Here is a 72,089-nt window from a genome sequence, read left to right on the forward strand (position 1 = left end):
AACACCCACCTATGAGTGAGAACATGTGGTGTTTGATTTTCTGTTCTTGTGTCAGTTTGCTGAGAATGATGGTTTCCAGGTTCATCCATGTCCCTACAAAGGACGCGAACTCATCGTTTTTGATGGCTGCATAATATTCCATGGTGTATATGTGCCACATTTTTCCTGTCCAGTCTATCATCGATGGGCATTTGGGTTGGTTCCAGGTCTTTGCTATTGTAAACTGTGCTGCAATGAACATTCGTGTGCATGTGTCCTTATAGTAGAACGATTTATAATCCTTTGGATATATACCCAGTAATGGGATTGCTGGGTCAAATGGAATTTCTATTTCTAGGTCCTTGAGGAATCGCCACACTGTTTTCCACAATGGTTGAACTAATTTACACTCCCACCAACAGTGTAAAAGTGTTCCTATTTCTCCACATCCTCTCCAGCATCTGTTGTCTCCAGATTTTTTAATGATCGCCATTCTAACTGGCGTGAGATGGTATCTCAACGTAGTTTTGATTTGCATTTCACTAATGACCAGTGATGATGAGCATTTTTTCATATGTTTGTGTTTCTTACCTTGTAGACTGGGTTCTTCCTCTGTCTTTGCCTTGTGTTTCCTCTGTGAACATTTCTTTCTGAGTCTAAATTGCTCCTTTTAATAAGGACACAGTCACATTATGGTGAGCCCTAATCCGACATTTGTTTTCTAAGATTTCTACCTTAAATCTAATAAAAGTTCTATTAGTGTAAGTGATAAACTCCTGTTATTACTTAGTTATTGACATTTTCCTGATGCTTTTTCACCTTATAGTTATTACAGAAAATAACATCAATTATTAAATAAAATAGCAGAAAGAAATGGTATTTTAACATTTTACCTTGATTATCTGCAAAGACCGTATGTCCAAATAAGATCACATGCACAAGTACTGGACTTTCTCATTCACAGGTCAGGACTTCAACACCCTTTGGGGGGTTATGTAACAGTGCATAATCTCTCATGACTGGAAAAGCAGGCCATTAACACTAAAGAGCATGCCAGAATTTAATCACTATAGCCTAAGGATGTTCCATTTTTTGTACTGTAGGAGCTATATTATCATTCAAAATTCTCCAACATAAATAATCTTTATTGTGCACCGCTTACATAGTCTGCTTGTCTGCAGCAAACATCTTGAATGATGAAAGACTTTTTAAAGATTTTGCAGAGGCTCAACTTTGATACTTAAAACTACTATGTGGTGTCATTATCTACCATGATTTTTCATCCTTTGTTATCAATCACCATAGAGCTTGTGACCACAGCATCGTCTCTTAAGACAGTCTTCTCACTTCCCACTTACAAACTTCTGACTGTTTCTATCTCCTTCTCCTCTCATTTTAGTTGATCATAATCCACTGTATCTTTCCATCTTGGTCACATGTTTTAGGGTCATTGAGTCCACAAATATGCGAGGCAATGGAATGGAGAAAGAAGAAAAACAACAGGTGATATATAAAGACTCCACATATTTTCCCATCAGCTCTCACAGATTTTGTTTACAGAATGAATCAGATACACATCCATACACAGCCATTTACAGAATGAATCAGATACACACACCAATCAGATACACAGAATGGTGGAAATAGGTTGACGTTCTCGTTCACCCTGGAAATGATATGTTCCATGCGAATATGGCAAATCTTAAATTGAGATTCAATTGTATTTCAGAAAAATTAGTTCCTTGCTTATGGTTGAATTCACAGAATATATTTTACCAAAAGTAAAACTCTGGTTGGTTTTAATGAAAATATCAGAGTGACTGCAAATGAAATTCCAGCAAAGCATACGCTCCTTTTTTAGAGCACTATTCCCAGGGATCAATGTTTCCCAGAGAGAGCGGGCCCAGTTTTGCAGTATCACAAAAATTTTCTTCAGAGCCTTGTGGATTTTAAAACTTCAGAGCTATAAACTGCTGCCATTAACAACAGCAGAGAAACTAACTAGGAGCACTGAATTTGATAAGTAACAATTATTTTTTCTTCCAATTTTTTATTAATCAAAGACATATTAGAACCAATCAGAAATTTGTGCAACATAAGATAAAGTGTTCATGTAATAAACTGATTTCATTCCAGTCAAAAGCAAAGAAACATTTTTAAATGTCTTTTCAGTATATCTTAGGAAACTCTTAGGAATAATGTATGATTTCCCAAAGGTCTTTTTATAACTCTTAAAAATCAGTCATAAACCCCATTTCTAACTTAGTGGAGCCTTATAGACTGGAAACTATTGAGTCAGTCCTCTAAATTTAAAGATTTGTTTTAAAAAAAATCAACAGATAATAATAATTTTACTATTTTAAACGTATGCTATGTTATTCAAAAAGTTGTCTGAATCCAAATCTGAACACACGTATGTAAATTTTATTTCAGGTTTAACCACAGTCAGTTTTTATCCACACAGTCATCCTTTTTGTACATGTTTATTTCATGCAAAGAGTAATCTTTTGTTCATATAATTTTACATCACTGAACTATTAAGACTTGCTTGTTCAGCTCTGTTCTTCCATAGACACATCTTGATTAGTTCTTCAAATTCCTCCACCATATTGAATTCTACCTCAAGCTAGCCAAGCACCATCCTTTTATGGCCTGTAGAGTCTTCCTGTTTGTTTCTGTCCTGTATATTCACATTCTTTGTGAAATACAATGAATTGCATTCCCTCTCTTTACAAAGTAACAGGTTCCAAACTGACATGAAATATGTGATATGCAACATTTGCTTGTTTTTTTAAATCAATTGTATAATTTCATATATACATATATATGCATGTATACACATATATATGTATATCTATGATATATCCATATCATCTGCTCTCTAGCCTATTTGCTGTTGCTTAAAATTGTATATTCATCACACATAAATTTCGGGGATTGTTTAGATCTTATTTCATTTTTTTCAGCTTTATGAAGAATGATTGACAAAAATTTGTATATATTTTAGGTGTACAACATGGTATTTTGATGTAAATATAATTTGTGCAATGGTTCTCATAATCAAGATAATTAACATATCTGTCACCTCACATAGTTATAATTGTGTGTGTGTGTAGAGGGGAATGAGAACAGTTAAGATCTACTCTATTAAGAAATTTCAAATACACAATACAGCATTAACTATAGTTACTGTGCTGTCCTTTAGATCTTTAAAATGTATTCATCCAATAACAATGTTTGTACCAATAGATTATCTCCATATTCTCACCATACACCCCAATAACCACCATTCTACTCTGTCTCTTTACATTCAACTTTTTTAGATTTCAATATGTGTTAAACCTCTTTCAACTCTCATACTTAAATGTTTTCTACTCTTTAACATGAAATACAGTATAAAATCTTACACCATGAAGAAATTTTAAATTTAGTGCTCATGTTGATGCTGTTGCAGTTTTAAAAAATTTATTTATTATACTTTAAGTTCTGGGGTACATGTGCAGATGGTGCAGTTTTGTTACATAGGTATACACGTGCCATGGTGGTGGTTTGCTGCATCCATCATGCCATCATCTACATTAGGTGTTTCTCCTATTGCTATCCCTCCCCAATCCCCCCATCCCCTGCTATTCCTCCCCTAGCCCCCAACCCCCTAGGCCCCAGTGTGTGATGTTCCCCTCCCTGTGTCCGTGTGTTCTCATTGTTCAACACTCACTTATGAGTGAGAACATGCAGTGTTTGGTTTTCTGTTCTTGTGTCAGTTTGCTGAGAATGATGGTTTCCAGTTTCATTCATGTCCTTGTCTTAGTCCATGTGCTGATATGTACAGCAAGTCTTTCCTCAGATACAGATTTTACCATCATTCCAGCTGCTAGAAAGGATGACTGTTTCTCTTTTGTTTTGTCTAATATAATATAGCTACTTCTGCTTGCTTTTGGTGTCCATTTTTATAGAATGTCTTTTTCCAGCCCTTTACCTTAAGTTTATGTGAGTCCTTATGTATTAAGTAAGTCTCTTTAAGGCAGCAGAGAGTTGGTTGGTGAATTCTTATCCATTCTGCCATTCTGTATCTTTTAAGTAGAGCATTTAAGCCATTTACTTTCAGACAAGAGAAAGAAATAAAAGGATATCTGAATTGGTAAAGAGAAACTCAAGCTGTTGCTGTTTGCTGATGATCTGATCATACCCCTAGAAAATCCTTGAGTCTCCTCCATAAATCTCCTAGAACTGATAGACGAATTCAGCAAAGTTTCAGTATACAAAGTTAATGTACATAAATCAATAGCTCTGCTGTACACCAACAGTGACCAAGATGAGAGTCAAATCAAGAACTCCACCCTGTTTTAAATAGCTGCAAAAATAAATAAATAAATAATTACTTAGGAATATACATAACCAAAGAAGTGAAGACCTCCACAAAGAAAACTATAAAATTATGCTAAAAGAAATCATAGAAGGCACAAACAAATGAAAACACAGTCCATGCTCATGGATAGGTAGAATCAGTATTATGAAAATGACCATACTGCCAAAAGCAAACCATAAATTCAATGTGATTTCCATCAAAATGCCACCATCATTCTTCACAGAACCAGAAAAAAGCATTCCTAAAATTCATATGGAACCAAAAAAGGGCTTGCATAGCCAAAGCAAGACTAAGCAAAAAGAACAAATCTGGAGCATCACATTACCTGACTTCAAACTATACTATAAGGATATAGTCACCAAAACAGCATGGTACTGGTATAAAAATAGGTACATAGACCAATGGAACAGAATAGAGAACCCAGAAATAAAGCCAAATACAACCAGCCAACTGATCTTCAACAAAGCAAACAAAAGCATAAAGTTGGAAAAAGACACCCTATTCAACAAATGGTGCTGGAATAATTGGCAAGCCACATGTAGGAGAATGAAACTGGATTTTCATCTCTCACTTTATTCAGAAATCAAATAAAGATGGATAAAGGATGTAAACCTAAGACCTGAAACCATAAAATTTCTAGAAGATAACATCAGAAAAACCTTTCTAGAGATGGTTTAGGCAAAGACTTCATGACCAACAACTCAAAAGAAAATGCAACAAAAAGAGTGATAAGTGGATGAGACTTAATTAAACTAAATAGTTTTTGCACAGCAAAAGAAACAATCATCAGAGTAAGCAGACAACCCACAACCTATACATACGACAAAGGACTCATATCCAGAATATGTAAGGAATTCAAACAAATTAGCAAGAAGAAAACAAATAATCTCATTAAAAATTGGGCTAAGGACATGAATAGTTGATTATCAAAAGAAGATATACAAATGACCAAAAAATGTGAAAAAAAATGCTCAACATCACTAATGTATTTTTATCCTGGAACACTAGTCATTATATCATGAAATACCAGTCAACCATAAAAAGGAACAAATTAAAGGCATTCACAGCAACCTGGATGGAACTGGAGACCATTATTCTAAGTGAGGTAACTCAAGAATGAGAAGCCAAACATCCTATATTCTCCCTCATACGTGGGAGCTAATCTATTAGGATGCAAAGGCATGAGAATGATACAATGGACTTGGGGACTTGAGGGAAAGGATTGGAGGGTGAGGAATAAAAGACTACAAACTGGGTACAGTGTATACTGCTCAGGTGATAAGTGCACCAAAATCTCACGAATTATCAGTAAAGAACCTACTCATGTAACCAAACACTACCTGTTCCTCAAAAATCTGTGGAAATAAAAATAAAAATCAACAATTGCGCATGCACATTTTTGGACACTCAATCACTATACACACACACATGCACATTGTTTTATGGATGCCTGTACTTTTGATTTAACATTATAATTTACTATTAAAGAAACATGCGAAAACAATGTGTCATGTATCTTATCATTTTTAAAAGACATGTGGAATGTATTCATGGTCCACTTACAGAACATCTAGCTTTGAAACAATATAGACTGCTTTACATGACAATTTAATGTTTTCTATACATTTTGAACTTATAAAAATGCTATCTCATGCTGTATTGTGAAGCTCTGAACTAAGAGTAGCATATCTGCAGAAGAGCTGGAGGTTCTGTTTGACCACCAGCTTTATGTAAGTCAACAGTATGTCATAGTGCACAATCTAAATCTGAGTCACTAAAAGTGAGCTGTACAGATCTAGACATATCACTGGATTTTATATTGCTTTTTTTTCTCTTTAGTTCTAAGCTTTGCACTTTAAAATTAATATTACACAATTATAAAATAAGAGAAAAAAAAATCACAGTTTGGAAAGTTCCAGAAACCATAAAAAAGAGAAGTAGTTTAGGTAAATTTGGGTACATAGTGTGAACAATGGCTAGGCACAATGGTTTGACAACTATAGCTATTACGGAAAAGATAGAACTTTTGTCATATTAGTTCAAGGGTAATCAATATGGAAGATATGAGTACATCAATGTAAAATAGACTTCTAAAATTAAAATTACAGTAATATGAACTGCTTTAGAAAAATGGTTCATTCTTTATTCTTGTAAAAGATTTAAGCTGAGGCTGGCAAAATAACTAGAAGTTTTAAAGGTGTTCATCATTGATTGAAAAGAATATAAACCATTTTTAGATTTTCTTTCAGTTCTGAGACATTGATTCCATATTACATGTGACAGATTCTATTTCTACTTAATTATGCATTTCACCAAAATAGAGATCGAATGAAAACATTTGAGCATAACTATTTGACATTATTATAATTCTAATAAATGTAATAAATTAATGAAATTTAGAGAAATGCAATTACAAATATATCATATATTTAATATCTTCCATTTTTGTTAATTTCTACTTAATCTTACTCTGGTGTTTCTCACACCTTAGAAATATTGAGCATAAACCTATTTGACCTATTAAGGGCTATCACCTTGATTGCCTGCTATGATTTGATTATATCCCCAAAGTTTATTTATTGGAAACTCAATCCTTAATGCAACAATGTTGAGAGGTGGAATCTTTAAGAGGTGATTATGTCATGAGGGTTCTGCCCTCATGAATGGATTAATGCTATTATTATGAGAGTGGGTTCATCATTGCATCTTTATAAAAGATGAGTTCATCCCCCTTCTTTCTCTTACATGCTCCCTCATAGTGTGATGCTTTTTGCCATGTTATGATGCAAGAAGGCCCTCACCAGATGCCAATCCCTTGACCTTGGACTTTCTAGTCACTCTAACTGTAAGAAATAAATCTCTGTTTTTTATAAATTACCCTTACTCAGGTATTCAGCAGCACAAAATGGACCAAGAAATTACCAGAGCAAGCTGTTTCCTTATCTTTCAGCGGTATTCCAACAGATTGTTTTCTCTAGGTTTTAGAAAATTGAAAGACAATGCTTCCAATAAGATAAGAGCTATTGTTTCCTCCTTCTTTTGCCCCATGCCAAAAAACTAATAAAAATCAGAGTCATAAAGTGTCTTTATATACCTTTTTCAAATTAATCAATTATTTTTTCCTTAATTTATGTTGCCAGTGACCTAGTACAAACAAAGATAAGTAACTTTTTTTCTGAAAGAATGTGGAAGGCAAAGCAAGCTGTTCCAGGATGTAAGTAAACAAAAAAAGCCACATAAAGTTTGTTTTCAGAAACTCTTTCATTTGCTCAAGTACAAGTTCAGAGACCCGAGATGTAACAGGTAGATTATGCTCATAAAGTGACTTTGTTAATTTTATACATTAGTGTGTGTAAAGAAAATGACTTCAAAAGCAAAACCCTTACACAGATTCAAACATATATGAATGAATAATAGGGCAAAAATCTAATCTACATTAGTATACAACATGATGAATGTAACACTCCTAAACAGCAATCAAATAATGAAAAGAATACTCTTAGATAAGTTGGTGTATACATTGTAAACATGAAGTAATTGCTTTGAGGTTGTAAAGAGAGTCACATTGGGTCATATGACTGTAGTGAACTTGAGCACAAGGTTTGGATGTTAAAAATAGTTGGATAAAAAAGGAAACATATTTGGCTAAATTCATGGTTCATGGTATAAGGTAGGAGTCCATTTATAGTAATCTGGTGTTTTCTTGAAGAGACATTGGGAGTATCTGGAATGTTAGGGAAAGTTCTGAAAACTTTGGATATATGTAACTCTCAGTATTATCTTGTTATGTTATCCACAATCTCCTCACAAAATTCTCTTCCAGAAAAGTTTTTGTCTCCTTAGTGCAATTGAATCATTGTACTAAACAAAATAGTAGAAATAATAGAAATATAGCAGTATTCTTATACTACTATACAAAACAGTAGAAATATAATATATATCCTAATGAGACTTTAAATGTATAGGAATCTTTAGATTTTTTTGTTGGAAAAAAATGATGTATGGTTCAAAGCTAATTAGAACTGCATTAAAAATATACTTGGCAAAATGTGTTGGAATTAATCTAGAGATTATGGTAACATGAAACATGCAATACATTTTATGTTTACAAATAAAAAGCAGTGATAATAAAATTCAATGAAAATAAACCCACATGAAAATATGTATCATAAAAGTGAAGAATGAAATTAGAAAACTTATTTTCCACCATCTGTAAAATTTCCAAGGACTGAAATATGCAGTCATAGAAAAGAGGGATGAAATATTGTATTGCAATTTGGTTATGCACTATAAAAATATTGAGAGAAAAGCTACAGAATCATTATAGTCCATCATAAGCTTCATCATCCAGTAAAACTTCTCCCCAGCAGAGACTAGAGGAGCTACTGCCCCTCTGTAGAAAGCAGTTATTTTTAAATGTCAAGATTCACGTCATCAAGAGATGATTGCATTCATACATTTAGTTGCCGTAACAAACTACCACAAGCCAGTTGACTTAAGACAATAGAAATGTATTTTCTCATAGTTCAGGAAAGTAAAAGTCCTAAATAAAGATGTCAAAGGGTTCATTGCTTCTTGGCAGCTCAGAGGATGAAGATGCTTCAGGCCTCCATCCTGGCTTCTGGAGACTGCACAGCAACCTTGGTGTTCCTTGGCTTGCAGATGCATCTTTTCACCTTCACATGGCATTCTCCCAATGTATCTTCTTCTGTGCATGTCTCTGTCCAGATTTCTCTCTCCTTTTATATAAGGACACTCGTCCTTATGTAACATTTGGGCCCACCTAATTAGGTGGGTCCCAGTCCAGCATGACCTCATCATAATAACTACATTACATCCTCAAATACCTCATTTACAATAAGATCACATTTAGAGGTTCTGAATGGACATGAATTGGGGGATACTATTTAATCCAGTGGAGCTACCAAATATGATGATGTCAAAAACGTGATGAAGCAGACATTGAAAAGCTCTCTGAAGATCATCCTAGGCTACATCAAAGGCCAGGTTTCCACTCTGAGGTTAAAAGTGATAACCACTTCATTTTTGATGCTAGGGCTGCCGGTGCCCTCAGTGAATGCTTTGTGAAGCTCCTTTCCTAGAATGAGAATTAATATGACCATAGCAACTTTGCCTTAACCCTCACATACCACATGGCAACCAAACAGTAAAAACATCAAACAATATCGTAAAACATATCAAACGGTATCATCAACCCAAAGGGAGTGTAAGAGAAAGAAAATACCCAGTTGCAGGGAATTACTTGCCTCAGCTCTAACCCAAAGCATTGAGAATCCTCAGCCTCCTAAAGAAAGGTAGGAGCTTAGTGATTCCTGCCTTGTCAGGTGCCACCAGTATCACCATCCAATCCACAACTGTACTACTCAGGAGAGGATGGGTATAGGAAGGCTAAATTGAGAAACATCCATTCAATTCTATAATATTAGAATTTACTAAGAACTTCCTAAAAAACAGAACGTGACAGTAGGCACTGCTGAAAATAAAATTAAAATTAAAAACATGAATAAGACCAAGAACAGGCCTTCAGTGAACTCCCAGCTTAGTAAAAAAGACAAACATTTACACAACCAAGTCTCAGATTTATGTGGTTCATGAAAATATAAAGACACCAGATAGAAAAAGGAAAGAGAAATTCTATAAAATAGATCTCAAAACACTCCAGACACAGGTCCACTTAGGGCCTTTGTCCTTACTGGGCTTCAACCTGCAGTTTTTACTATTTAGCACCCATATCTATGACTTATTCCCTCACTGCCATCGGAGTGTGTTCAAATGTCACTCAAGGAGGCCCTCCCTGAACAATATAATTTGTAGCTATCACCTTAGCACAGATATATCTTTATTCTCTACTTAGCACTTATCAAGGCATTTATCACCATATGATAGACTTGCATTTTACTGATTTTGTTGACTGTCTGTTTTTCTCACTAGAACATAGGCTCTGTGAGGGCAGGAATTCCCTTTTTTCTTTAGGGGATAAAATAGATAAAAGAGTATAATAAACTTGGGCCAAAAAATAAAGAGCTTTGAATATTAAGGTAAAAAGTATGGAATTCATTCTAAAGGTAATGGAGGAACAGAGAAGGTTTTGAGCAAATTAATGGCATAATCAGATCAGTATTTTGAGATACAGAAATTACAACCATTTATCCAGTGTACTTAGTCATGTCCTAGTTCCTTGAAACCATTATTTACTAAATTATTCTCTTGAGCAAAGATTGTTCCTTGAATACTAACCATGGTTGCATTGAATCTGTGGCATTTTAATTTCCAATTATGTTTCCAGGAACACTAGGACAGGGAGCTATTCAAATGTATTCCAAGAAATACAGTTTCCAAGATTTTAAAATGTGTTATCATCGCCTTCAGAGAATTCACAACTTACACATGTACTCTAAGTTTTACTTGCACCTAAATTGCTAGGTACTATAGTGGGAATACAAACTGGGACAGCACGGTAGCATTTTAATTATACTTAGGAGGATCATTATATAAAGAAAACCAACCTGATATTTTTCAATAAACTAACATATTTGTGTAGCAAAATAACATTCTTTTGAAAGTTATTATCTTAGAGTGTATGCACAAATATGAAAATCTTTTGAGTGTTCAAGTTTCTCAATCACTAAGGAACTGTTGGCATGTTTATACAGCACAAGAGAATAGGCCACATTAATTCAAACAGGTCATCTTTTGAAATAACCATTGGGTGAGCAGTTTTACCTGGCTTAAACTGAATATTTGGAAACTAAACCTTTGATGGGACTCAACTACAAAATCGGTCTTAACTCAACCTAAATATGGTAACTTCTTACCCATGAGAGTTGAAAATCTATATTTAAGATGCCCAGTGAATATTGAGTCTTAGACAATCTAAAAAGAGCTTCTAAAATATGGTGCTTAGAAACACCTGTAAACTCACCACTTTGGGAGGCAAAGAAAGGAGGATTACTTAGGGGCATTAGCTCCAGACCAGCCTGGGCAACATAGTAAGGTCCTCTCTCTACAAAATAAATAAATAAACAGGAGATGGTGGCACATGCCTGCAGTCCCAACTACTCAGGAGGCTAAGGTGGGAGGATCCCCTGAGCCCAGGAATGGAATTTGAGCTGCAGTGAGCTATAATCAGACCATTGCACTCCAACCTGGGTGACAGAGTGAGACACTCATTCCAAAAAATTTTTTTAATTGATACTTTATTTGCACCATCTTCTGTTGCAAATAATCTGTATTATGACATATCATGTGTCTCTTTGCATACAGGTCTCATGTTATCTATTTTAATCTATGTAATCTCTTTCAAAGTGAGAACGTTATTATTTTGATTTTTTGTTTTATATTTTGCTCTGTGCATTCCATATCCCTGCAAGCATCTTACCTTGTGCAGGGAAATTAGAACTGCAATAAGTATTTTATTGTAGATTCTTTTTCTATCATTTCATATGCTTAAGTATCTGTTCCTTTTCAGACTTTTGACTTCCATGGAACTATAAGGAATTGTGGTTGTCATTTTTCTCTCACCTCATAAATGCTGAGTTGCTCTGATAGATATTTCCTAACCATATACAAATTCATTTTAGTCTTCTGGAAATTTCTTTTTGCTTAATTTCCCAATTATTGATGATACATTATGTAATTATTTTCAGCTTTTCATTAGTAAAAATGAAATTTTTTCACCACAGTAAGTCAAATGCAAAATTTATTGCAAATTTATTCATCTTTCCCATATCTTCCCTTTCATTTTCTCACATAAGGTCTCATGTTAATATCAGTGATGACCCTGTGTCACTTCAAGTAAAATTCAGAATTTGTACACCCCTAACCTTCATTTGTAAAATATACAGCTATGTCTTTGACCTCTATAGCCTTCTCTGCAAAACCATCAATAAATTTCCAAAATATATGATGGTAAAATTAAGTTTTATATTCTTCCCCCGGCTATTTCCTACTTCTTACCAAATATACTCCTGACCTTTTAAGTCCATATTTCTTTCTGGAATCAATGTTGATTTTTCTCTACTTGTAACATCCTCAAATCTGAAAATTTCCATTTCAAATTCTGAAAGTGGCTTAACGCTTATGTTCTTCATCCTCCACGAAGATTTCTCTATGTCAGGGAAAAAAATATGAATTTTTTTAAAATAGAAACTTTTTTTTAAAAGTAGAAATAATTTTTTAAATAAAAATTTTTAAAAAATAGAAATAAGAAAATAAGCAATTTATTATCCTACTAGATATGTTATAATTCATATTTTTTAGATTTAATTTACCTCATTCTGCAAAGCATTCATGTAAAAACTGAACTATCAAAATATTAGTGGAAATACCTTTAGTTCAAGGTCAGTGTCCATTTAATGTTTACATTTAAATGCACATATAATTTATAAGCATAGATTACATTACATGCAAGAAATGTTTAATAGTTATAGATTTATGTAAAAATATATGTTTAATTTTGAAAAAAAAAAGATGCTTGTATTGAAAATAAGTCACATTTCCATTGTGCTTTCCCCTCAGTCTCAGAAGATGAGGTATTTTTTTCTTCCCTAAAATTAGTAGATCTCCACCAGTATGGTATCCTAACTTGTTTCTACTATCATTGCTCTATGGCTCTTTCTTTATCAGTATCTTCAAATCTACTCTCTTCTTCTGCCTACTCTTCCTGAAGAGATTTCACCTTTCTCCATGATTATCCTTGACCTCTGCTGCCACAAGGTATCACTTCCTTTACTTCTAACCCTTTCCAACACCATCCTCATTCTCTTTTTACAACTGTACCTCTCATGTGTTTTCTTCATTTATTCCTCTGACTTTATCCAAACTCTAAGGAGTTCTTCCTAGATTCAATTTCTTGACTTTCTTTCTCTAAATTCTCTTATTAAATTACCGTTTGTACTCCCACTACAATGTCTGACCTATAGAAAGCGATCCAATGAAACTTAAGCAATAAATGCGTGTGAGTAAATATTTTCTCTCATGTTTACAACTTCAAATAACAAATTAATATCAACTACCCTCAAATTGATATAAGTCATGTATTCTCCTTAAATCTACAAATCTTAGCTAGACAATTCCTTTTTTGAATGTACTATAACCTCAAATCTACAAATCCAAAACTAGATACATCTCTCTGGCAAAATTAAATTATAAAAATATTTCTCCCTGTTAATAGCGTTTCCTTTCCTGATGAATACCCACGTTTAAAAGTAGTACCTTTATGCATTTATGTCACTGAAACAAATCATTTTCTATAGAAAATGTTGACTATCTGTTTTCTTACTCTCACTGCAACAAGCTTAATTCTGGCCGTAATCTTCTCATTCTTGGATCCCCCAATAAGCCTTTAGCTCCAGAAACTCGATGCACCTTTTATTTTCACACAGTCCTATCTATTCTGCACATTTTTTCTGAATTTATATTTCCCATATATTACTTTTATCAAGCATTTCTTCTGCTTAACATTCTGAATTTCCTACTGTGCTAATTCTATATCCTCTCCCTAGGCTCACAGATCTCTCAAAATATACCTCTTCCCCTAACCATTCCAAATCTGTTTACCACTCTAAGTCATGGTAATCATCACATTATCTATTAAATTCATTCATATGCAAGATACCAACCATTTCCCCTAACAGCGATTTAATGCTCATTCTGCCTCTGTCCCCATGTGACTCTCTCACCTTGAATTTCTTATATTCTAATCTATTAATCCAGTTCTTCCGGGCCCCGTTCATTTCCCCTTCAACAGAAGCTTCTTGTAGTTTACAGAATCCTCATTACCTCCGTTTCCTATGAACACCTGCCAGTCTTTTCATCTGTAACATAAGCTGTTATGTCTCAAGGCTTGTTCTTTACTACAAACAGGTACGTTAGTCTTGATCCGCCAAATGGATGGTTAATTCTTTCATCACAGCAACTGTTCTCATCTGCCCACACAACGCTATCACAGTGCTGACCAAGCACATATTAAGTACTCGATGAATCCCTGTTGATCATCTACTGAACCCAAGTGGAAAAAAATATTTCCCATTAATTCATTTGCTTGGCAGCATTTTTTAAGAGCTAGAGTTCCTAAAAGTGTAGTGTGTGGACAAGCAGTTATCAGCATCACCTGAAAATTTGTTAAAATTGCAGATTTTCAGGTTCTACCCAAAACCTACTAAATCAGAAGGTCTAGGATTAGGACCCAAACACTATACGTTTTTCAAGCACTCTGCATAAATTTGGTACGTATTATTGTTTCAGAACCGCTGCCACAGACCAATCATCTTGTCCTCATACAAGGTCTCTAGATAAAATAGCAGTGGCCAGCACAAAAGGTTAATGGCTTCCTGTGCTTTTATTTTTGAGAACATTCTGACCTATTTAAAACAAGACAAGCGGTGATTAGCGGTGTACTTTCTGTGATTCACATAGCTTAGACAATAATGGAAATAGGCTATTTGAGCAATCAGTTATCTAAATGAATCTGAAAGGTTTTGCTGTGAAGGTTAATATCCCATGTTTCTTCTAACTTTTGCCTTGTACCCACTCCCAAAATCGGTTTAATGTACATTTCTGAAACTGGAATCTAAAGTGCAGAGGTTATTGTTGAAAGCTCGATCATCTAGCTGCTACATACATCTGAATATTTGGAAAGGTTTTAGAACCCAAATATTACATTTTAAGTTTATTATCCATTATCCTTTATGCACATCTTACCAGGTCTGAATGGGGTGATATCAGGAACAGAGATCACAGACTCTGGAGCTGATGGCCCTAGAGAGGCTATTTCAGGCTCAGAAGGTTTAAGAGACATTCAGGTGACCTAATGTTGATCTGTATTCTGTTCAGGGGACAAAGTTGCCCAAAGGGAAGCCATAAACCCCAAGGACTTATCAGTTAATCTCACTTTCACCTAGTTCAATGATGTGTTAGGGTTCTCCCAAGAAAAAATAACAGTAGGATGTGTGTATGTACATGCATGTGTGTGTACACACACACCTACAGTATGCATGAAGGAAATACATACATACAGAAAGAGGGAGGGAGAGAAGGAGAAGGAAGAGGGAGGGAGAGAGAGGCAAAGAGGAATGAGGGAGAGAGAGGAGGGAAACGGGAAGGAAGGGAAGAGAGAGAAAAGAGAGAGAGGGAGAGAGAGAGAGGAGAGGAGAGGGGGAGAGATAAGAGAGAAAAGTGGGGAGGGAGAGGAGGAGCAGGAGAGAGGCCAGAAAGGGGATAAGCGGGAAGAGAGAGAAGAGACACAGGCAAGGAGAGGAAGAGGAAGTGTGGGACAAGAAACAGAGAGAGAGAAAGGGAGGGAAGAAGGGACACAAAGAGAGAGAGAGGAGACAGATTTTTAAGGAATTGGCTCACATGACTGTAGGGGCCAGCAAAATCAAAATCTGCTGAGCGGGCTGGAGACCCAGGGATGAGTTGATCTTGCAGCTTGAGTGTGAACTCATATTAAAGGCAGATTTCCCTCTTCCTCTGGTAGACGTCACCCTTTTCTCTTAAGACCTTCAACTGACTAGAGGAAGCTCACCCACATTATGGAAGGCACATGGCTTTTCTCAAGTCTGCAATCTCATCTGAAAAATACCATCACAGCAACCTTTAGACCGGTGTTTGACCAAACATCTGGTCTTCATAGCCTGTCCAAATTGACACATAAAATCAGTCATCAACCATAAGTCAGATGGTGAGCTGCCTGAGTCCTCGGTCGTTGTTATAATGTAATTTGCATTCTCCACACAAATTTAACTACGGAGATACTTTTGAACTTTAATCTCAATCAAATGGAAAGTACACATTTCCAGATGGAAGTAAAGAAAGATGTATTGGCCATTTTGGGAAAATTCTCACTTCTCTGGTCTGGGGAACAATTTTTCTTAACCAACTTTGAGGTACTAGGGAATCTGTTCTCAGTCATGGAGCTGCATTATATTTCATGGGAAAAGTTTAGTAAAATGCCAATAGTCCCACCTCAGGCCAACAAAATCAAAATCTCAAAGATGAGATTCAAGTATTGCCATTTAATTGAATCTGATATGCATTCAGATTTGAATCACTGCTCTAAATAAAGGAAAGCTTCCTCTGCATGTCTCAATCTCAGTCATCAAATGAATCTGAACATGCAATATCTGAGAAAAGCTATGAGTACAAGGGGATTGAAAGTCATGGGGAGTGGATCCCTGCAATGCTGAGAAACTTACAGATAAAAACTTTCTCCAGCAACAGCGTGGCTGTTTTGGAGGCTTTCCTTTCAGCTTCTCTGGACTGTTTTCTCTACTCCTTTTCTTTTCTTTCCCCTCTTTTCTTCCTTTTAAGTTTCAGGAATGGCAATGACATTGAATTAGGGTTGATGGTGGAGTTATCACCTTTGGTCTCTAACTACTTCTAGAGTTGGGAAATAGATGAATGTTTTCTTCCAGAACTTAGAGGTGAGTTTGAAAAACAGATGAATGCTGGATTATGAAGTCCCAACAAGGGAGTGGGCTTCAGGAGCTGAAGGTGTACTTCACTGGGGTAGCACACATGAAAGGATATTGAAGATGTGGCAAGGCTTGCGTTTTTGTGAAGTACATCTAGATAAGACTTCAACTTCACAGAGTAGTAGGCTATCCAAATGTAGTCCAGGAACCAGCAGCATTAGGATCACCGGAAACTATAGCAAGTTAACAAAGCAAATTCTCAAGCCCCACCTGGAAAAACTGAATCAGCATCTGTGGAATCAGCATGTCTGAGGCCCAGCAATCTGTTTCAGCAGGCTCTGCAGTGATTCAAACTGAAGTTTGAGAACTATGGCAATAGAATAAATAAGTGAAGAGTCTGCTCTCTTGACTTCACCCTGTTTCTGGTCTATTCACTACCAGATTTTATTGGTATTTATTTTGGTGTATTTATTTATAACTGATGGCCTTTAGAAAGTCATTGTTTATTTTTAATATTTTAGCTTTTTTTTTTATGTTTTCTGAATCAATAGCCAACTCACCTAGTCTTATATTAGCTTCATGCATTGTTTCTTCTTATTACCTTGTTAATATTTTTTAAATGGTGATGGTGGACACCATTTACTTATTACTCATTTGTGGGAACTTTTTAGGGTTTCATTCATCAATTTGATGATAAAATTTGTCTTGTAAAAGATAAATATTCCTCACAAATTTTACTAATCACTTTTTTTTACTGTGAATGGATATTGAATTTGAACAAAAGAGAACAGAACTCATAACAAACAGTCTCTCAGACCACAGTGCAATCAAATTAGAACTCAGGATTAAGAAACTCACTCAAAACTGCACAACCACATGGAAACAGAATGACCTGACCCTGAATTATTGCTGGGTAAATAACTAAATTAGGGCAGAAATAAAATGTTCTTTGAAACCAATGAGATCCAAGACACAACATACCAGAATCTGTGGGACACAGCTAAAGCAGCATTTAGAGGAAAATTTATAGCACTAAATGCCCACAGGAGAAACAGGAAAGATCTAAAATCAACACACTAGCATCACAATTAAAAGAACTAGAGAAGCAAGAGCAAACAAATACAAAAGCTAAGAGAAGACAAGAAATAACTAAGATCAGAGCAGAACTGAAGAATATAGAAACACAAAAATCCCTTCAAAAAATCAATAAATATAGGAGCTGGGTTTTTGAAAAGATCAACAAAATAGATAGAGATATGAAAATCCTTCAAAAAATAAATGAATCCAGGAGCTGTTTTTTGAAAAGATTAGCAAAACAAGTAGACCACTAGCCAAACTAATAAAGGAGAAAATAGAGAAGAATCAAATAGACACAATAAAAAATGATAAAGGAGAGACCATCATTGATCCCATAGAAATAGAAACTACTATCAGAGAATGCTATGAACACCTCTATGCAAATAAACTAGAAAATCTAGAAGAAATGGATACATTCCTGGACACACATACCCTCCCAAGGCTAAACCAGGAAGAAGTAGAATCCCCAAATAGACCAATAAGAAGGTCTGAAATTGGGGCAGTAATTAATAGCCTACCAACCAAAAGAAAGCCGAGAACCATAGGAATTCAGAGCCAAATTCTACCAGAGGTATAAAGAGGAGCTGGTACCATTCCTCCTAAAACTATTCTAAAAAATAGAAAAAGAGGGACTCCTCCCTAACTCATTTTATGATGCCAGCATCATCCTGATACCAAAACTTTGCAGAGACACAACAAAAAAAGAAAATTTCAGGTCAATATCCCTAATGAACATTGATGTGAAAATCCTCAATAAAATACTGGCAAACCGAATCCAGCAGAATATTAAACAGCTTATCCACCACTATCAAGTCGGCTTCATCCCTAGGATGAAAGGCTGGGTCAGCATATGCAAATAAAAAAACGTAATCCATTACAGAAACAGAACCAATAATAATAACCACATGACTATCTCAATAGATCCAGAAAAGGCCTTCGATAAAATTCAACACCCTTCATGCTAAAAACACTCAATGAACTAGGCATCAATGGAGCATAACTCAAAATAATAAGAGCTATTTATGACAAACCAGCAGCCAATATCATACTGAATGGGCAAAAGCTGGAAGCATTCCCTTTGAAAACCAACACAAGACAAAGATTCCCTCTCTCACCACTCCTATTAAATGTAGTATTGGAATTTCTGGCCAAGGCAATCAGGAAAGAGAAATAAATAAACGATATTCAAATAGGAAGAGAGGGTGTCAAATTGTTTCTGTTTGCAGATGACATGATTGTGTATTTAGAAAACCCCATTGTCAGGCGGCTGGGCATAGTGGCTCAAGCCTGTAATCCCAGCACTTTGGGAGGCCAAGGAGGGCGGATCACGAGGTCAAGAGATCAAGACCATCCTGACCAACATGGCGAAAGCCCGTCTCTACTAAAAATACAAAAATTAGTTGGGCATGGTGGCATGCACCCGTAGTCCCAGCTACTCGGGAGGCTAAGGCAGGAGAATTGCTTGAACCCAAGAGGCGGAGGTTACAGTGAGCTGAGATTGTGCCACTGCACTCCAGCCTGGTGCTTGGCAACAGAGTAAGACTCTGTCTCAAAAAAAAAAAAGAAAAAAAAAAAACCACTGTCTCAGCCCAAAAACTCCTTAAGCTGATAAGCAACTTCAGCAAAATCTCAGGATACAAAATTAATATGTAAATATCACAAGCATACCCATATACCAATAAAAGGCAAACGGAAAGGCAAATCATGAGAACACTCCCATTCACAATTGCTACAAAGAGAATAAATACCTAGGAATATAACTTACAAGGGATGTGAAGGCCTTCTTCAAGGAGAACTACAAACCACTGCTCAGGGAAATAAGAGAGGACACAAACAAATGGAAAAACATTCCATGCTCATGTTTAGGAAGAATCAATATCATGAAAATGGCCATTCTGCCCAAAGTAATTTATAGATTCAATGCTATCCCCATCAAGCTACCACTGACTTTCTTCCCAGAATTTAAAAAAAAAAAAAAACTACTTTAAATTTCATATGGAATGAAAAAAGAACCCATATAGCCAAGACAATCCTAAGCAAAAAGAGCAAACCTGGAGGCATCACACTACCTGACTTCAAACTCTACTGCAAGGCTAAAGACCAAAGCAGCATGGTACTGGTACCAAAACAGAGATGTAGACCAATGGAACAAAACAGAGGCCTCAGAAATAACACTGCACAGCTACAACCATCTGATCTTTGACAAACCTGACAAAAACAAACAATGGGGGAAAGATTTCCTATTTAATAAATGGTGTTGGGAAAACTTGCTAGCCATATGCAGAAAACTGAAACTGGACTCCTTCCTTACACCTAATATAAAAATTAATTCAAGATGAATTGAAGACTTAAATGTAAGACCTAAAACCATAACAACCCTAGAAGAAAACCTAAGCAATACAATTCGGGACATAGGTATGAACAAAGATTTTATGACTAAAACATCAAAAGCAATTGCAACAAAAGCCAAAATTGACAAATAGGATCTAATTATACCAAAGAGCTTCTGCATAGCAAAAGAAACTACCATCAGAGTGAACAGGCAACCTATAGAATGGGAGAAAATTCTTGCAATCTATCCATCTAACAATGGTCTAATATCCAGAATCTACAAGGAACTTAAACACATTTACAAGAAAAAAAACAACCCCATGAAAAGTGGGCAAAGGCTATGAACAGACACTTCTCAAAAGAAGCCATTTATGCGGCCAAGAAACATAAGAAAAAGAGTTCATCATCACTGTTCATTAGACAAATGCAAATCGAAACCACAATGAGATGCCATCTCACACCATTTTGAATGGCAATCATTAAAAACATCAAGAAACAACAGATGCTGGAGAGGATGTGAAGAAATAGGAACACTTTTACACTGTTGGTGGGAGTGTAAATTAGTTCAACCATTGTGGAAGACAGTGTGACAATTCCTCAAGGATCTAGAACCAGAAATACCATTTGATCCAGCAATCCCATTACTGGGTATATACCCAAAAAGATTATAAATTATTCTACTATAAAGATACATGCACACGTATTTCAGTTTATTGCAGCACTATTCACAAAGCAAAGACTTGAAACCAACCCAAATGCCCATCAATGATAGACTGAATAAAGAAAATGTGGCACATATACACCATGGAATACTATGCAGCCATAAAAAAGAATGTGTTCATGTCCTTTGCAGGGAAATAGATGAAGCTGGAAACCATCATTCTTAGCAAAATAACACAGGACAGAAAAAAAATGCGTGTTCTCTCTCGTAAGTGGGCATTAGTTGAACAGTGAGAACATATGGGCACAGGGAGGGGAGCATCACACACTGGGACCTGTCAGGGGTTGAGGGGCAAGGGAAAGAATAGCATTAGGAGAAATACCTAAGGTAGATGATGGAATGATGGGTGCAGCAAACCACCATGGCACAGATATACCTATGTAACAAACCTGCACGTTCTGCACATGTATCCTAGAAATTAAAGTATTTAAAAAATTAGTTTTAACATCCAAAATGGATAAAAAGTTTATCAATTATTAAAAAGGTCTTTGCAACATGAATGAATAATTTTCATCTCCCTTAAACTAATCATATGAATTTATCATATGCACTCTCCCAGCAATTTTAGAATGAGAACTACTTAGTGAAGGGTCTTTTGAAATATAATTGGAACTATATTTAAAATACAACTGTTTTGTTTAATATTTTACATTTTTGCCTATATAATCAACATGAAAGTATTATTTCTGTGCTCAGTTTCACAAGTTTTGAAGCCTTCCTGCCTTTTCCTGTGATCTACAGATTACTCAAACTCTTCAGAATTGTCTCTTCCTTGAAGTCTTTGAAGCTATCTGGATAGCTTTTAGGGGTAGGTGTTGAACAATTTCTTCAAGAATTTCATACATATTAAACTACATATATTTTCTATCTATTTTAGCAACATTCAGCAATTTAGGACTTCCTAGAGAAAATACATTCTTCTAGATTTTAACATTTTTAACATAAATCAATACAAAGTGTTACCCAATAACTTTAACTTCTCTGTCAACTGGCTTTGACTTCTTTCTCAGCCCTAATTTGTGTGCTTGCCTTTTTCTTTCCTTCTTTGAAAAACCACTTAGATGTTTATCATCAAGGTACAAAAAGCTCTTGGATTTATTACACTTTATACTGCTTTTCAGTTTTCTATTCATTAATTTTTGCTTAAATTATTATTTTCTCCTGCTTTTTTTCTTTACATTAATTTTCAAATTCAATAGTCCTTTTGTTTCATTTTCATTCTTATATAAAAAGAATATAATTTTAAAAAATGTAATAAAGGTGCTTAATTCTGTAACTTTCCTGGAAATACAGCTTTGGCAATATACCAGAGGTTTTTATATGCAGTCTCCTTGCTTATTAAATTTTAATTTATTTTCTTCTTTGACTACAAATTATCTTCACATTCTTTAATATGATTTTGCTTCTGTTATTTATTTCTAGATTTCTAATAGTGTTCTCAATATCTGTAACCTAAACTAATTCTACCTTCTGGAGCATAGTGATGTTTAGTTTTTTAAAAAACCTTACAAGTGCTAAAAATAAGGTGATTTTCTGTAGTGGATAGTTTATTACATATTCTTAAAATCTTTTTAATTTCCCATTTATTTATCTGTGTTCAATATAACCTTTCAAGGACTAAAGGAGGAAATTAGTTTCGCACTAGTACTGATTTTCTGCCCATGTCTCTAGATACAATATTTACTTTGGTTTTGACTTTGTAGGTTTCAATACTATGTCACTCGCTGAGTTACATTTCAGTAAAATATAAGCCTCCTTTGTAATTGTTTAAACGTTACATTTATTTAACATTTTATATTAATATTGCAGGCATTTTTATAATTGTTCCATTTGATGACTAATCTTCACCTTTAATTTTTAACCTCTGATTTATTTTTACTTGCTTATCTCATAGAAATTATGTAATAGTGTTCGTAGTTTGCCTTTGTATTTACTCAATTTATGTATTTATTTGAAGAGCTAAATTTGTCATGTATATTTATTTCTTCTATCTCTTAATATTGCATTTGGTATTACATTCTTCTTCTTTTGTCCTTTACTTTCTCTATTTTGTTTTATAGTCTGGGTTTTTTCTATTTCCAATATCCTCAAATTACTTTTTTTATTGTTATATTCAGTGAATATTTTCCTAGTTTTCTAATTTTTTTTTTACTTTTAGCACTTACTATATTTCTTCAGGTTTTAGACATCTGTTAATTATACTAAATTATATGTTTAAATGGTTTTTAATACTCAACATTACCCCCTTGGAAGCAAAACTCTCCTATTTATAAAGTATTTGTTCCTATTCAAACTTCAGTTGAGTAGTGTACATCTTCAAGTAGTTTTGGGGTTTTTTAATTGTTTTATATTGCTTTGTTTTTTTCATTAGTTGTAATAACCTGTCTTGTGCTAGCCTAACTGACTCCATCTTAGCTGTAAGCGCCAGCCCACTTCTCCCTCCCTACCACAGCCCCCTCGGGTGCATAAACGGGTCATGCTGTACTTAGAAGCTTTGAAGCGTTAAAGTTTGACGCATACTGTTCTCAACACGTGTAACCATTGTAACCGCATCCTGCTTGGCAAGCCCACCTGCTATCTACAGGGAAAAATTCCCCTTTGGTTATTGTGTAGAAGGTGCCTAAAACACCCCCCTTCTTAGTAATTGTATGGAAAACACCTCTCCCCGCATCCACTTCCTTTAACTTGCTTTTGTAAAATTCCGCTTCAGCTAGGGGCCCCCTCCCCTACCTATATCAAGATATAAAAGATAATCAAGTCCCCTCCTCAGGGCTGGGAGAATTTTCAGTGTTAGTCATCTCTTGCTTGCTGGCAAATAAAGGACTCTTAATTTGGAACTCAGAGAGTGGCGCTTTCTTTCTAACTCGCTCAGTTACAAGAAGTAATCTGCTTCCTGGAGGTTTCAGATTTGAAAATAATTTAATATTATCTCAATCTATTGGGAATAATATTGGGGTAAGGTTAAAATTCCTGATGTAGCAACTCTTTTCCTAACTTACTGTAGTTGATATTCTATTTTCTTCTGGTTTCCTAGCTACGGAAGATAAAGAACAGAATTGTTATTGTTCTTTTTAGGTGTCTCTGCCTAGTCCCATATAGATTTCAGTTTATTCGTGAAGTTCAATCATCTTGGTAAGTTATGCTTTGTTGTTTCTGTTTTCATTTATTTTGATGAACATTGACAACTTTTGCTATCAATAGATTTAATTTTTTCAACTTAATATAACTTTCATCTACTGTACTGTTGAATGCTTTCCTTTTTTTTTTTTTTCAATTGTTTTCATTGAAAATACCAACTAAGCTTATTTTGGAGTGCCATAATCTTCTGGACAACATCTAATTGGATGCTATCATCTTCTGGTCATTTTGTTCACCATGACTATTTATTGGATTCAATATTATATTTTTGATGTCTATACTCTATCACTAATACATGTTTTATTCATATTAGTTAGGTTCTTTCTTCACTTTAAAATCTTTAGTAATATTATTTCTTCCCTCACTTTCTTTTCTGATTCTGCCAATATAGTGACCTATTTAATTTTTTATTGAGTTGATCTTCTTAATATTTTTTTTCAGTGTTAAGCGGTACATTCTAAATTTTTCTTCTGGTTCCTAGTATAAATCATTTTCAGAAATATTGTCCTCTGTCTGTTTTTAGTAATACATGAATCTTCTTTCTTGTTGCAAAACATTTACAACTGTCCCATGCTGTTTGTTTTTTATTCTTTTGGGGAAATTTCATTTAAGGTTACGATCTTTCATTAAGTCTTTTTTGTTAATCTGGAAAATATGTAAATACATTTCATCTTCATATTTCTATTAAAACCTGCAATTTCACCACCATCTTATATTGAATTTTTCCTTCTCCTTTCCTTCAGTGCTTTGAAATAGTCCCAACTATGCCAAAGATTTTTTTAAAGGAAATGACTTACTTAGGAAAAATATAGATACCTATATATTTGTGGAAAAAGGCTGATGTAAAACTTTCATTAATAATGCTATTTGTATTAAGTAGAATTTTAAAATCAATGGTAAAGCCCAGGAAGCTTGTAAAAGACCATAGATTTATAAATATTTGCTTGAGGCAATTTGCTAGGCTTCTGAGGGCAAATATTTCAAGTCATGTTATTGCTACTGCAGTCTCTCTTCATCACCATACAAAAGGCATCTGTGAGCCATTATTTATCACAAAATCTGCCAATATGAAAATCAAAGCACAGCAAATAGCAAAACCCACTATGTCTCCTGCTATAAAACCTCCTGTGAGTGTGGATGTGTGTCCACTTTTAAATGTCAAGAACTAAGCAGAAATTTTGAAATGTTTGAGAATAGATGCTGAATTTTACCTAAAACCAAATAAGCAATACTGCAGTTGATTAGCTTATAAAAAGTAACCTATTATTGGCTTATAACCAATAAATGATTAAGTTATAAAAGGTAATCATCTATTGGATTACAACCAATAAATGTTCTAAGATACACAAAAAGCAGACTTCCTATCACAAAGGAAACTTTGTTAGTAATCTCATTCTAAGCTCCTATTCTTAGAATATTATCATGATCACAGCAATGCAGAATCAACAAATACAAGTGGGTTTTTTTTTCTGAATGTCTGAGTTTTTATAATGTCTCCCAAAAATATACATTATAAAAACTGAAATCTCTTTATTGGCATGCAAGTATTTAACAATAAAATGTTTTAAAGTGCCTCTCAAACTTGTATTGAGAGGAAGTGTATTTACATACAAGGCCGGAGAAGGAAACTATATATAAGAAGATGAAGTCAAATACATAGAATGTGCTGGAATTCACAATCTGGGATAAAATAAAATGGCATCTGAGGTCAGTAGATAGTCTATAGCCAGAGCAACTAGAACTGTATGGATGGCAAGAGAAGCCTCCTTCCCCACAGACTCAATAGGAGCCAGAGGCAGCACTTTCACCAGCACTGCACACGCATGCTAGTTGGTTTCCATACCTCCCTGCCAGCCACCACTGTAAAAACTGCTACCTGTCTGATGATAAATAAAATTAAGATAGTATGGTATTTTTTTTATTTTGAATTTTCCTAGCCACAAGTGAATGTGAGTATCTTAATATGTTTGGACTTTTGTATTTCTCTTACATAGAATGTCTATTTATAGTCGTCTGTCTATTTTTCTATTGAGTTATATGACTTTCTATACATTAAGACATTAATACTCCTCTATTATCCTTATTCATCTACCTTTTCATTCATAGCTTCTAGGTTTCTGTTCATGATAGAGGTCTCCACTGTGTGTGTATATGTATGTATACGTGTGTATGTGTGTGCATTTGTGTCTATGTATGTTGTGTATGGATGTGGATGTGTGCTCCCTTTGTTTTATTTTTTTCTTTTTTGCAGAGGGCTTTTAAAATGTTCATTTTGCTTTATTTTTTCACTTCACTTTTTATATTTAAACTGTTCATCTTTCTGGAAGTTTTTTTCAGATAGTTTATCTGAAGATCTACTTTTATTGTTTTCTAGATGGAAGGTCAGTTGTATTAGTACTGTTTCTCAAATAATGATTTTTCACCATGTTGTACTATAAAGTTTACCTTATATTATACTCTCAAAAGCATTCAGATGTGTTTCTAAATTCTTGTTTATATTCATATTTTTCTATTCTTAAACCAAAACAATATTCTTATTTCTCATGAGAGTCCTTGAGTCCTGATAATGTATTTTAGGTAAATTTTGAATAATTTTATTGAATAAAGAATCCAGTAGATGTCTTAATTTACATATCAATTTGGAAGATTTAAATTTTATGATAGATCTTTCCGGTCAAGAAAAAAAACCTGCATTTCCATTCTTCAGCTCTTATTTTCTCTTTCATAAAATATTCTATTATAGTATTCTGCAAATTGAATAGGTCTTTGAAACTTTCTTTTTAGCTTTTCCTGAGCATTGTGTAGTTATGGCCCATTATTAAAATCATCTCCATTTCTAAATATAGGTAAGCAGAAAATCTTCTTAAACCTGTTTTTCTGGTATGCATACATCTTACAAGTTTTCTGATTAATTTTAGTATTTTTGTTTTACTTTAGTAGCTCAAGTTTTCTTTGCATACAAAGATATAATCATCAAAAGATTATTTCTTTTTTTCAGTGTTTTTACCTGTTATTTTATTTTCTTCTCTTTTTGCACTTGATAATGATATTGGTAGCTGCTAACCCTGTCTGCTTCTTAATAATAACTAAAATTGTTTTATTATTTGACTGAAGTAGATTAAAAAATATGCTGCTTTTGTTCTTTAAATTCCTTTATTATATTTAAGCAGTTTTCTTCTATTGCATTTTATTTCAGATATTTCAAGGTAAGAATTTTTAACTCTACCAAAGACTTTTTTCACTTAAATATGCAATCTGAGACAAAATTTGAAGTTTACATGTCAATTACAATCATCAGAATTTTGAAAAAGTGTGGACATATTAATTTTCAGATAACAGCTAGTGCTCTTATGAAGATTTTCACTTTAATCAAGTTTTGTTTGCCACATAATATTAACCTTAGAAAAATTTGTGCATTTCTGCAGTAGAAATCCACTCATCTCAAAATATGTCCTCAATGACAAATTTTTATGATAAATTTGTAATAGTGTTTCAATGTCTAATTACATTGATTTACATGCCAGTTGCATTTTATATCTCTTGGTCTTAGAGTAAATTTAATACTCTGATTACTGATACTGATTCTCCTGTCTTCAGAATATCCCAAGTAGTAATTTTCAGACTTACTTTCAAATCCTTATTTGTCAGCATTTGCCACAATTAGAATATTGTCGATATTTCAGGAATAGCGTTTTTGTTTTGTTTTTTTTCTATTTTGGAGCTTTTCTTTTCTTTTAGTTACAATTATTTCCCAATGAAAATTTATTTCCCTTGCCTGATGCCAAGATTGTAAAAATTAGTTTTCCTAAATTAGTTGTTCTACCTTCAGGATTTAATGTATTTCTAGAAAATTTTAATTCAAAACTAAACTCAAATCTGCTATGATTTTTCATAGCATTTTTTGTTAATATAAAAATCTTTTAGATTCTTTTTAGTACCATTAAATACGGTTACTTTCCCTACGAAACATAGGTATGACTGAACTCCTGTCCCAAGCTCTCACTATGGATCCCATGCAACTTTCTACAGCTTGTCTGTAATCAAGTTTCTGATAGCCACTTGTCTTTGCATCTTTAAAAACTAGATTACATTTCTCACTCTCAAACTAATTTACTTTTTTTTTAACATCTCCTGGGTTCAAGTAATCTTCGGCCTCAGTCTCCCAAGTAGCTGGGATTACAGACATATGCCACCACGCCTGGCTAATTTTTGTATTTTCAGTAGACAGGACTTCATGATGTTGGTCAGGCTGGTCTCAAACTCCTGACCTCATTTGATTCACCCACCTTGGCATCCCAAAGTGCTGGGATTACTGGCATGAGCCAACACTCTGGCCTACAAATGTTTATAAGGTAGAAAATCTTTTGAAATTAGAGAGACCTGGGTCAGAATCTTGGTTCCACCATTTATGAACTACAAACATAAGAAATGTTCTTCAACTAATTGAGCATCAACTAAAAACTTGTGTGATAATATGTACCCCATTCATTTGCTCAATTCCTGTTAATTGAACATTAATGAAGAAAACAAATACAAATCCTGAGAAAATTATCTTAATATTAAACTAACTGCAATGTCATGAAAGCATTTTATACAATAAATTATTGCTGAGACCACTGCATCAATTCACTGGACTTGTAATCATAACATATATTCAATTCCACAATTATGGAAAGTGTATATCTGCTACTTGAAAACATTTAGTTGGAAAATATTCTATGGTTTTAAATGGAAAACAGTTGAGATTCTTATTTCAAATTTTGATATCACTGAAAAGATTAGCAACATAGGAAAAGAGGTCATGTTGGAGAGTATGGCTACTTTGCTTATATTAAGAATTTTTAATGTTACATCTGGAGATTTAAGCAAATGTAAATGTTAATTATAAAACATCTAACACTAATTACAGGGAATATGTCTTAGAGAGTCCTGTGCATAAATGTATTAATCAGTCTCTTAAAACTGATTACTGCTTTCCATTTGCAGCCTCCCATAGAGCAAAGAAATTTGTCATAATGAAAAGTTCTTATAAAAATTCACATTATGCAAATTGCCTTTGGAAATATTCTGAAATACAAACCTCCCAAAAACTTTGAGAAGATATTTTATCCACATGTTATATGTAAGAAAACTGACTTAAGGAGCAATTGTGTTACCAAACCAAAGGACTAAAAGGAATAAACAGCAAAGAAATACGCATTCAGCACATAATCCTGGCAAATGATTATCACCTCAACTGTCCTTGAAGAGTTACCAGAATGAGATCACTGTTTCCCAGGACAACTGAACTATTACCATATATCTCATAATCTCTCAGCATCTTATTGTGAATAGGTCCCTATATCCCTTCAAGAACTGAAATAGACCGTATTCATTATTGCATTAATCCCTAAACACATTTATGAGTTCCTCGGCAGCGGCTTTACTGATCTCATTCCTCCTTTCCCTGCTTTGAGTCACATCTTCTGTACAGATCCCAGAAATCCAGAAATGCTGATGCTAACAGTAGGTAGATGCTTCAAAGCCCACCTTGAACATAACATACTCCTTCCTAATTACTATAGAATCAAGCATAATTTTTTCTGACTTTTCTGGTAATATTATTCTTATTCATGTTGCCCTGACCCAACCTTCAATTATTTTTTATTACAGAATCATTAAATTACAAAGTAAAAGTGAATGATGTGAATGAATTAATTAAGCCCAAGTTTCGAATGCACTTATTTACTCAGAGTTTTCTAGTAACTGAAGATGCAAATTCTTCAACCACCTCAGGATATAAATGCCTACAAGGCAGGCTATTCCATTTTCACAGCATTGTAGCCTTTAGAAAATGTTTCTTTGTTTTTTTGTTTTTGTTTTTGTTTTTGTTTTTGTTTTTGTTTTTGAGACAGGATCTTACTCTGTCGCTCAGGCTGGTGTGCAATGATGCAATCATGGCTCACTACAGCCTCAACCTCCCAGGCTCAAGCAATCCTCCCACCTCAGCCTCCTGAATAGCTGGGACTTCAGGTGTGCACCACCATGCCTGGCTAATCTTCGCATTTTTTTTCACAGAAAAAACAGTTTATCTTGTAAAGTTTATTTGTATTTAAATTCTACACATTGGATCTTGTGGTCTTCAGTGGAAGCACAAAGCAGAATCAACCTAATTTTCTGTCTCTCTCACACACACACACAAGAAGTCTTTGAAAAATGCCAAACTACATAAATGTAAAGCAAGCATGAAACAGAGTACAGAGATAAACTCAGGTACATGTAATAACAGAGAATAGAGTTGGCACCACCAACCAATGACAAAGGGTTTAGTAGGTGGTGCTAGAGGAACAGGCTCGGTGAAAAGGGATACTGGAGCACCACATTATATGTGACTAATGATATAGTCTAATATATATTAGGTATATATTAGATATGTTAGACTAATGATCTAAGTGTGAAATCTAAAACTTTTAAAATAATAAATGAAAATTTAGCATATCTTTGACATAAAAATAAGGTAGATCTTCTCAAAAAATAACAAATCACAGATTTAAAATGTTTGTTCAATTATGCACAATATGAGCAAAAATAAATGACAGTTTTGAAGATACTTGTGGTGTCTAAAAATGACAAGGAAATTTATCAAGGATATACAATGAACTCCTACAAATCAATAAGAAAAAGACAAAAACCTCAATGGAAAAATGGGCAAAGGATATAAAAGAGAAATCATGAAAGTTAACACATATTGGAAGAAATGAAAATGTTCAAACCCATTAGTAATGAGAGATACTCAAGTTAAAACAGCAAGATAAGATCACTCTTTACTTATCAAAAAAAATTAAAAAGTGATGTAAAACAATATTGGCACATATTTGAAGACATATAAAATGCAATTTGGCGGTTTGAACTGGGGCAGACATCCTGGATACTAATCTGACGATACTTAGTAAAATAAAACATAAACACGTCATTTGTCTCAGTAATTCACATTTGGATTGATTCTCATAGTAGTCCATGGGGGACGTGTTGATTGCACCAATGATGTGCTGAAGAGGCTGGGTGTGATTAAGTGTGCATCACTGAAACACTGAATGGACAAAATGTTGTGTATGAACCACATAGAGTACCAACGACCAATTAGAAATAATAGTTTAAATCTATGCATAATAGCATTAATGGGTCTTTCAACACAAACAATGCTGAGGGAGAAAAAGTTTTCAAAAGATATAACACCATTTACATAGATTTAAAATGTATAATAAAAGGACCAACTTTCTTGGGACTTTGAAAACATGAATAGGGATGCTTACATATGAGATAAAATGCAATATGGCTGTAAACGAGAGATGAGAGTGGAAATCAAAAAGAAATAGAAGCAAATAAATACATTATTATGTTAGCAAAATATTAAAACACATGAAGACCCACGTATGGACAAACAATAACACTGTATGAATAGGGGAGTATATTAAACCTCTACATTATAAGAAAAAAAAATTGGTGAAAACATCAATTGTGTACCTGCCCTAACTGAAGTTGTTGTAAGAACATATATTAATTTACCTAAGATTTTGCTTGCTCAGCTTTTTGTTCTTTCTTAGTTTATTCCGTTTTTTTCCCCTCAGAGTGTAAAGTTAGTTTATTTAAGATCTGTCTTCTTTGTCACTGTGAGCATTTATTGTTATAAAGTTTCCTCTTAGATCTGCCTTTGCTGCACCCCAAAGTTTTGATATGTTGTGCTTTTATTTTCATTTGTTTCAAGATATCGTAAGTTTTCCTTTCTGTTTTCTTTCTGGACCCATTTGTTGTTATGATTATGCTATTTAGTTTTCATATATTTGTACATTTTCCAAAATTCCTTCCATTATTGATTTGTTGATTCAAACCATTTGGTTGGAAAAGATACTTAATATAATCACAATCTTCTTAAATATGTTAAGACTTGTTTTGAAACACATTTCAAAACAAAAAAAAATAAAGTTCTAAAGTATCTTAATACTTGTTTTGAAGCATTCTCCTGTGTTTTGAGAAGAATTGTATTCTGCTGTTGTTGAATGAAATGTCCTATATATGTCTATTAGGTCCATTTGCTCTAAACTATAGTTCAGATCTAATGGTTACTTACCTATTTTCTGTCTGAATAATCTGTTCATTGATGAAAGTGAGGTATCAAAGTCCTCTACTATTATTGTATTATAAATCTCTCTTTAAGTATATAAATATTTGCTTTACATTTTTAGGTGAAATAAATCATTCAATACAAATTGTGCTGAAAGAAAAGGGGTTTTAAAAAGATATACAATAATATAATTTAAATAGATATAAAATATATAGTAGAATGGCCAACTTTTGGCGGACATCGACAAGATGAAATGGGGGTATTTGCATATAAAATAACAAATTCCAAGGTGGCTCTAAAAAAGAGATGGGTGTGAGAATGGAAATAAAAGAGAAGCAGGAGAGAATAAATAAATTATTATGTTAGACGGAAAAGGAAAAGATCCATGTGTGGACAAACAGCAATATCATATCAACAAGAGACTATTTTAAGCTCAGACCTCTACACTTGAAGAAAAAAAATAGTAAAGTCATAAATTGCACCCCTGCCCAAATTCAAATTGCTTTAAGAACATATGGCCATTTATCTGAGATTCTGCTTTCTCAGTCGTTGGTCCTTTTCTCTTTTTCCCCAAGATCTACAAACTTTGGATGCACACAGTTGACTGACTAGCAGAACTGCTGACCACAAACTTTTACAGACCTTCAGCTAAGAGTGGTCTCAGCACACATGTGTCCAAACAAGAAAGAACGTCCCCTCCCGAATAAAAGAACAAAGCTTTAAAAGACCTGGTGCTCTTTATCATTTGTCCTTACTTGTGCAGAATGATGATCATACACAGCAATCACTTTAAAATAATGAGTATGAAAGTCACACAGCAAGAGTGGGGAACAGGAAGATAAAAGAGCCCTGATCCTTTCTCACCATCTTGAGCACTTGCAGTAACCTTATCTGCTTAGTCCAAGATTTCTTGTTTTACATATTCAAAAGCTATTAACATTAAATTAATAGTGTTGCCTCTTAATTACCTTGACTTAAGCTCAACCTAGACAGTCATTGCTGGACTAGTACATTAACCTCATAAGTAGATCCCCTGTCCCATTCTTGGCTCTATTCTAATTCTTTTTCATGCATGTTTTAAAATTTTGAGCTTAATATTTGTGTTCCTGTTTAAATAAAAATGTAAAGAATTAACATACAAAGAATTAAGAAATATGTAAAACATCAGTATTTGGATTCAGCAAACAAAATAACATTGTCTTATTTTAAGCTGTGGTCACACAGCTTTTGAGGAAGCCACGAACCCTCAAATTAAGGAGACATTAAGGAGACCAGACATCTTAGTGAGTAAGGCCTTTTATTAAGAAAATTCTATTTTTGTTCCATTTTAGTATGCTCCAATTATATACTCCTCTTAGGTTTCTGCAAATAGTCATGGCACAAAAATGAAGAAAAAGATGTAAGAGTTTTACATTAGAAAATTAATTACACTAGAAAATTAATCAGAATAAAATCTCCTCTCTTCAGTTATGTCATGAAACCACTCAGTCTCCATCCACTGCAAACAGCTTCTCTTATATGTATTCAGATAGTCAAGGGACCATACTCAATCTTTACTTAGATGTGAAGATAGGAGAGATTTCAATTGGACTTAACCTTGGAGAGGTCATTGCAAAGGCAAGGATGATCTGTAGTGATGATTAGCAGCAAGAGGAATAGCATCTTCTGTAGTAAAATGGTCTGTAGCCACAGCAGCCAGAGCTGTAGCCACAGCCATAGCGAGAGCCTAATCCATATGCAGAGCTGTATCCACAGTCATAGCCACAGCCAGAGCCGTAGCCACAGCCACAGCCACAGCCAGAGCCGTAGCCACAGTCATAGCCACAGCCTGTTCCATAGCCAGAGCCACAGCCACAGCCAGAGCCGTAGCCACAGCCATAGCCACAGCCTGTTCCATAGCCAGAGCCACATCCACAGCCAGAGCCGTATCCACAGCCAGAGCCACAGCCTGTTCCATAGCCAGAGCCGTATCGACAGCCATAGCCACAGGCAGAGCCGTACCCACAGCCACAGCCAGAGCCACAGCCAGAACCCAAGCCAGAGCTGTACCCACAGCCCCCACAGGAGTTTCCGTAGTAGTTGCAACACATGGTGTCAGGAGGTGAGATTTCAGTGAAGCTGCAGGAGGATGTCTCTGAAGTGTGAGTGTCTTCTACTCTTCCAAGACCTTTATATACTTCCAGAAATGCATGGGTCATCCTCACATGGGCTCTATTTGCTCATTTTGTAATCATTATGCCTAAAATGAACTCATTCTATGTACATCTACTTTCTTTGGAATTCATAATTTGCTTATAGCTTCCCTAGGAATATTTTTATGCTTGAAAGGAAAACAAACATACAAGTTTTAAGCACACACGCTCATACAACCGCAATTTTATTTTCCATAGTTTCATGTCATGGCCATGACATTACACAACACCAAAATATGTTTGGCCTATAAATGTGTGTTTATCATTCTGCTCTTGTAAGGTCTTGGAAATCATCTATTAAATACGGAGTTCTACTCAATGCTCTTAATACCATTATCATCATTATCATCATCATCATCATCATCATCATCATTTCCTCTTATTCTTTCCTAACACCATGGTGTTCTTTCTTCTTATCATAGTCACTGAAAATTACTAATCATGGTTTTTGGACAAGGAATTGAGTATTTCTCCTGCTACCTCTGCACCTTGAAACCCTCTTCCCTCTGAAGAAAAGTTTGGCCATTCCCCCCTTTTCTAGGTAGTCTATGACCTTCTCTTCTTTCCTTGAAGGAAAATTTTTTGTTAAACTTCTGACAGGTCAGTCATGTAAGGTATATCATTTAAAATTTATAGTACAAACTTTTGAGTTTCCATTTAAAGTGAGGGAATTTCCTTGGTTCACAACTTCTTTGTTGTTGATTTCCAATTGTTAAATTCGGTTCTTAAACTCAGGTTTGTTTCTGTTTAAGAATCGAATTTAATAATTGGACGTCAACAACAATTGGACCACTCTGATGTTTGCGCTGTGTACATCAGTGCTTTCTACTAAAATGTAATCAATCAATAAGTCATACACCAGACAAGTGGAGTGGGTGGGGAATGGAGAGCTGTTGATCAAAGGGTACAAAATTTCAGTTAGGTAAGAAGAATTAGCTTTAGTGATTTATTACACAAAAGGGTGACTATAATAGAGAGTAATACATTGTTTATTTCAAAGTTACTGAAAGAACAGATTTTAAATGTTACCACAAAAATGATAAGTATGCAAGGTCATCATCTTTTTTAATTAGCTTAATTAAATTATTCACAGTGGTTTCCTAATTTTAGAATCGATTTTCTTTTCCAAACTTTTGTTTGGAAATACTATTGATAAAATATTATTGATATTTTATCAATAATATTTACTCATAATATTTTTGTTGTATATCTTACATTATGACATTAACAATAGTTGGCCTTTCTGTGCAATTTCCTATTCATTCTTACTCTTTGCTTGATATCTTTATTACCTTCATTGGGGAGATAGTTTCATAGGGATATGCATATGTTCAAACTCAAAAAATTATAGCCATTAAATAAGTACAGTTTTACATCAATTATATATTACTAAAACTCATAAAATAAATACATAAAATAAAGATGACAATTAAATAGATAAATATTGTCTGCATTCACTGGGAAACAAGAGGCAACCCTCTGGAGCACATGGTAAGCAAATAATGCACATCTGGAGCTATGGGCTTGCAGAGGGCCTGAGAAGCCCTGGGCTGTGGGCAGACTATGGAAAGTAGCAGTGATGGGTAGCCTACGCAGAGAATCTGAGTGTGTGGGTAGGAGCCCTGCAGAGACTCATGAGTAAACTGTCTTCAAGGTGCTAGTTTTCATGTAAACAGAGTCGCATAAAGATTGCTGCCAGGCTGAAGCTCAAGGTCCTTAAGGATCTAGCATATTCTGGACCTAAGAGTGTGGTGGGGTCTCACCAGATATCCTTAACTCACACTGCTAATACCTTCTAATCCCCTCCTGTGCCACACCCGAGAATGCAGGAGCCGTGCTCCCTCCTGTAATGTCCCTGCTGCATCCTCTCCTGAGAAAGCTTGAAGCACGCTCACAGTGGAGAAATACTTTTTAAAAATCCCATCTATCAGCACAGAGCACATACTGAAGAATGAATTTGATGCTGAGGGTCCATAAATTGATAACAATTATAGTCTCTCCTCCACATTCCAGAAGCTCTGTAGTAGAAATAGCTTCCCCTAGAAAACAGATTGATTAATTTCCTCACTGATCCATTTACTGATTATATATCCATGAAAAATATCATCAACCTATATGAACCTCAGTTTCTGCAACTACCACATGGAATTAAAAATAACCGTATGTATTTTAAAAATTTGTTGAGGCATATATAAAATATAAAGGATGTAGCAGGGATCCTGGGATATAGTGGAGACATGCTTTCTCTTTTTTTTCCATTTCCTTTATCCAAATATAAACATTCCCAAAAAATAACTTTTCAAATTTCTGCATGTACTTACATTTACACCTTTTTTATACTAAAATTTTAAGATTTACTTTCATGTTGCTATGGTTTATAGTTACATGTGGCATATGTATTGTATATACATGCGTATATTCATTTGGTTTTCTGCATTCATGAGTTCTACAACCATGATTCGGTAAACTATAGATTTGATAAACTACAGATCAGAATTATTTGGTTAAAAAAATAAAAATCAACAATAAAAATAACAAAATCAATACAACTATTTACGTAACATTAACACTGTGTTCAGTATCGTAAGTGGGCATCTTTTTCTTATTCTTGATCTTACAGGAAAAGCTTTCAATTTTTTACTGTTGAGTGTTCTGTTAACTATGGGCTTACTGAATATGGCCTCCACTGTGTTGAGGTACTTTCCTTCTACATCTAAATTTTTGAGATTTTTTTAATTATAAGAGCATGTTAAATATTTTTGAATGCTTTTACTGCATCATTCAGATGATCATACGGTTTTTGTTCCTTACTCCATTAAAGTGGTATATCGTGTTTATTGATTTGTGTATGTTCAGGATCCTTGCATTTCAGAAATAAATTACCATGATGAATGAGTCTTTTAATGCGCTGCTTATTTCAGTTTGCCCATGTTTCATTGAGCATTGTAGCACCTATGTTTGTCAGGAATACTGGCCTATAATTCTCTTTATTATAGTGTTCTTCCCTGGCTTTAGTATCGGGGCAATCCTGGCCTCATAAAACAAATATTAATGTATATCCTCATCTTCAGCTTTTTGGAGGAGTTTGGAAAGATGGTATTCGTTCTTAAAATGTTTGGTAGGATTCACTATTGAAGTCATTAATTCTTGGGCATTCCTATGATGGCCATTTTATTACTAATTCAATCTCCTTACTTGTAATTGGCATGTTCATGTTTTTTCTATCTTCAAAATTTACTTTGAGTAGTTGTACATATTGAGAAAGTTATCCATTTTTTCTAAGTTATCCAATTTGCTGGAATATAATTACACTTAGTTACCTTCACAGTTATTTATATTTATGTAGTATCAATTATAATAATTCTTTCATTTCTGATTTTATTTACTTGAATCTTCTCTTTTCTCTTCTTAATCCAGCTAACAATTTATTAATCTTGTAATCTTTTCAAAAACAAACTCTTATTAATTTTTTCTATTGATTTCTAGTTTTTCTTTTTTAGATTTCTTCTGTCATTATTTTTATTTATTCATTTATTTCTTCCATTAATTTTGGACTTCATTTGTTCTTTTTGTTCCTGAGGTGTAAAGCTAGGTGTTTTTGTTTTTTGTTTGTTCATTTGTTTTTTTTTTTCCTTGAGATTTCTCTTAGTTAATGGGGTCATTTATTGCTACAAAATTTCATCTTAGTTCGGCTTTCTGCTGCATTCCAAAATATTGGTATATTGTGATTTTATTTTCATTTGTTTCAAAATACTTTTAATTTCTCTCATTTTTAGAATGATATTTTAGTTTCTATATATTTTCAAATTTTCCTAAATTTATCCAACTTTTGATTTGTGGTTTCATATCATTGTGATTGAAAATGATACTTGGTAAGATCACAATCTTCTTAAATATGTTAAGACTATTTGTGGCCTATTATGTGATGTGTCTTAGAAAATGTTTCCCGTGCTTTGAGAAGAATTGTATTCTGCTGCTGTTGGATGAAATGTTCTTTTTATGTCTGTTAGGACCATTTGCCTAATGTCTAGTTCACATCTAACGGTTACTTATCTATTTCCTGTATGGATGATCTGTCCATTGCTACAAGTTGGGTATTGGTGTCCTCTGCATCCTCTACTATTATTATACTCTCTCTCTCTTTCTCTTTCTCTCTCTCTCTCTTTCTCTTTGTGTGTGTGTCGCTCTCTCTTTAGATAAATTAATATATATTTAGCTGCTCTGATGTCAGGTGCACATGTATTTATAATTGTTATATCCTTTTAATGGATTAATCCATGTATTATTATATAATGACCTTCTTTGTCTTGTTTTAGTTTTCATGTGAAATCTATTTTACCTGACATAAATATATCTACATCTGGTCTTTTATGATTTCAATTTGTGTGTGCAATACCTTTTTCCATCCCTGCACTTTCAATTTGTGTGTGTCTGTAAATGTAAATAACCCTTAGTTGCGTCCTTTGTATATATCTATACATATTCAACCACATTGTCTTTTGACTGAGGAATGTATTTTCTTTCAAAACTATCCTGATAGCTAAAGAATTGCTGTCAGAATTTTCTTATTTTCTGGATGTTTTAATGGATCATTTTATTCCTTTCCCCTCTCTTGCTGTGTTTCATTGTAACTAGATAATTCTTTCTAGTGGTATATGAATTTCACAGTGAGTAGCTCCTGATATCTTTTCAATAACTGAAATAGATCCTGCACATTATTGCAGTAATATCTGACCACTCTAATGAGTTTCTCTGCATAGGCATTATGAATCTGGTGTCTTTCTTTCTCTTGCTCTGGAAATCACTGTTTCCGGAAATCCATTAATACTGGCACTAACGGCAGATTGGATACCTCAAAGCTTACTTGCAACCTAACTCTGTAAGAAAATTATCATTATTTTTTCACTTTAAAGGCCATATCGTTATTATCCAGGTTACCTACATCTAACCTTCAATTGTTCTTCACATATAGAGTCACAGAATTTCAAAGTAGAAGTGAGTGATATGGATCAAGTAATTAAGCCTGTGTTCTGAATGCAAATTTACTTGGAATTTTCTAGTATGTGGAGATCCAAATCTTTTAATACCTTCATGACAAGGATGCCAGCCAACAAGACAGTTTATTCTGTCTTCATATTGCTTTAGCCATTAGAAAAATGTCTTAGATTGTGAAATTTATGTCTTTGAAGTCTGGCTATTGGATCTAGTTGTCATCAGTGGAAAAACAAAGCAGAATAAACCTAATTCTCTATCACACATAACCCCACACACAAAACCTTTGAAAAATGCTAAGAAGCATAAATGCAAAATAAGGATGGTACAAGCTTCAGAGCTGAACTCATGTATACTTCATAACAACATAGATTAAAGGTAGCCACACTAATCAGTGACAGTGGGCTGTTTAGCAGGTGGTGCTGGAGAACCCAGCTCAACCTAGTGTAAAATGAAACTAGACCAACATATATAAAGGTGGACTCCAGGTGGGTTAATAATCTAAAAGCAAAATGTGAAACTTGAAAATTATGTGAAAATGTAGAATATTTTTGACAGAAAACTACAAAATCAGAAATGACAGTTAATAATTTTTGTGCAATTGTGCACACTATTAGCAAAAATAAACAAATGACAGTTTACAAGAGTTTTCCAGTGCCTAAAAATAACATGGGAATTTATCAAGAATATGTAATAAATTCCTACAAATCACTCAAAAAAAGGCAAAAAAAATCCATTTTTAAAATGGAGAAAGGGATATGAAAGAGAAACCATGAAGATTAATATATATTGGAAGAAATAAAATTGTTCAAATGCTTTAGTAATCAAAGATGTATAAATTACAACAGCAAGATAATATTTTTACTGTGCAAACAAGCAATATTAGAAAATTAGATAAAACAAGTATTGAAACATATGTAAGAATGGAGAAGTGCAATTTTAGGGTTTAGACTGGTGCAGATGTTCTGGAGACTAACAGGGGAAAACTTAGAAAAATTAAAGATAAACACACAACTTGTATCAACTATTCAGATTCTGGGATTGACTCTTACAGAAACCCATAGGGGAAGTATGTTCATTAAAGCTATGTTGTGCTGAAGCAGTGCTGGGTGTGGTTTTGTATGTATCACTGAAATAGTAAAAAGGCAAAATCTTGTGTATGAGCTACATAAAGTACCATATAGCAATAAGAAGTAGTCATTTAAATGCACATATAGTATCAGAAATCAATGTTTTAATACAATCGTGTTGAGGGAGAAAGGTTTTAAAAAGATATACTAAAAAATGTACTTAGATTTAAAATATATCATAGAATGACCAACTTTCTTTGGACACTGACAAAATGAAATCAGTGAGTAGATTCCCTGTCTCTTTCCTCATTCTATGCTAATCTTTTATTATTATTATTGTACTTTAGGTTCTGGGATACATGTGCAGATCATTCAGGATTGTTGCATAGGTACATACATGGCAGGTGGTTTGCTGCCTTCATCCCCCCATCACCTATATCTGATATTTCTCCCCTCATTGTCCCTCCCCACCCTCCTACCCCTGCTGTCCCTCCCCTAGCCCCTCACTACTGACCGCAATGTGTGATGCTTCCTTCCCTGTGTCCACATGTTCTAATTCTAATCTTTTTTATTCATTATTTGAAATTTTGAGTGTAATATTTGTGTTTATATTTAAATACAAATATAAATAATTAACACACAAGGAATTAAGAAATACGTTAAACATCAGTATTTGGATTCAACTAATAAGATAACACTGTCACCCAGCTTTTGAGGAAGCCACAAACCCTCCAATTAATGCTGATTCTGACATTAAGGAGACAAGACTTCTTCGTGAATAAGGCCTTTTATTAAGAAAATTCTATTTTTGTTCCATTTTAATACATTCCAATTATACAGTCCTCTTGTTCTTCTGCAAATAGTCATGGCAGAAAGATGGAAAAAAGATGTCTGAATTTACATTTGAAAATTAATCAGAATAGATCTCCTCTCTTCAGTGATGTGATATAGCTACTCAGTCTCCATCCACTGCAAGCAGCTTCTCTTATATGCATTCAGATGGTCAATGGACCACAGTCAATCTTTACTTAGATGTGAAGATAGTGGATAGGGAAAATTTAAATTGAACTTGCTCTTGGAATGGTCATTGCAAAGGCAAGGATGATCTGTAGTGATGATTAGCAGCAAGAGGAATAGCATCTTCTGTAGCAAAATGGTCGGTAGCCACAGCAGCCAGAGCTGTATCCACGGCCATAGTGAGAGCTTAATCCATACCCAGAGCCATATCCGCAGCCATAGCCACAGCCATAGCCACAGCCTGTTCCATATCCAGAGCCATATCCACAGCCATAGCCACAGCCAGAGCCGTACCCACAGCCATAGCCAGAGCCACAACCATATCCACAGCCAGAACCCCAGCCAGAGCTGTACCCACAGCCCCCATAGGAGTTTCCGTAGTAGTTGCAACACATGGTGTCAGGAGGTGAGATTTCAGTGGAGCAGTGGAGCTGCAGGAGGATATTTCTGAAGTGTGAGTGTCTTCCTCTCTTCCAAGACCTTTATATACTTCCAAAAATGCATGGGTCATCCTCACATGGCTCTATCTGCTCATTTTACAATCATTTGCCTAAAATGAGCTCCTTCTGTGTACATCTACTTTCTTAGGAATTTATAATTTGCTTATAGCTTCCCTAGGAATATTTTCATCCCCGAAAAGAAAACAAACATACAAGTTCCAAACATGCAAGTTTATACAACCATAATTTTATTTGCCATAATTTCACTCATGGTTATGACATAACACGTCACCACTTTGACCTATACATGTATGTTTACCATTCTGCTCTTGTAAGACTTTGGGAGTCATCTATTAAATCAGAAGTTCTATTCACTGCTCTTGACATCATTATCATTTATTCTTATCCTTTCCTAACACTTTGAGTTTTTAATCAAGAACACTTCAAATTCTTTTCAGGGATTTTGGACAGGCAGTTGGGTATATCCACGTGCTACCTCCACTCTCTGAAATCTTCTACTTATCTCTGGAAAAAAAAAAAAAAAAGATTTTCCATCCCCTTCTTCTCCATGCAGGTTATGATCTTCCCTTCTTTCTTTGAAGGAAAAAATGTTTTTAAACTTGTGACAGATCAGTTATGTAAGAAGATGTATCATTTATTATTTTAAAAACAAACTTTCCAAGAATGTTAATTTAGAATGAGAGTAAATCCTTGGTTCACAGCTTCTCTGTTGTTGAAATCCAACTGTAGCGTCCAACTCTTAAACATACGTCATTTTTGAACTTACTCAGAGTACTCTCATGTTTGTTCCATATACCAGTGCTTCCCACTAAAATGTAATCAATCAGTAATTTATAACTCCATCTAGTGGAGCGGATGGGGAATGGGGAAATGTTGCTCAAAGGGTACAAAATTTTAGTCAGTAGAAATCTGATTTAGTCATCTCTGGCACAGATTGCTGACTATAATAATTAATAATGCATCATATATTTTTAAATTACTGAAAGAGTATATTTTAAATGTTTCACCACAAAAATGTGTATAAATATCTGAGATAATGGACTTGTTAATTGGCTTGATTTAATCATTCCACAGCATTTTCTTGATTTTAGTCACATTGCTGTTATTCAAAACAAAATTTTAATAATGATTTTTATGTGTAAGAAACTTTTTTGATATTTTACATTATGACATTAATAAGAGTTGACCTTTCTATAAATTTCTTGTTCATTCTTTTTTTAACTTTATCTTCTCCCATTGTTTCCACGATAAATGAATTCATAATTCATGAGTTCTCTTCATTGAGAATGCTCTTTTTCCTAAATTCTGAGGTTCTTGTGAACTTCACCCTCCATCTCTGCTTCTCACGTTACACACCAGTAAATCTTCAAATCTTCTCTGCTACCCCTGACTCCAATATCATGTATATACAAAAACTCCTAAAACTAAAATTGTCTCCATCGGTCTGGGCCCAATCAGGAGACAGAAATACACAGCTAGTTTAATAGGAAAAGTTTTATATAAAAATTATAAACTATAATAACACAGCATTTTTAAGATATGAAGAATCTATATGCTACTCCAAGACTGCAGGAGAATACTGAAGGAAAAACAAACAGAAAAGGTACTCTACCCTCTGGATGAATGTACTGAAAAGTTGTGCTATAGTTAACTATACCATATTACATACTTTGAAAAACTTATTAAGAGAGTAGATATCCTGTTAAGTATCCCTACCAAAGAGAGCAAAGGAGGTATCTTTTGTAGATGATGAATATTTCTATTACCTTTACTGTTGAGACGGTTTCATGGGCATATGCATATGTCCAAATTCATGAAATTATATACATTAAAAATGTATACTTTTATATCAATTATATCTCAATAAATGAATAACTGAATCATCAACTTGTTCTGCAGTCACCAGGCAGACAGGAGGCGACCCTCTGGAGCAGAGTTGGTGAACAAGCAATGCCCATCTAGAGATGTAGGTGTGTAAAAGCCATGGGCTTCAGGCAGACTCTCAAGAGTGGGTAGGGACAGCCTGTAGAGGGAATGTGGGTGTCTGTTTGTGTAGGAGCCCTACAAGACTCATAAGTGAACAATCTCTAAGGTGCTAGTTTTCAAATAGACAGGACCAAGTAAAGGTTCTTGCCGGGTTAAAGCTCAACGTCCCTCAGGATCTAGGATATTCCTAACCCAAGGCTGAGATGGAGTTCTGCTAGAAGTCCTCACACCCACACTGCCAATACTCTCCACTCCCCTCCTGTGCTGCACCCGAGAATTCAGGAGCCCTGCTTCCTCCTGCATGTCCCTGTTGCAATCCTCTCCTGAGAAAGCTTGAAGCCATGCTCACAGTGAAGGAGAAATACTCAAAGGAACCCCATCTATCTGCACAGAGCATCTACTGAAGGATGAATTCGCTGCTGAGGGGCCGTAAACTGCTAACCAGCACAGTCTCTCCTCCATGTTCCAGAGGCTCTGTAGTAGAAATAGCTTTCCCTGGAAAAGAGATTGATTAATTTCCTGACTGAGTGGTTTCCTAATTATACGACCAAGGAAAATGTCTTCAGCTTAGATGAACCTCAGTTTCTGCAACTGCCAAATGGGAATAAAAATGATTACATTTATTTAAAATTTTATGAAGAGGCCTACAGAAAATATATAGGAAATATAAAGAGTAGCAATAATCTTGATACGTAGTGAAGACAACATATTTTCTTTATTTTCCCCTTTTCTTTTACCCAAATAAAACATTCCTAAATAGTAATAGCTTTTCAAATTTCTGTATATACTTGTATCGATCTGTTTGTTATACTAAAATTTTGAGATTTGAATTTTAATTTTGCTATTTTTTAAATCTGTGATATACGTATGTATAAATATACATATGTCAATTAATGTTTTTATAATAAACCTTCAAAAGTGACCAGATGCTCTCAGAAAATGAACTCCCATGTAATTGACCTAAGTTTACCTTGCCTGAAGCATTTTATACAATAATGTTTTGTAAAAATATAACATCAAGCAACACGTCACAAGGCTTCGCTTCATCACATATTTGAAATCTCATAACCATGAAAATTTATTGAATTGACCAACACCTAACTTGGGAACGTGCCTGTGTATTAAATAGGGAGAAAGTAAGTTTCTGCATTCCCAGATAGTCATAGGATTGCTATGTAAAAGTGAAGTCGGTCTCTGTTTGGAAGTGTGACCATAATGCAGATGAAGGTTTTGGAAGAGATGAGTAATGTGTCATTATGAAAGAGCCATCCTGATTCATGAGGTCAACTCGAAAAGTCCTATGAGCATCACATGATAGCAAATATACATTTCCCCTCTTTACCCTCTTTTCCCTTCAATGTCAATTTAATCTGAATCAAAATGTGATTTTATCCAATTCCACACACAACAAGATGGTTTTCTCCACCTGTGAATGCTTTTTCTGTGGAAAATATTTCCTTCTCAGATATCTGTATTCGAGACTTAACATCATCCTGTGAAACCACCAAACTAGAAATGATGAACATCGTTTTAGCAAAGGAGGAGACTCAGGCACAGAAGGGTAGAGTCCAAATCAAAATCACATTTTCCAAGTTTTCCTGATCCAACATGCAACCTATAATTTTCTCCGGTGATAAATTAGTAACCTCTCGAATGTTTTCAGCTTGTAGGAGCTCTTGGCTTCCTGTCTTTAACAATCTCATTTTATTATACAAACTTCCTTTTGTTAGTAGTTATCTGTGCAACCTAAAGCTCTCACCATCCTGGATGGGGAGATTCTATGTAACTTTAGACCCTTGTATGCATGTTTGTTTCTCTGATTCCTCCTTAGTATACCCACAATAAAGTCTCTAATGCAGCTTGTGGATAACATGAAATATTCTATCTCCTGACACGATTGTGTATCTAGAGGGCTCCGTTGTATCTCCTGCTTCCTCTTCAGGTGTAAGCCTCTGCAGATACTTCACAGAATCTAAAAGACCTGCCTTACTTTGCTAATATGGTTATTACCTCACCTCAGCCATCATATTCAAAATCTGCTCATCATCTCTGGTCAACTTCCAAACCTATAAAAAGTTCTTTCTCTCACCCCTTTCCAGTTGCTTTTAAGAACGTTACCACTTTTTTCAGTGACTTTGACTCTACACTTTATAGTCACTATTTAAATTACAGAATCAACATTTTCAAAACTTACAGTAGGAAGAAGTATTAAGGTTCTGTTAGGTTTATCCAGTTCCTGTATGTCTCAGTTACCTCATAAAAACCAGAATAAATAGTAAGTTATCCCACACTCAAATGCACACAGAGCTGAATAACCCCTTCCAGCACCAAATCTCATTGTTTGGCTTTTACATTTAGAAAACTGTCACATATTATATAACAAGCCTGCCTTTTTGTAATTCAAACATGTTCATCTAATTCTGGCTCCTGGAACCAAGAGACTAATTTTAATCTATCTTCTATATAAAAATCGTTAAATACATGGAGAAAATTAGTATATTTTCTTGTCTTCGGCACAAAGTGCTATGAGGTACACCCTTCTTCTAAGCATTCTCATAGCTTCATCTTTTTTTTTTTTTTTTTTTTGAGATGGAGTCTTGCTCTGTCACCCAGGCTGGAGTACACTGGTGCAATCTTGGCTTAGTGCAATCTCTGCTTCTCAGGTTCAAGCAATTCCCCTGCTTCAGCCCCCTAGTAGCTGGTACTATGGCCTGCACCACCACTCCTGGCTAATTGTTCTAATTTTTTTTTTTTATTATTTTTAGTAGAGACAGGGTTTCACTGTGTTAGCCAGGATAGTCTCAATCTCCTGACCTTGTGATCTGCCCGCCTTGGCCTCCCAAAGTGCTGGTGAGCCGCTGTGCCCAGCCCCAAACTTTATCATTTATTTACAGTTACAACATTCAAAATATTTCTACCTATCTTAAAATATACAATACATTGTCATTTGCTATAGTCACTCTACTGTGTAACAGAACACCAAAATTTATTCTGAAATACATACATACAGAGATATATAAATACCATATTTACGGATTGGACTCAATATTGTTAAGACGTTCATTCTCCCAGAAATGATCTATGAATTTGACTCTATCCCTATCAAAATCTAAGCAGGATATATTTATAGCTATTGACAAGCTGACTTGAATGTTTAGATGCAAAGGCAAAGTAACTAGAACAGACAACATATTTTATTTAATTTGTAATTGACACATCATTGTACATATTTATGATGTAAAATGTGATGTTTCAATGCATATATACATAGTACAATGATCAGACCAGGATAATTACCATATCCATCATTTTAAACTTTATCATTTCTTTATAGTGATAACATTCAAAATCTTTCTACCTATCTTGAAATATACAATACATTGTTTTTTGCTATAGTCACTCTTTTGGGTAATGGAACACCAAAATTTATTCTGTCTAACTGTAATTTTGTACTCACCATCAAAATAATTTTAAAAGGAAATCAAAGTCGAAAGCCTCACACTACCTAATAACGAGTTACGACAATACTACAAAAACAAACCTTTGTGATATTGATGAAAGAATTAGCAATAAATAAGTAATTGTTGAAGGAATAAGTCAATCTAAGGCTCCACTAATACGCTGCTTGCCCAAAATTTCAGGGAAGACACAAACACTAAAGTAGTGATGAGTGTAGCACAAAAAAAACCCACAAATTTTTATAAAAATAAGTTAAATTCGTTTATGAAAAAAGTATACTTTTCTCCAACTATGAAGTATTTATGGAACATGCAAAACCAAAAAATAGAAGAACCAATAATTTACATTTTGAATATAATTAGAATAAAATCTTCTGTCTCCAGGTAACATAATGGGATCGTTCAATAACAAATAGATTTGTTGAAGTAAACACAGATTACATCCAATCCTTAAATGAATGTAGAGAGATGATAAAATGGGATATCCTCTGGGAAGAAGTATTAACCTTAAAATATTATTTCAAAGGTAGGTTCTAAGATGATGTTCTAGTAGCAAGAGGATCAGCATCTTCTGTAGCAAAAAGGTTGGTAGATACAGCAGCTACAATCAGCACCAGACCCATATCCATATCTGGAATCATATCCACAGTCTCCATAGGCGTTCCCATAGTAGTTGAAACTCATGGTGCCAGAAGGTGAGATTTCAGTGGAGGTACAGAAGGATTTTTCTGAAGTTTGAATGTAACATACAACCCTAGAACCTTCACATCCTAACAGAAAGAGCCAGGACATACCATCAATTTCATTATTCATGTAAAAAATGTTTAATACCTAGTATGTGCAAATCAGCCCACTCAGTTGATACTGAGAGGGCCTGGTGTTTTCATAGCTACAGTGTATGCCTTAAATAAACATATTATTATAGATTTTCCAGTTCTATTGAGGATCCATTTTTTTGTCATCCAGGCATTGTCTTGAGCCAATTATGAATCTCTAAGAACCATTTCTATCCATTAGCCATTCATCTGAACACATGATTCCAAAGATATATTTTATATATCAAGGCTCTGTGGAGGATTGGGCAGTTGATGTTTAAAAATGCAATCATTGAAACAAGTTTGACCAATTATTTTGACTAGCTTGCTAATTACTAATTACTTTGTAGGTGATGTCATTGGAACCCAATGCTGCCGTATACAGAAACTCCTCAATATTTCATGTGACAGGGTTCCTATGAATTCAAATAGCCATAAATATAATATTCTGATAACATATATTCACTCCTGGAGAAATTCCTTAACAAATATTTATCAACTCTAGATGTTTATTTAGTTCAAACTAGAACAACAACAAATGAATATCCTTTATGATAACAGCTGCTGAATGTTTTATAAATTTTAAATTCCTTTGAATATTTTTATTTTAATTGAAATCAAAACATGAAAGAAGTAGGTATCATACTATAGATACCGAGGTACAAAAATAAATTAGGAAACTTACGGCACATATGAAGCACAGGTATGTATTCTTCTGTGCCATGCTACATAAAATCTCGCTTCCTGATCGTCAAATGCTTAAATACTTATTGTAACAGGGATCTCGTTATTTTGTGTGGTTATCTGCTTCACTGTATAATTACTCTGTTATAAAATACCCTGTATACTTTAAGGTCTCTTATTTTTTTTCAGTGTCACTTGGGATCGTAGATAAAATTTATTTAAATATTTTGTGCCCAGGGCAGTCCCACCAAATATGGCTGATAGTGCCTCTCACCTTTTAGTTTTCACTTGAAAATAATCTGTCCTTGAAGTTCATTGGAATGGCTGGCTTCCTAATCTCTGCTGTTGTGCAGATATGTTATCCTGGTTATCCAAGACAACCACACATCTTACGAGGTAATATAGAGAACAGAGGAAGAAGTCTGTGGTAATAGGTTTCTATGATTGCATAACAAATCATCACCAAAATAGCAGCTTAAAACAATATCCATTATTATCTCAGTTTTCATAGATGAGAAATCTAAGCACAACCTAGCTGAGATCTTGCCTCGAGGTCTCACATTATTGTAATTAAGGTGTCAGCCAGGACATCTGAAAAATTTCTTTGCCACATAGCTTGAGTTGCCACATTCTATAAATATGCCCCAGATACTGCATGAAACACACTTATACTTAAAAAGATATATATTTTTAATATGAAATTCACATTGGTTTATTTTGTGTTTTATCTGCCAAACATAAACATAACGTAATCACAGAAGGGATAGCCCACCATCTTCACTAAGATTAGAAGCAACAAGGAGAGTAAACCACACAAAGGTACAGGTTATTGATTTTTTTCTTTCTGGCTCAACTGTGATTACATTTCTTCCAAGAGAGATGATGGCTATAGCAATAACATTCCAATATATGACCTTTTTTCATTTGCATAAACTTAAAGGGTACAAGTGCAATTTTGTTGCATAGATATATTGTATAGTTGTAAAGTCTGGGTTTTTATTGTATTCATCACTCAAATATGTACATGTCAACCATTAAATATTTATTTTTTCTTCCCTGCCTAGAAGGATATTTCTTCTATGATTGATCAACTTCTATTCATCCTTCATATTTCAGCTAGAAATTTGTCTCTTTTTCAGAAAGATTCCTCATGCTTCTTTCTACTTTTTCTAATCCTGGCCCTCCTGATTTCTTCCCCTGTACTTCTCAAATACTTCCGTGTGTAACTATTTTATAGCAATACTCTGATCTTTGTAGCCTGTGGTCTTTTATGCCTTTCCTACACTTTTGAAAAGCGAGGATGAAATATTTTACCTCACTCTTCATAGTATATAATTAAATGTGCTTTATTAGGAGCACAATAAATATTTGATGAATGAGACTTCACAGTTATCTAATTAAGAAGTGGTTCTACATCTTCGAGAAAACAATCTATTCATCCGTGCCCTTTTGTCCTACCTCTTCTCAAGACTCAGTTTCTTTCAAGATTCAAGGGTGTCCAGTAACACAGAATTTATTTGACTATGGATGGCTGAATCTTGACTCCAGTTCTGACTGTCTTTTTATATCCCAAATGAATATTGGATTTCTACAGACAGACATATTACAATCGGCCCCTCCTTCCAGATACAGAAACATAAAAGTTCTCGTTCTGTATTTTTTTTTTTAATATCAGCATCACCATATTCACAATCAGGCTTCAAAGCTCAAATCAATTTCTATAGTATCCTAGAATAGGATGGGGGTAAAAATAGATACATAAGATCAGTTAATTCCATACCTCTCTCTGACTTTGTAACTTCCTCCTAGAAGAACTCTTAACAGTGAGAGAGCCAACCTGGGTTTAAACACATCCAATAATAGAGCGCCTAGTGAGGAAGCAATTCTTGTTTCAGATGGTGTCACATATTGAAAAGAGATCCTGTGTTGAGGAATTTATGCTGTTGTTATACATTTAATCTAATTAGTTTCTCAACAAAGACATAGGGCACATCTGCAAAACTAGTATTACTAATTTTGCAACACCAGTCTTGAAGATATATAACTATACATACCACCCCAAATTCCTCACAATTCTAAGTGCTAAGGAGAAACATAGACTTTTTAGAGATTTGCTTCCCTAGATGTCTCTCCATTCTCTTTCCCTATTGAAGTCTAAGATCTTACAGGTTCTACCTTCACCAAGTCTCTGATGCTCATCTGTTCTTTTTCGTTACCTACACTGAAATGCAGACCACTTTAACTAGTTTCCTAATATTATTACATTTACCTTCTGAGCCATCTGTCTCTTCCATTCCAACTCAATTTTGTGTCATTAGCATTTTTCCTGAAGCAGGTTTTCTGTGATATTCATTGTGTGTATGTGTGCATAGTGCATTATTGCTGATTAACATGGAAAAAAATAGATAGATCCAGAGTCATGAAACACAAATGCTTAAGTACAAAGTCTTAATTAAAATGAATTAAAAACACAAGACTCGGCTAATAAGAAGCCATTTGTTCAGGGATGATATTTAAAATATGTGACGTCTAGTATGTCGCAGGCACTGACCAAGCAGAATGGAAAGCATAATTAGAATGGGCAGCTTAGAATTAGCCCACCCAGTCTTTGAAGAGGTCATAGAAATACAAGACAAAAATATAAGTCAATAGCATGTCTGAAACAAGAAAAAACAGAAAAACTTGTTAGGACCAATGAAACTTGTTTATTTGGAAATAGTCACAATATGGAAACATAAACTAAGAAGGTAGTAGGTTTATATTCAGACCATGGCCAGAGTTAGGTCTTCTGTCTTCCAGAAACATCATGGAGCACCTCAGGCCCTCACAACAGCAAGCAGGATTTCAAAAGACAATCTGTTTTCTTCAGGCTCTGACTACTCTCTATTCAGGGGAATTTGATGGAATTGTAGGATACTGAAACATAAATGGCCTTAAAATTGTCATTTTAGAAGACGAGATGCATGGCAGTTATTTTCTAGCAGCAAGAATAACATCTTCTATAGCAAAACGGCTGGTAGCCACAGCAGCTAGAGCCATAGCCAGAGCCATATCCACAGCCATAGCCACAGCCATAGCCAGAGCCACAGCCAGAGCCAGAGCCGTATCCACAGCCATAGCCAGAGCCATACCTACAGCCATAGCCACAGCCACAGCCAGAGCCATATCCACAGCCGTAGCCATAGCCACAGCCAGAGCCGTATCCACAGCCATAGCCACAGCCATAGCCAGAGCCATAGCCACAGCCATAGCCAGAGCCATATCCACAGCCGTAGCCAGAGCCATACCTACAGCCATAGCCACAGCCAGAGCCATATCCACAGCCATAGCCACAGCCATAGCCAGAGCCATAGCCACAGCCATAGCCAGAGCCGTATCCACAGCCATAGCCAGAGCCACAGCCACAGCCGTAGCCATAGCTACCACATGAGTTTCTGTAGTAGTTGCAACACATGGTGTCTAGAGATGGGTGTTTAGTAGTTCCGTAGAGAAGTAGAGGGGTGATTCTGAAGTCTGAATGTCATCGTCTGCCCTGAGACCTTTATATACCACCAGAAGGGGGTGGAGCACACAACACAGACTCTGTGGCCTCATTACCACAGCAATTTTCATTTTTAAAAAGCTCATTATTCTAAGGACAATGAGTGTTTCAGGTAATTATGTCTAGGATTTGCCCCCAGCCAATCATGAGAATTGTAAGAAAACAGCTGTAACCCACATGTGGAACAAACATGCCTTGTGGAATGTAATCAAACCTAATTTAGGTTTTTTACTTCAGGGGCCATTATCTCTCCTATATTTCCAGGTACACACATACTTGGGCACTGGGAGATGTCCTAGCATTTTCTATCTCAATAATGAACAAGAAATCCCCAGACCAGAAGGGAGAAGCAAACAGCAAAGGCACAAAACGAGGCATTCTTAGGTAACACTTGCAAGAAAGTAGATGGAGCCCGTGCAGGATGGCCACTGCAGTGGTGGCTAGAGCGAGAGACAGCTGAGGCAAAGATCTGAAGTGATGTAAAACAGAGGTCAGATACAATATAGTAAAATAAAAGCAACAGGATTTTGTCCAATGCACCATAATCCACCCTAAGATTTCTTGAAAGTTTTCAATGTGTTACTTCTTTGAAACATCTTGCCCACTTCACCAATTTTTTTTTTTTTAACTTTTATTTTAGGTCAGGGGTAAATGTGCAGGTTTGTTATATAAGTAAACTCATGTCTCGGGAGTTTGTTGTACAGATAATTTTGACACACAGGTACTAAGCCTAGTTCCCAACAGTTATTTTTTCTGATTCTCTCCCCGCTCCCACCCTCCCCCTTCAAGTAGACCCCTGCATGTGTTGCTCCCCTTCTTGTGTCCATGTGTTCTCATCACTTAGCTCCCACTTATAAGTGAGAACTTCCAGTATTTGGTTTTCTGTTCCTGCGTTAGTTTACTGCTAAGGATGATAGCTTCGGCTCCATCCATGTTTCTACAAGGGACATAATCTTGTTCTTGTTTATGGCTACATAATATTCCATGTTTCATATGTACCACGTTTTCTTTGTCCAGTCTACCATTGATGGACAATTTAAGTTGGTTCCATGTCTTTGCTACTGACTTCCAATTTTTACCTACCAAAATCCTACTGATCCTTCAAAGCACAGCTTAGGCTACATCTCCCATAAAAGCTTCCTGCACATTCACAATATGCATTAAGCATCACTCCAACATTCTTCCAGGGATTCATTTGCCCAATTCTATTAAGGTTCTCAATATGTTATACTGGCATACTCTCATTTTGTTTATCTGGTTCCCTCAGATAATTCTCAGTTATTTAAGGTCAATAACTTCGTCTTTATTTTCTGTGACTCTAACAAACTAGGGGCAATCACTAACTTAAATGAAAGCCTATGAGATTTCTTCCAGCTGTAAATTTTTTTATTTTAATTTAGAGGATGTTATATGAGAAAAATAATAATAATAATTAATATTTAAATTTCCGGTTATAATTTTCTCTGTCTCCTCACCAACATCTGTTATTTTTTGTCATTTCAATAATAGCCATTCTGAGCGACATAAGATTATACCTCGTTGTCATTTTAATTTGCATTTCTGTGATGGTTAGCAATGTTGAGTATTCTATTTGCTGATGATATGATCTTATATAAAGAAAAACCTAAAAACTTTGCCAAAAAAATTTACCAAATTCATTTATCAAAATTTATTGTAGATACTATATTTTATATATATAGTATTTTATATGTATATAATGTGTGTGTGTGTATATATATATATATATACACACACACACAAGAATATAGTAACCAAAACAGTATGGTAGTGGTATAAATATAGAAACATAGATCAATGGAGGTCTGGCACGGTGGCTCAAGCCTGTAATCCCAGCACTTTGGGAGGCCGAGGCGGGTGGATCACGAGGTCAAGATATCGAGACCATCCTGGCCAACATGGTGAAACCCTGTCTCTACCAAAAAAAAACTAAAAAAAACAATTACCTGGGCGTGGTGGCAGGCGCCTGTAGTCCCAGCTACCTGGGAGGCTGAGGCAGGAGAATTGCTTGAACCCAGGAGGCGGAGGTTGCAGTGAGCCGAGATTGCACCACTGCACTCCAGCCTGGCACCTGGCAACAGAGCAAGACTCTGTCTTAAAAAAAAAAAGGAACATAGATCAATGGAACAGAAGAGAGAACCTGTCAATAAAGCCATATGTTTACAACCAGCTGTTCTTTGACTAAGTCAACAAGCACATACACTGGGGAAAGGACACCCTCTTCAATAAATGATGCTGGGAAAACTGGATTGCTATATGCACACGAGCGAAACTGGACTCCATCTCTCATCATATACAAAAATCAACTCGAGATGGATTAAAGACTTCAATGTAAGACCTGAAACAATAAAAATATTAGAAGAAAACCTAGGGAAAACTTTTTCTGAACTTTGGTCACGGCAAAGAATTCAAGACTAATACTTCAAAAGTATGCAATAAAAACAAAAATAGATAAATGGAGCTTAATTAAACTAACAAGCTTCCGCACAGCAAAAGAAATAATTAACCAAGTAAACAGACAACCTGAAGAATGGGAGTAAGCCATATGAAATGATCATTTCAGGTTAAAAATGGTTGAACATTAGCTATATAACAATAACAACCTGATAACAAATACAATAAAAATTTACTGAGTTTTCACAGTGGTACAGCTGGCATACTTTCTTTAATCTGACACTCTCAAAAATTCTGAAGTAACACTATTTTATCATTTTACCTTTTCATACACTGAGGCTCAAAGGAGCTGAATAATGTGTTCATGATCACATAGCTAATAAATGATGAAGCCTATACTAGAGCAGTAGTAATGTAATGTGACTCTGGAATCTACACTCTTAACTGCTATACAATTTTGTTTTCAGAAGTGTGATTATTTGGATTACTGTGAGGAAGTGACGTCTTGCAGAGGAGAGAAGAGCTAAAGACAATGTTTCATGTAGAGAATCTGAATATCAACTTAAAGGAAATGCTAGAGATTTCTGAACATAAAATAATATTGATACAATTACTTTTCATTGATTTCTATAGATATCTCTTTTCTTTAGTCCCATAAATCATATATAATTGTTGTAAAACATTTGAAAAACAGATTTCTTCCCAGTGACTGTGGGAATATGGACAGTGGTATGCTGTTAATTGTTTAATGATCTCAGCTGAGATTGGGAGTGGTAGTTTCTGATTTGCCAGTTTTCATGGTGTAAATATTTCTAAGCATGACTGCTTTCAACTTACCAATAGTTTAACAACTGGCTTGCAAAATTCTTAAAGCCCTGTACCATATTCTAGCACTTTCATAATTTGACTTCCATGTGCAGAACTTTAATCAGTGTGGAATTTCTTATGCATATGGTGTGAGGTAGGTATTTATATCTTTGTATCTAAACAGATGGGACATTAATCGATCCCATTGCTATGGTTTAAATGTTTGCCCCTTCAAAACTCATGTTGGAATTTAATTGCCATTGTGAAGGTATTTGGAGATAGGACCATTATGAAGAGTTTCAGTCACGAGGGCTCCACCTTCATAAATAGGCTAACACCATTATCACAGGAGCAAGTCTGTTATCGTACAAATGGGTTCACCCCGTCTTGCTCTTCCTCTCTCTTGCCCTCTCTTGGTCTTTCACCATGTGATGCCTTCTGCCATGTTTTGATGCAGGAGGAAGTTCCTCGCCACTTTGATACTGGGTTTTCCAGCCACCAGATCTATGAGCTAACAAATTTCTGTTTATTATAAATTACCCAGTCTCAGGCATTCTGTTGTAGCAGCACAAAACAAACTACAGCACACATTTACTAAATAAACTATTCCAGAAGAAAAATTTGTCTATACGGGAGACTTTGCTCCTCCCCTGAAGTTTGCAGCACTGGCAACTGTGGTCCTATTGCCTCAGACTGATCTACTCCTTACACCTGGCTAGTATGGTTAGACTTCCTCATCTTTGCTAGTGACATAACATGACTTCTCTTTCTAGCCAGTGTCCTTACATGGCCAGTTTGTTATAACTGGCCCTCTAGGGCAATACTCTACAATAGAAATATGTCATGAAAAACATTGAGAAATTTAAATTTTCCAATGTCCACATTTTAAAAAGATAAAAAGAAACAGGTGAATTAATTTATACCATATTTTATTCTCTCTAATGTCTCAAAATATTATCATTTAACATACAATAAATAAATGTATTTGATACTTTCATTCTTTTTTCTATTAAGTCTTTGATGTCTACTGTGTATTTTACACTTACAGCACATTTCATTTTGGACTATCCCCATTTTGAGCACTCAACAGCCCCATCTGGCTAGTGGCACCATATCAGACAGTGGAGCTCACCCAAGAGACCTGATCATTCTTTTATGCCAGTGGACACTGATTAAAAGTTCTCAATGGAGCCTCCTACTCTTTCAATAAACTGACAGTTTGTTTTCTTCCTTCCTTGAATTTCTAGGCCTTGAATTCCATTTTCTGTCTCTTGTAACTGACCAAATCTACCTCATCCTTTATGGCTCTGCTCCTATCATTCTCCTTTGGGAGCAATTTCTTACCCTTGTCAAGGCTTCTCTTTCCACATTCTGATTTAAGTATCACCCTTGAGCTCTTCTTGGTAACGCCATAATACCTGCAAGCACACCTGCTATGTATGATTTAGTATTTTGTGTCCAGCCGAAGATTTTGAATTCTTAGAATGGACTACGTGTTTTCTCTCTCTATCTCAGCACCAATCACAGCACATAGCTGAAACATAAATCTTAAGGTTTGTTAAATGACTCAAAGAACAAATTTTACAATATAGATTTTACAATTTAAAGCCTCCACATTATGTAATAACGTATCCCAAAATAAAGACTTTTGTATTTCTTTATAAAGGAGATTTTTAAAGCTTAAATTATTTTCTGACCACAGAAAGTATTGTGAAATATAAATAGTTTTTCCTTTCCTCCATAATGTGATTACATATGTGAATTCAAATATTCATTTTTCCCAACCTCCACCAAACAGGCCACATCTACATGTGCGTACACACACACACACACACACACACACACACACACTTCTCAAATTTTGTCCTGTCTCTGTTAACATTATCATAATTTTTTCATTTCACACAAGCCGAATGTCTCAAAATTTTCTTAAACTGAGAGAATCACATTTCAGATTTTGAAGATATGTAAAGTGTTATCCACTGCTTGCAATACTGTAATAACTTCAGAGTAAAGTTCCAGAGAGTGAAGTTAGTCCTCAGATCTGACTCACAAATATTCCAGATGTAAAAGCTAGCCTGCTCCTGGAAGAAACCCCCACTGTCCATCAGTTGGACAGATTCTATCCTGGACATAGCCTTTCTCCTGGGTTGATACCGATTATAGGGCTATCTTTCTTGGAGCCAGACATTTTGTGAGGTCACCCAGCTCCAGGAACCTCAGAGAGTCAGACCTGATGTAATAATCCCTGTTGTATGAATGAAACAGGGACAGGCTTATTACTGCTGACTGTGACACATTTCTACTGAATCCAGAAGACATTCTCTGTTGTAAGATTTAAATGATAGAGTTTGGATGATCTAGAACTAGAGGAAAGGACACTAAAATCAGAACCCAAAAACAGTGAACACTCCACATCAGAAAGTCATCCAGGAAACCAAAACAGGCCCTTTAATCCCATTTTTATATTTATCACGATCTGAAAAGAACTCCATTAAGATACTAGACCTTGCTCTTTTCTAACTGAAAATTGTGTCATCACCCTCATCATACCCAGACTTAATGAACTTCTCTCCACCTTGGCACTTGCTACTGTCCTTTTTAGCCTTTCTTTGCTGCTGGAAATGTTGTATTATGAGCTTAAATGTCAAAACCTCAAAATACTTCCCAGAGCTGTCTCTCCAGTACTTCAAACCTTAATCTCCTATCCATCAACCTGTTTTATTTCCTCTATAGCAATTATCTGTCCTAATTTATTATAATAAATTTTTGCTTTTTTATTTTTATTTGTGTTTGTTTGTTTTATTTTTAGAGACGGAGTTTCACTCTTGTTTTCCAGGCGAGAGTACAATGGCGCGAACTTGGCTCACTGCAACCTCTGCCTCCTAGGTTCAAGTGATTCACGTGCCTCAGCCTGCCAAGTAGCTGGAATTACAGGCACCCACCACCATGCCTGGCTACTTTTTGTGTTTTTAGTAGAGACGGGGTTTCACCATGGTGGCCACGCTGGTCTCAAACTCCTGACCTCAAGTAATCCGCCCACCTCGGCCTCCCAAAGTGCAAGGATTAACAAGTGTGAGCCACCGCGCCCAGCCTATTTTTGCTTTTTAAAATCTTCATCTATTAGACTGTAAACATTCTGACAGCAGGACATTTGTCTATAATTTTTCTTCTGTGTCTTCAGTGTCTAGGATGATGATACCTATTCAATAATATTTGTTAAGTGAATTAAATAACATTTCTCAAACTCCATGTAAGCAAGCAAATATATTTGTACTTTCGTCAGATGTAGATAAATTTGATAGTATATTTTTTCTTCTAACTTACCCTTTTCTTAGGTTTTGATTCCTCATGCCTAACACCCGAGTCTAATTCACATTTTTCAACAATCCCGGAAATGATCTCTTCGATTGCATTACTTCATTAAGCACTCAGCCTACATGTCCTCTCTGAGACTTTTGTCATAGCATCCTAATAGATGTCACTTCATTTCCCTTTCCCCTTCCAGCTTGACTCTAGACACTCAGTACCATTTCCAAAGCACAGTTCTGAAATACTCTGTGATTTGTGCTTGGGTATTTGAGAGCCTGAGCATGTTGCATATGAGAAGCAGGTAGAGAAGACATTATTTATGATGCAAGTATAAGAAGAAATAATTGCATTATATCAAGGAAGTACCTCAGGTTCAGCCAACATACTGTTAGCCCAAATCTCAAGAGATGCCAAAACACCCCAAGAAAGGAATAATTCGCAAGTAAGTACACAAAGATTTTTAGAAACGAAGAACCATTTTTATTGCAAATGATTGACTTCCCCAACTATAGATGTTATGATCATTAACACAGTCACAACAGAGAATCAGTTTAAGGGAGAAAATGATAACATTTGGAAAACAGTCAGATGATACCATGGATCCTATAGCCACGATTTCGTTCAAAGAAACGTGAGGCTAGAGGCCCAAGACTTTCTCAAGCATGTAATGTCTTGGATACAGGAATCTTGGAGTATGAATCCTTGAATCAGCATTATCTTTAGAGTGTCATTTTAGAAGCAAATGGTCCTCTGATAGTGATGTTTTAGCAGCAAGAAGAATAGCATCTTCTAAAGTAAAATGGCCGGTAGCCACAGTAGCCAGAGCCAGATCCGTATCCACCGCTAGAGCAGGAGCCGTATCCACAGCCATAGCCAGTTCCATAACCACAGCCATAACGGGAGCCAAATCCACAGCCATACCCACAGCCATAGCCAGTTCCATAGCCACAGCCATAACGGGAGCCAAATCCACAGCCATAGCCACAGCCATAGCCAGAGCCATAGCCACAGCCATAGCCAGAGCCATAGCCACAGCCATAGCCAGAGCCAGAGCCACAGCCATAGCCACAGCCATAGCCGGAGCCATAGCTACAGCCATAGCCACAGCCATAGCCGGAGCCATAGCCACAGCCAGAGCCGGAGCCATAGCCACAGCCAGAGCCACAGGAGTTGCCGTAGTACTTGCAACACATGTTGTCAAGAGGAGAGAATTCAAATGAGTTTCAAGAAGATGCTTCTGAGGTGTGGATGTCTTCTACTTCCCTGAGACCTTTATATACTGTCAGTAATTGCTAAAGCATATTATTCATTCCCTGACTTAGCCAACAAATATTTAAACAATTATCATGTGCCAGTCACTGTTGACCATCAATAATGTTTTGCTTAAAATGAGCCAATTATGTTGGAGACTCTGGTTTCATTTGAGGAAGATCGTTTTAATCCGCTCGGCCAAAGAACTGTCTCAATGAAATCATGTGCCTGAATGTAAAACTGATATCAATTTTCAAAATCTCCCTATCAGTAAATATATATCTTAACTAACAAGTTTTAGAGGGATGATAACAAAATTTTGGGGTTTCTCTCTCTCTCTTTTCTCCTAAAACGTCTACCTCTACCCACAGAGAAGGAGACACTCCTATCTCCTGGCCTGAGTCATTACAACTTCTTGGCAGGCTTCTTTCTTCAACTCACCCTGCACTTTCATGCCTACCCCTTGTCCAACCTCCCTCAAATCCCAAGAAACATATTCTCATCTGATCATTCAAAGTCACACTGTGTGCTATCCGCAAGCGCTTCTTACATTTTCCTTCCATATACCGGGCAAACCAAGACCCTGGTGAGGCAGAGAAGCCCTCCTTTTACTCCCGTTTCTTAAGCTATAAAAGTAATTGTCATTGAGGAGCCTTTTAAAACCTAACCAGCTTCATTTGGATAAGGAAGCAAAAAAAAAAAAAAAAAATCATTCAACCAGAAACTCAGTTCTTTCCTCCAACACAGATTTCATCAAAGTTTTGCATGACGAAATACGGGTAGATTCCTAGAATTATAAATCATTTTTCTTCTCCTTTCACTACTATTCCTTGAACATTTACTTCAGAAGCTAAAGGAAAGTGGATAATTTTAGGTTGCTGACAGCAAAAGCCCACCTTAAACACCTAACACTTCTATGATATAAAGTAGCATAAAGATAAATGTCCCCTTTCCATACATGCATTTCATGCTACTCCTTTAAAATTCTCAATTACCCACAGCCAGAGCCAGAGCCACAGCCATAGCCACAGGAGATAGGAGTGTCTCAATCTTCTACAAAAATGTTCATTGTGAACAAAAATGTTGGACTTCACATTCCTTGTATTTTAAATACAAGGTACCCTTTTTCTTCCCAATAATCTTCTCTATCACTCTTATCTTTTCAAGGTATAAAAGAGGAAAATGAATATCATTTTTTCTGCCGTTAGTATTTTTCTCATCCCCCTCAATTACCAACTTAAAAAAACCTCCTATTTATACATCAAAACTCAGATCTGGAATCACTTTCTTCAGGATGCCTTTCCCCATTGCTGCTGCAGATTGCAATTTTCCTTCAGTTAAGAAATCTTTCTCTTTTCTTCTGCTATCAGTCACTTGTCTCATCTCATCACTCTGCTATGTTTCATCCCTAAAAAAAGGCATAAAGAAAATAAATCTGTTTCAATTTTTTCTTTTCCTTCAGTTTCTTTCTTTTTTGATCCTTGAAATTCAAAACTATAAATTCTGCTTCAAAGTAGATCCTTTTCTTTGCCCCTATATGCAGATGAATGTAATAAACTTGTCATGCTTTGTTGAAACTTTATCTTGCTTACTAATAAAAGCATGATATTCTTGAGGAAAGAGACTATACCCTTCATATTAGAAATTCCAGGCAAACCTGGGATTCAATCCACATTTTACTTAAGAGGAATTTATGGGTCAATGGAAGTCAAAGACTAGACCCAGATTGAAGCCACTACTGAGAGGTATGACTGTAGCAAATGATATTCATGACACACAGAATTTTTTTTTTTTACTGAGGCTTAAAACATGGTCAGAATTCAGGAAAGAGAGTTCAACCATAAAATTTCTATGACATTCCAAAATTCTCTGATGTGTATGGCATCTTTCTTTATTTTCTCTAATTTTAAAAAAATCTTATCTTTATAATCCTAACAAGACCATAGTGATTCTGCAAGAGGATATGTGTAATTAGTGCTTGGACCTATTACTTATGTATATAAGTGTGTACTCACGTATAAATCTATATATATGTTACCATCCATTACCGAAGTTGAAAAATTCCATGAGCAAGCAATTTCTCTCTCTACTTGAAGGATACAGAATATCCATCTTGTATGCTAAAAGTACTTAGATAAGCAAAGGATTCATGGGGAAAAATTTTTCAATAAACTTCAAATTTGCGTTCCTATCCCTAAAGGATTAAAACATTTATCACATCCATAATACAGATTAAGACTAGAATTCCATGTCATTTTTCAGGGTTCTTCAGACATTTATAATGACATTTATAATCCAGGTGAGTTAGATTAGTGGGAAGTGATCACACAGACACCTGCTCCTAGTTATTGGTATTATAAGAAAGATACAGAACTTAGCAGAAATGAGATGCCATGCAGAACTGAGCAGCTTGCCTTGACCTGAGATTTTCCTCTCTCCTTGGTACTCCATGGGATACACAGCTGCCAATAACATTCTTCGTGTAGTGTGGTCCTGTTGGAATCAAGTAAACATGCAAGCTCCTGCTCTTGGCTTCCTTTTGCACTGCTGTTCACATGACCGTACTGGAAGAACTTACACTGAAACACTATGAATTTCATTTAAGAGAATATTTACAAACTCTGAAGTTGACTGGTTCTTGAAGCAAACCTAGATGTACAGAGAGGTGAAAACCATGTCAGGGCTCCTAGTGCCTTGACATCTTAATCAATATTGCTCCCTAGCTTTCCTGTATCTTTGTATTTCTAAAGTCTATTCCTGAAGTTCTAACGCCGTGTTTAATCCAAAGAACAGGACCACAAATCCATTTACCTGCTCTCTCTCTCTTCTAACTAAAATGCAAAGAATCGATGCTTTTTCTGCAGTGGTTTTCCTCATCTCCAGTTTCAGTTTTCAAATTACAATATGTACTTAAACATTTTGTTGGTTGCTTTGCTTTCTAGGCATCCATTGAGTAACTCAGTTGAATTCCACAAATACTAACTGGGCCCATGCCATAGGAAAGATGTCGACTTGGGAACTTGAAGTTTTCAAAGTTAGATCACATGTGGTTTTTGTCTCAGGATCAAGCATCTACACAAATATAGTGGATCCCCCACAAAATGATCTCTGTTCCTCTTAGGAGCACCCTACCTTTTTACTGCCCCTACTTTAGGGCTCATTTCTTTCACACGGCAAGAAAACTAGACACAATGGAGCTAGTGCCCATCCATAACAGTGGTTCTCAATGATGGCTGTTTTCGCCCTCTTGGAGACATGGAATAATGTCTGGAGACATTTTCAACTGTCACAAGTTGGGAGAGTGGTAGAAGTTACTGGCATTACTGGCAACAAGTAAACCAGGAAAGTAGCTAATCCTACAAGGCATTGAGTAGTCCCCAGCAACAAAGAGTAATGAGGTCTAGAAACCCTGATTGATAGCTATATATCTGTAAGTAGGCTTCTAACACTATAGGTGTCTAATCCAAACTAACCCCTTCTTCTCACTGCATGCCCAACATCCGACCCTTCTATCACCAAACGTGCAGTCCAAAAAAGTGGGTTTTTTCTTGTTTCTTGTTTGTTTGTTTTTAACTCATCTTTCTTGTCAAGGTTTCATTTAAATCACCATTTTCAAAATCAGGTAGGCTCTACACTTTTAAGTTATTTTTACTGTAACAGCCATGAAATCCAAGTTGGAACAGAATATACACTCAGGAAGATCAATTCTTCTCCTGGGTACTCGAATTTGACAACAAAGGAATGAGTGGTGATCCAGCACTTTATTAAATGTCTTCAGCAGGGATTTTCACAAAGCTGCCAATTTCATTTTCTGATAATCTTTATTATGAGACATTTTTCCTTTAGTCAAGAAATCTTTCTATTTTTTCTGCTATCAGTCACTGGTTTTATCTGATGACTGCTATGTTTCATCTCTAAAAATAAGCATAAAGAAAATAAATCCCTGTCCCAATTTTTTTTTCCTTCAGTTTCTTTCTTTTTCTGTCATCCTTGAAATTGAAAATTATAAATTCTACTTCACAACATTCCCTGGAATAAACACATTCCTTTTCAACACTACTGCCAATACTCACTTCCAGGACACAACACCCCTGAGTTATTGAAAAGATCTTCTATCAAGATTGCATTACTTCTAATCTTTTCCATTCTGATCTCTGGATACTATTCCATAAGGGCAGAAACAATCTATATTCCCTGAAAATCCAGTTCTGAATACATGTCTGGCACATAATTTGCACTCAATATTTCTCTGCCATAAAAAAGATGACTAAGTCAAACACATGTTCTATTGTTTGTGTAGCATTTATAAGCTATAAGATATTTGGATATATGTTTAAGTTCGTTGGACCATTTTCTTTTTTCTAAAATGGAATCTAAGCATTCTTACATCATTTTTTTATAGGTTTCATGCCTATGTAGTGCTTTGGTCCAGGAACTGTACTCTATAAATGCTATTCCTTTATTGCATTTTTCTCATACCATAGTTTCAAATTTTCTTCTAATAATGGGTTTTCAAATACCCATACTTATTTTTACTGAAATGCTGATTTTATCAGACTTCAATGTGATAACTTTGTAATTTAAAGGAGGTTGTTCCATGTTTTTTATATATATATGTGTGTGTGTGTATATATGTATATATATGCTCTAATTTAAATATATATATTTATATATCTCATATATATGCTCTAATTTAAATTTTTTCTAGGATGAAGAAGCAAAACCCCATAGAAAATAAATTACCCTCCCAGTAGCTTTTGTACACCCTGACTGAGCCACTCTGTAATTTATTACTAAACATACAGTGTTGTGCGTATGTCATTAGGAATAGCATCATGTGTATTTTCAAGCTCAGCAATTATAAGACAATTTTATGTTGCATTTTTAAAGCATATCACTTGAAAACATGTTTAGCTACCAATCATGTGGTGTTAGGTAAAGAAAGCTCATGTGATTCTTTTTTCTTTTTTTTTTTTTGGAATTCCACTAGAGTCAAAAGATCAGCCTATAACACAAAAATATTTTTTTAGGACTATGGCTATTTTGATAGCTTCATTAAGTGTCATCTTACAGTAACAGTTTTAGTGAAGATCAAGGATATATCATACAGTAAATCCCAAATATTAATATGAAATATGTTTTAGAGATTTCCATAATTTTGGATGTACATAAATTTCCCCACTTATTGTATAGTACATTTTTTCCTAGCTTTCAGTTCAAGATGATGACTTAATCATCTTGTCTAAACCTTCATTAAACAATGAAAAATTCTCTCTAACCTGTCCATCTATATTACCATTTGTAAAGCGTCGTTATACCCATTACTTCAATTCATTCTCACAATCCGGTGAAATAAATAGAGCAGATACTAGTCAAACTAGATTTTAAGAAAAGAAGCTGAAGCTCAAGGTGATTAGTCTCTAGCCCAAAGTCACACAGCTGATGAGTGTCAGCCATTAAGCACCTCTCCTGGTCAGGCCCTGTGGCTCACTGGTGAGGTTTGTGCTATTCTCTGGATACTCTTGTTAGACCAGAGAAATGCTGGGAATGTCCTCAATATATCTGCTTGGTTATTACAGTTCTCCCAGTAGCGTCATAAATGCATAAGAAGATGGCTTTTTGTTCTGCTGCCCTATCTCAATGACCATTCCTGTTCATGCTTCAGGCCTCAATTTAAACTGCCCCTCTTCTTGGAAATCTTTCCTATCTTCCCACTAAATAATCCCTCTGTATTTTATAACTTTTTACTTATCATTATAAAAACAATAACTTATATTTCTAATATTATCATATAACTTTAATAAGATTACTGATTCACTGAGGACTGACTCCATTTGGACATATAGTTGATGGATAAGTAAGCAGATGGAAGGAAGGAAGAAGGAAGAAGGAAGGGAGGAAGAAGGGAGGGAGGGAGGGAGGAAGGGAGGGGGGAAGGAATGCAGGGAGGGAGGGAGGGAGGGGAAAGGAAGGGGAGGGGAGGGGAGGGGAGGGGAGGGGAGGGGAGGGAGGAAGGATGGAAGGGAATTCTCCAAAACTTCTATCATAACATGAACTGTCTCTCTTTCCTTAGCCTCTCAGTTGAATAACAACTCCTTTCCACACCACTGAGTGCTGCGTACCCAGAAGACCTAATTTTATTTGAAGAAAGAATTATTGAGATTTCACACCAGCCATGATATTATTTCAATTTTTCTAAGATGCTTTGCATTGTGCAAAACTGACTTTCCTCTCCCCTTTACTTTCTTGTCTCTGTCAATACCAAAGTCATTTTCTCTGCTCATCAGGCTCAACAGTTCTGGGTCATCCTTGATGTGAAGTTCACAGAATTTCAAGACCAGAATGAACACTAGGTCACCACCTATCCTGGAGTTCTCACTCTGATGATTTTGTCTGTCTCACCCATGATTGGGAAGCTTCCACCACCTATATTCCCATGGAATAGCCAACTTAGCTCTCAGGGATATACTTGAGAAAAGAAGTTAGAGACTATTGCCCATATACTTGAGAAAAAAGAGGCTATTGCCCATTAGTCCCAATTCTGATCTCTGGAGACAAGAAGCAAATTCATTTCTCCTGCTATATTATAAACCGGTAAATGTGTTTTGATAACCCATGTCACTTCTTCCCTCACAAGTCTAATATCTTTCCTCACAGGAGACCAAAAGGATGCATTTCCACTAAGTTTCTCTTCCTTGGACATCTCATGTACCTTCCTCTTTCATCATGTCCAAGGTTGATATATTTGACCTCCAGACTGTTTCATGAGTCCATCACTTCCTTTCCTTTATTGGTGATAAAACTCAACTCAGGCCCTCATCACACCTTTCTTGAGTTCTCCTAGGCTCACGTATCTTCCTCTCCAATCCATTCTACAAGATATTACAGGTTTCCATAAACATAATTCTGAATCCTGCGAAATTGCATATGTGAGCATGTGTTTCCGTTATTTCAGATGTGAGTCATCACCAAATAGTAAATTACTGAAGAGAAATACTTGGGATAAATGTTTGAAAAAATGGTAAAGTCACAGGTAACCACACACGTAAAATGATAATAAAACAGGGAGGTCACAAAATCTGTATTAATGGATGATTTAAAATAAGATGAATGACACAGACTTGATAGATTCAAAAATGTATTTTATTGGGAAACTGATTTGCCATGTAGAGCACAAACGCTCATGGCCACGGTCACACCATTGGAAGAAACCACGAAACTTAAGGGTTAAATTTCAGGAAACAATTGGCATATAATCTTTCTTCCATTAACATCAAAGCCTATCTATGGCAAAAATAGTTCAAAGAGATTTAAACAGTCACAGCTGTCATCCTATTGTTACTTCAGCAGCAAATAATGCTCTGATAGTGATTTCCTTACAGAAAGAGGTCTAGCATGCTCTGTAGCAAAATAGATAATCAGCCATCACAAACACAGCTAGAATGAGAGCCACTGACACAGCCATAGCTTGACCCATCCCCACAGCCAGAGCCAGGGCTATAGCCACAGCCTCCACAGGGATCTCCATAGTAGTAGCAATTCACAGTGTCAGGAGGTGAGTGTCAATGTAAGGGGCAATTCTGCATGTCTGAATGGTCCCTACGATTGATCGATCGCAGACCTTCACAGGCAATCAGGGGTGGGTGGGACACACTGAGTCCACCTGGTCAGTCACATACCAATTTGCTTCAGAGGGCCTCATTTTACTAGGCACTCCAGCTATGTTAGGAAGTCACTCCAAATGAACTGTTACCCGGGGTTTTTCTCTAGTTGATAATGAGCCTGGAACAATACTGGCTTCTTTTCCATCAACCCTATTCTATTAAAAACATCTCACATGTGACTCATGACCCTACATAGGCCAAAATATGTGGTTTGTCCTCTAACTAAATTAAATGTCCACGAAATTTTGTCTAGGCCTGTGTGTGTGTGTGCATGTGTATATGTAAATATATAGGACAATATTAATCCTGCTTAACAGGGATTTTAATTCCTGTTAAACAAGATGAGTATTACTACTCTTATTTTACAGAAGGAGTACCAGAATTTTATTCTAAAAAAAATCAAGTGATTTGGCCAGACCCACACAGTTGTATAATAACAGAAGCATAACCTACTCATCAGACTCCAAATTCCATATTCTTTGAGTTTGACCTAAAAAGAACAGAGTCCAACAAAATCAGCTTTCATAGAAACATTGAAATGCCAATATTAGCATTCCATAAACTGTGAACATCTATGACTTGTTTTTTGATGCTAACGGATCCTTTCTTACATTTCATTTTGACCTTCATACATTTGTATAAACCAAATGCAAATTGGCCATTTTTACCTCTGCCTTGTATGAGTTCCAAGTCTCCCTCAATGAACAAAGTATCGTTATCACTTGCTCATCCAGTCATGCTGCTTGGGGTCAGAATTGTCTAGGATTCTTCTTCCCGAAAGAAGAGTAAGGTAGGAGAAAGATAAGGCTAAGAGAGAATGAATATAGTTTTTTATGTCCTTTCAATGCTGGGTCTAAGCCTGTGTAAAGTATATTATCTTTAACCATGATCATATATAATTAAACCATAAAATAAAAGCCTTCTTGAGATATGGACTTCCATCATTATTGTCTGTGCCTTTCTTTCTCCACCAAAACAAAAAACAAACAAACAAAAAAAAAACCCAATACATACACAATTCTTTAAAATTCCATGAATCCTTCCACATAGCAAACTCTTCCCTGCCTTCTCCCTAGACAAGTATAGAATGATGATATTTACTTTCACAAATTTAATTAGATATTTCACTACGTAATCACTAAAAAAAAATTCAATTTATCCATCATGGATCGAGAGCACGCCATAGGTAAGGCACAACCAGAGTCAACCATATTGGTATGCAATCCTTGCAGTTTATAGGGCCAGTGCTCTGAAAAGTTTCCTGTGCTTGGAGTTTAATGCTTTGAAGTCTCCAGCTTTAAGTTCTTAATACTTTTATCTTTGAATTTGTGGTTTGTTAATGAAGTCTGTAGGGCAATGGAACATGTGCTGAGGGTGGGGTGTCAACTCACATGCAGTCCCACCTCTCATCTCCCGCCCACCTCCCCAGAAGAGGGCCTTGGTTTTTAGTTCCCTCACCCAGTGACTGCTGCCACCTTCTTTCCCTGAAAGGAGACTGAGCACAGGCATGGGACAGGTCAAGATAGAACAGCTGTGAGGATCTAGATTCACCCAAGAGGTATTCCCATGCCAAGAGCACATGACATTAATGGCAAACAAAAAGCATCGTGACATGACAAGACAGCATATTTTCCATTTGCCCTGGACTCTGCAAATTATGTAGCTGGCCCTAGATAAAGCCTAGCATTGAGTGGATGTAAGTGGCAAAAAACACACATTCTCAGACCTTCAAGTTTCCATTAATATTTCAGGAATTGGTCCTTAACTGCCCACACCCAAACTTCACAACCAAGTTTCTTTAACAAGTAGGCTGTGCCCAGAACTTAACCATCCTTTTACTCATTAATTTCTCAATTAATTGCAATTTGTGTTCTAGCCCCATCATATAACTAAGGCTGCTCTCAATAAGTCACCAAGGGTGTCCTTGCTGCCTGGTTACCAAATAGACCACAGCATTATTTAACCCCTTTGAAGCATTTTACAACACAAACCCCCATCTCCTTATTGAATTTTAACTCCTAACCTCATTATTTTTCCTTGAAAATAGATAATTCCTTACAAATTACAACTGATCAAAAGTCTATATTTGCCAGTTATCACTCAACTGGTCTGGCTGCAAGATATTCTCAAATATAGTCCCAGACATATTATTAAATTGGTCTCTATTAAGGTTTGGTTATTTTATTATAAATATATCTTAATTAATATTTTGATAACAAATAAAACAAACATGACCAAACACTCGGTAAACAAATCCTTGTTAAGTGTTATGCCACATTACCTGGAGCATTTTGTACAATAATTTATTACCAAAAATAAATGCTCAACAGTATGTCACTAGGTGAGGCATCATGGCATAGCTTGAAGTTCATTAACTGTGGTGGAAACAGATGTTACATGTTAAATACTTCTGACCTAGAAACATTATTATGCATAGTGTATAGAAAGGGCAGTATGAGATGATACTAAGTACATTTTTTTCCTCATGGCAACTCACCAATGAATACCAGCGATGTTAAGTCAAGAACTTATCGAGTCATTCACTCAAACCAGGAAAAATACTCTCCAACAGAAAAATCTGTGTGCGCTTAATTAATTAAGCAAATCTTCAAAATGCACGTGTGTGTGTATGTGTGTATGTGTGTGTATAAAACACATGGTTACATATAACACGTGGTCTCGGTCACCAAATCATGGCCACTTTGTGAATGCAGTGAATGTGTGTGTGTGTGCATGCGTGTGTGTGTGTATCTCCTTGTAAAAGTATTGTGAAAGGCAGCACAGTTATTTTAATTCCAGTTTTACAGAAAGGATAGAAATAAGAGTGAGTAAGAATGAGTTTTTCCTAAGGTCTCCCAGCTCCTAAGTGGCTCCATGACAGCTTTCAGATCCAGAGCTCACTCTTCTCTGGACCCATGTCTTACAAGATGGTTTCCCAGCCTCTTACAGGAGACTTGACATAAGAAAAAGATAACTAGTTCCCCCAAAAGAATCATTCCAATAAAAAATGTTTCCAGCTATCAGAGAAATCCCCACATGCTTCAGAGTTTCTCAGCATTCAGCAATGAATAGTCCCCAATGCACTTAGCATCCCTGTGGAACTGATGTCTGCACTGGGTGCCTCTTAAAGAAATTGTTATGAATATTGATGCACCATCCTTATCTAATGGTCTTCTCTGTTTCCAGTGTCCAGCTGGTATGGCAGGTTGATTGATGGCTGCAGATGAGCTGATGTGACATCTTCTAGCCAAGCCTTTCAAGTTATCCAAATTCTGTGACTATTTGCAAGAGAAGCCTCAGACTGCCTCTGCTAATCTGACTCTTCCTGTAAAGACCAGACCTCTGCAAATAGGATGGCATGTTATTGATGCCTTCTCCTTTTTTGGCCCCTCAGGTTATTTCTCCAATCATCCAACAGTCTACCTCCCATTCATCCTTCAAGGATGATGTTTTTGTCTCCTGGCACTTTCCACTCCCCATCATCTCTGAATTTGATGTCTCTTTTTTTATTCTTTTCCCAAAGCACCCTGTGCATAACTATTAGAAATATTATCATATCTGCATCATAACCTGCCAACGAGGTGTGGGTAAATACTCTCACTGGGAAAAAATAAATAAACAAATACTTCCATCTTAGCCAGTTTCAGACTAACAAGATGATGTCACTGATTGTGGAGCTGAGACGAGATATACATAATTAACCTTCGCAAGTCAGAACAAGCTGGCTCTGGCATGCCGCTGCGAGAGAGGCATCCTGGCGTGGCACTGAAGAATATGGATTCTGGCTCCAACTAATTAGTTCTGAAATCTTGGACAATTCATTTAATTTATCTGTGCCTCAGTTTTCTCATCTTAAAATGAATATAATGATAGTACCTACCTCTTAGGGTTGTGAAGATAATTTGAGTTACTATCTGTAAATCACTTAGAATAGTACCTAGCCAATAGTAAGTGCTATTTAAGAAAATGTATTTGTAATATAAATCAGAATGTGTGATCTTGTTATCTCTCCCATACATAAGAGTGCAAACTTCCTAGAGTCTAGAACTTTATCTTGTGCCGTTAAATCTATAGCATCTAGTAAAGTCGCTATACAAAATTTTATAAATGTTTGATAAATTACTGTTGATAGTTCAGAATCTAGAATAGAGGTCGGTCCATAAAAGGGGAATTTTCATCTTTCCTCAAAGGATCAATACACACACACACACACACACACACACAATCTTATCTGCTCCCTACTTTGAAATTCTAATTTATTCGATGCTAGAAGATATCTC

The 72,089-nt window shown here is 35.5% G+C and overlaps 4 protein-coding genes and 1 long non-coding RNA gene across 7 annotated transcripts; 1 reads left to right on the plus strand and 4 right to left on the minus strand.

The window, feature by feature from the left end:
• Nucleotides 1-23,702: 23,702 nt before the first annotated feature.
• Nucleotides 23,703-29,716, plus strand: LOC105713747 (uncharacterized). The gene is made up of 3 exons (XR_001106630.2): nucleotides 23,703-23,863; nucleotides 23,984-24,040; nucleotides 29,033-29,716. It is a non-coding gene; the product is annotated as an uncharacterized LOC105713747 (long non-coding RNA).
• A 4,071-nt stretch (nucleotides 29,717-33,787) lies between these two features.
• LOC110567982 (keratin-associated protein 21-1-like) lies at nucleotides 33,788-34,237 on the minus strand. The gene has a single exon (XM_021669443.2). It carries the CDS (start codon nucleotides 34,235-34,237, stop codon nucleotides 33,788-33,790), a length of 450 nt encoding a protein of 149 aa, XP_021525118.2.
• A 7,282-nt stretch (nucleotides 34,238-41,519) lies between these two features.
• Nucleotides 41,520-41,813, minus strand: LOC105713550 (keratin-associated protein 21-2-like). The gene is made up of 2 exons (XM_021669422.2): nucleotides 41,617-41,813; nucleotides 41,520-41,580 (listed from the first exon to the last, which is right to left on the minus strand). The coding sequence occupies exons 1-2, from the start codon at nucleotides 41,811-41,813 to the stop codon at nucleotides 41,520-41,522; spliced, it is 258 nt and encodes an 85-aa protein (XP_021525097.2).
• A 9,986-nt stretch (nucleotides 41,814-51,799) lies between these two features.
• Nucleotides 51,800-52,276, minus strand: LOC105713741 (keratin-associated protein 6-2-like). Of its 3 annotated transcripts, none has more exons than XM_064379978.1 (2): nucleotides 52,053-52,276; nucleotides 51,800-51,872 (listed from the first exon to the last, which is right to left on the minus strand). In XM_064379978.1, exons 1-2 carry the CDS (start codon nucleotides 52,274-52,276, stop codon nucleotides 51,800-51,802), a joined length of 297 nt encoding a protein of 98 aa, XP_064236048.1. The 3 variants fall into 3 exon arrangements, with proteins under 3 accessions (XP_064236048.1, XP_021525117.2, XP_064236047.1); XM_021669442.2 differs by having other exon boundaries at nucleotides 51,800-51,908; nucleotides 52,023-52,276; XM_064379977.1 differs by having other exon boundaries at nucleotides 51,800-52,276.
• Nucleotides 52,277-59,658: 7,382 nt separating this feature from the next.
• Nucleotides 59,659-60,087, minus strand: LOC135276375 (keratin-associated protein 6-2-like). Its single transcript, XM_064379998.1, has one exon. The coding sequence runs from the start codon at nucleotides 60,085-60,087 to the stop codon at nucleotides 59,659-59,661; it is 429 nt and encodes a 142-aa protein (XP_064236068.1).
• Nucleotides 60,088-72,089: the final 12,002 nt, after the last annotated feature.

This window comes from Aotus nancymaae, unplaced genomic scaffold (assembly GCF_030222135.1).
Source record: "Aotus nancymaae isolate 86718 unplaced genomic scaffold, 86718_ANA_hifiasm-v0.15.2.pri h1tg000022l_1, whole genome shotgun sequence".
Taxonomy (NCBI): Eukaryota; Metazoa; Chordata; class Mammalia; order Primates; family Aotidae; genus Aotus; species Aotus nancymaae.

What these genes read in the sequence shown, in the direction of transcription:
- LOC110567982 (XM_021669443.2), bottom strand. Translation starts at nt 34,237, where the DNA reads ATGTGTTGCAACTACTACGGAAACTCCTGTGGGGGCTGTGGGTACAGC.
- LOC105713550 (XM_021669422.2), bottom strand. Translation starts at nt 41,813, where the DNA reads ATGTGTTGCAACTACTACGGAAACTCCTATGGGGGCTGTGGGTACAGC. An exon ending in GGCTGCGGATATGGCTCTGG is followed by an intron (nt 41,581 to 41,616) that starts GTATGGATTAAG and finishes CCGTGGATACAG; the next exon opens with CTCTGGCTGCTGTGGCTACC.
- LOC105713741 (XM_064379977.1), bottom strand. Translation starts at nt 52,276, where the DNA reads ATGTGTTGCAACTACTACAGAAACTCATGTGGTAGCTATGGCTACGGC.
- LOC135276375 (XM_064379998.1), bottom strand. Translation starts at nt 60,087, where the DNA reads ATGTGTTGCAAGTACTACGGCAACTCCTGTGGCTCTGGCTGTGGCTAT.